At 44.6% G+C, this 72,089-nt stretch overlaps 1 pseudogene; it reads right to left on the bottom strand.

Moving 5' to 3' along the window:
• Positions 1-69,907: 69,907 nt before the first annotated feature.
• On the bottom strand, positions 69,908-70,026 carry LOC134947296 (5S ribosomal RNA; annotated as a pseudogene).
• Between the last annotated feature and the right edge of the window lie 2,063 nt (positions 70,027-72,089).

Below are 72,089 nucleotides of genomic sequence, written 5' to 3'. Positions count from 1 at the left end.
CAAGCAACAATTTCTGCAGGTGATACAGGGGTAGGGGGGCACTTACTGCAGGTTATAAAGGGGCAGGGGGCACATACTGCAGGTGATACTGGGGCAGGGGCATTTAATGGAGAGGAAATAAGGGTGGGGGGGCTCTTACTGCAGGTGATACAGGGGCAGGGGGGCACTAACTGCAGGTGATACAGGGGCAGTGAGGGGCACATACTGTAGGTGATACAGGGGCAGGGGACACTTACTGTAGGTGATACAGAGGAGGGGGGCAATTACTGGTGGTGATTTAGGAGCAGAGTGGCACTCACATTGGGTAATGCAAGTGGCACTTACACTGGGAGATATAGGTGCAGGGGGCACTCACTGGTGGTAATAGAGTGTCAGGGACCACTTACTGTGGTTCAAACAGGGCCAGGAGGAAGGTGGCACTTACAGTGGGAGAAACAAGGCAAGGGTGGGGGAGTGGCACTTACTGTGGGTGGAATGGGGCCAGAGGGGCATCTACTGTGAGTGACACAGGGGCAGGGGTCACTTACTGTGGGTCAAACATGGCTGGGGAGGGGAAAACACTTACAGTGGGTGAAACAGGGATGAGGAACTTACTGGGAGTGAAATGAAACCTGAGGGGCCCCCTGCCTCTATATCTCCCAATGTAAGTGCCCACTTGGATCACCCACAGCATACGTCTCTCTGCTGTAAAGATGAAAAAAAAATTAGATTTTTTTTTTTTTACAATGTCAGAATTTATATCCATCAATAGGCAGGTGCAGAAAACTATGTTTAATGTTTTTTTACAAATAAATATAGTTAACCATAATACGTATTATAATGCTATTTCCTCATTTTTTCATTCACTTTGTGAAAAACCTTGCGTGCCAACAGCATGCCAAAAACCGTAAGAATCAAACAGCAGACAATTTTCAATGACCCAATTTTGCAGGCCCTTGCAATCAGTTTCAAGGAAGGATTTATGAAGTACATTTAATATAATGATAGATAGATGTTGATTGGGCAACTTCTCCATTGGTCCACTTCTCTGCTCTTTCACTGCTTGATACTTCAACCCCCTGGTTTGTTTTGAGCTACTGTTCCTTTGTTTTCTTACAGATAACCTGTCATACCTCTATTAAAATGTCTAGGCTATGCTCCAAAGTACTGTGTAGCTGACTCTGCTGCACTGAGAGACTACCATAGCCCATGAGAGCTTGTAGAGATGTGTGGTGAAGGGCCTAAATATTCTGGATTGCTTTTATATGAAGGTGACTAAAAATTAGCAAAATGTATCCAGACTTCCATACATGGTAGTCATTGATGCTGTTGAGTTTTGAGGATGAGACATCAGATGTTTGTCTCTGTGAGTTTATTATTTATTTTGAGCTCTCCCTTACAAGTTACTTAGTCAAGCTGAGGAATATATCATCCTTTTCCTCCTCCTGCTGTAGATGTGATGTCTGAAAAGTTACCAGAAAAAACAAGCAAATATGTAAGTATTGTAGTGGACAATGGGCCTGATTGTGAGGTTGGAGTAAAGCAAAGTAAAAGGAGCAAGTAACTGTGCAATTTGGCAACAACAGACTAAAGAGATGTCAGCTCACAATGGGGTATATTTACTAAAATTTGATTTTAGAGTTTCAGGGGATTTGGCATTCGATTTCCATTCATTTTGGATTGAAGAGATTTACTAAAGACCAAAATGAATGTCAAATCAATTATAAAGCCAAATTAAACTCACATCCCAATAGAAATCGAATTTCTGAAAAACATTGATGTTTTACCATAGCCCAACACAGAATCACCTAATTTACTAAAAATCAATTCATTGCAAACTGATTTGAAATCAAACTCAAAATTGAACCTCAAGAGCATCCCCGTCCCCCTGGGCGCTCGTGCACTTGGCGGAGACTTGCCCCATTCACTTGAATGGAGAGCATCACCGTCCGTGCGCCCGGACAGAGACGCTCTGAATGGGAGCATCTCTGTGCACTCCTGATGTGACTAGGTGGGTGGATCACCTAGTCAAGCCAGGAGTGCTCATTTGCAATGGAGCCACCTCAGATGAGCGCGGCTCCATCTGTATATTGTTTCAATTTGTTAATCATTGTCAAATCCACAAACTCCTGCTGGGCATAAGTATAAAGAGGCACATATAACCACCCATTCCATGACAGAAAGCATCTTTGGTTTATTTAAAAAAATATATATTTGAAAGGCATTTTATTATATCATTTGGCAAAAGTGTTTGATATTGTGCTTGGCAGCCATCTATTGCATAATTGTGCATTAAATATACCACTCCATGCAGATTATGCAATAAACAGGGAGCAGACAGAGCTTTTTTTAACAACAACTGATTATGTGTGCACAGAAAGTGGAAGGCAGATAGGAAGGCACATTAGGGTTAAGCTTATTGCCAACAGTTTCAGCTGGAAGTATGTAAAAAAAAATCAACAGTTAGGTTTTCATATATAAAACAGTGTAAAGAGAGAGCTTCCCCTTTAGTTAGTGTGCATGTGATACATTTGTACCAATAGGAAGCAATGAGGAAGTTCTGTTCGATTTTGCATTCGATTTTGCTGGGGATTTTAATGGGGATTTGAGGTTTGATTTTGGAAGGGATTTCATAAATTCAGCTCAAAATCCCTTCCAAACATGAACCCACATCGAATTCGATTTGAAAATCAAATGCAAAATCGATTATTGTAAATGTGGGATTTTTGAAGGGATTTAGAAAATCAAATATAATTGATTTTAGTTGATTTTGTAGCTTCATAAAAATGATCTCAAAATCAAACTTTAGTAAATATATCCCCAGGTGCTATTTAATCCCTGTACATATTCAGGAGATAAGAAGTAAGACACAGGCAGGTTAACCCTCTAAAGGATGCTGGAAGCATAACTTCTGAGGAATTATTACCACAGTGCTGGTAACAGTTTGGAATATAACACAAGAACAAGCAGCCAATACCTAAATCCAGAGCTTCTCCTAGGTAAAGACAGCAGCGACTTCTTAACCACTTAACTAAAGATTTTTTCCCATTAACCACTCAGAAATTGTCATTTTTTTTTAATGAGTCGATTAGGTGAAGAACATGTATCCAAACTGATTTTAGTGAAAAAAATAAATAAAACAATTATAATAAATATTTTATATTTTTCAAATATTGGAACATTGGGAACATTGCCTCCATTGTGACTTTATTTCCAATGGCTGGTACAGCCACCAGATACACAGGGCGGAATTGGGTGGGTTAATTTACACTTCCCCAGTGGGTGCTGCTTTCTACAGCCGCTGGGAGGGGGGTCCTGCCGTGCTGACCAATCAGCAATGATTGGCAGCACGGCAAACACTGGGGGAGGGTGCGGGAGGGCAGAGGGACTTTCGGGTCCCTCTGAGAGTGGCAGCAGAGGGAAGTTTCTCTTTGTTGCAGCTGCAAACACTATCTATCTGACTGGCCACATCCTGCGTAACCAGGTCAGATAAGGCACTTGCATACCTGCCAACTGTCCTAATATTAGCAGGACAATTGGGAGATATGCAAGTGTCTAATCTGACATGGTCACACAGTAGACCCTCTCTCACTCACTACTCTGCTTAACAGAACAGCAGTGAATAGATGCTGTTAGCATGCACACAGCATCAGTTCACTGGGAGACAGGGTGGACAGTGGGCATGCCAGCAGTTCACAGAGCACTGGACATGCCCCCCTATTTACAAGGCCGCATCCCCTAAATGTTGTCCCTCCAGTGGTGGATTTAGGGGTGAGGACGCCCATAGGCACAACAGTAATGGCCGCCCCTCTCCTGAATTTATTATTTTTATTGATTGGTTATAAGCCCTCATTTGATGGTAGACAATTTAATAGAATAATAAAAAAAACACTAACCTTGACTTTTTTCATTTTTAATTATGTATACATATTTACAGTAGAACAGCATACAGGGGTAGTATGTGCATGTCCTACCCACTTAGACTCCAGTCAAGGTGGCATATGGTACAGTACAGGGGAAATATTTTGCAGTCACTGGTACATTTTCGGGCTGACATTACCAACACAAGCATCCAAGTGCCGCCCCCAAACAAGTGCTGACCCTAGGCAAGAGCCTCATGTGCCTAATGGGAAATTCGCCACACCAGGGAAAGTTGGGAGGTGTGCACGTGCTGGTGCGACCATGCCAGGCAAGTGGTTAAAGAGAAGTATATCAGAAGTGCTGGACAATTACTTTAGATACTGGTGAGTATACATGCGAGACACCGCTTATCACTATAACTTTGCATATCATACTATTGATTTTAGGGGGATTGTATAGTTGATGACAAAGATCAATACAATATGAACAGACAGGCACTTACAGATTGTCTTACCACATGGTGAGATGGTGATTGGGTTTTCACAGTCCCATACACATTACCCCACTTACTACACAGAAATACATGGTATTTTAACCATTATTTTGATTAATTACATTTGTTGTCAAATATGTTTCATAGATACATTTATCTATTGTCTTCATGCATAGACACCCTTTAAGATAATATAGCTTAATGCATCCAGCGCACGTGGGGTGTGTGGGGGAGTTTTGCATACCCAGAAACTCCTCCTGATAGACCAAATTATTTTTTTCATGTAAAGAAGCCAGAGCCGCAGCTGGCTATTTAAGCCCCGCCACCTCCAGTATTTGGCCACACACCCTTCAAAGACCTATTGGTTGTGAACTTGTCCTAGCTGTACACATACACACACACAAACTTATATATATATATACACACAAACATACACACCCATACATATATATGGTATGCAGTTAAGTTGCCGGCAGTCAGTATCCCGGGAGGCAGGATACCGACACTAGGATCCTGACCGCTGACAATGATGACAGACGGAATCCTGGCTAACAGGGGCTATTCCCACTTTTGGGTGTCCACACCCGTAGAGTGGGAACAGAACTTGTGGCGAGCGCCACTGCTGGCATACTAACTATTGGGATGCAGTTGTCGGTATACTGATGGCCAACATAACAACCATCGGTAAATCATACTGATCCCATATAATATATATATATATATATATATATATATATATATATATATATATAATCCAGAGCAAGCCGGCACTCCAAGTCAGAACTCGTAATCTACGACTAGACATGGCACTTTAGGATTTTTGTAAAATTTTTATATATAGATAATCAGATATAGACCACATTGCAGTGACAGAATACATATTACATAAGGAATACATATTACATAAGGCACCAATGCGGCATTTCAGAGCCACACCAGACTCCTTCCGCAGGGTAAAAAAACATGTACAGAAGCATCATCAAGCATATAACAAACACTTCTTACCTTTTAAACATTACCGCAGTGATTCAGTCCACACCAGAGCCCAGAAGATGAGGCAGGCGCAGCCTCATAGGGTGCACACTGATGACCTCATCGCTGAATGCCAGTTACCATAGCAACCTGACACACTGTCTCTGACTGTGGACTGAGAAAAGACAATACAACTCATTGATACATGCATCTGCGCTAAACAGAAATGGCTAAAGACTATGGCCCTCATTCCGAGTTGATCGCTAGCTGCTTTCGTTCGCAGCGCATCGATTAGGTAAAAAAGTGACACTTCTGCGCATGCATATGGGCTGCAGTGCGCACACAGTGCGCACGCGCAACGTACTTTCACAAAAGCCGATGTAGTTTCACAAAAGGTCTAGCAACGCTATTCAGTCGCACTGCTGGCCGCAGAGTGATTGACAGGAAGTGGGTGTTTCTGGGTGGTAACTGACCGTTTTAGGGGAGTGTGTGTAAAAACGCAGGTGTACCAGATAAAAACTCAGGAGTGGCTTGGGAAACGTAGGCATGGCTGGCCGAACGCAGGGCGTGTTTGTGACATCAAAACAGGAACTAAATAGACTGAAGTGATCGCTAGCTAGGAGTAAGTCTCGAGCTACTCAGAAACTGCACAATCTTTTTTTGTAGCAATGCTGTGATCCTTTCGTTCGCACTTCTGCTAAGCTAAGATACACTTCCAGAGGGCGGCGGCTTAGCATTTGCACTGCTGCTAAAAGCAGCTAGCGAGCGATCAACTTGGAATGAGGGCCTATATACGTTTATAAATTCCGCGGTCTGTTAGCAATATATAGACACAACAGTGTACTAAAATAGATCAAATATAGTGCTTATATCAATGAGCTACATATAATACAGCAATAGAGCTAATGTGAGGTGAAAGCACCAATAAGTCACTGTACCATAATAAACATAAAATAATGCAGAAAATAACAACTACAACAAAGGGAAAATACTGAAATAAACCTAGTTACTAGAGTAGTAGTTACCCAGTAACTAGAGACGAGCAGGTTCGGTTCTCAGAGACAGGATCCGAGTCCGGTTCGGGACTTCCCACCAGACTTGGAAACCAGAACGAGGCAAAACGTCATTATCCCACTGTTGGATTCTAGCAGGTTTTGGTTTCCATATAAACAGCCGTGCATCGCCGGTGTTTTCACTCCGGACTTGAAGAGTAAAGGAGACAGAACTCTGTCTCTCTGTGGGTGGTTGGGTGGGTTCAGTGTGTGCTCTGTAGGGGTGCTGTTCCTGTCACTGTGATGTCCCCGTGCTGTTAGGGGTGCTGTCCTGGCTGTCATTGGTGTTTCATGTGCTGTTAAGGGTGTTGATGTCTTGGCTGTCACTGTGTTGTACAGTGGGCAGAGGCACTGTCCTCCTGTATGCTGTGAAAATACAGGGGTGCTGGCTGTATAAATTCAGGGGTGCAGTGAAAATAAATGTACACTGGCCCTGTCTTGTATGCTGTAAAAATTATTGGTGCTGTTAAAAAAAAGTACACTGGCCCTGTCTTGTAAAAATTCTGGGGTGCAGTGAAAATAAATGTTTACTGGCCCTGTCTTGTATGCTGTAAAAAAACAGGGAATGCTGTTGTTAATATAAAAGTACACTGGTCCTGTATGCTGTTAAAATAAAAGTACACTGTCTTGTATGCTGTAAAAATTCTGGTGTACTGTTGGTAAAATAAAAGTACACTGGCCCTGTCTTGTATTATGTAAAAATTGTGGAGTGCAGTGAAAATAAATGTACACTGGCCCTGTCTTGTATGCTGTAAAAAACAGGGGTGCTGCTATTAATATAAAAGTACACTGGTCCTGTATGCTGTAAAAATACAGGGGTGCTGCTGTTTAAGTAAAACAGGGGTGCTGGCTGTATAAATTCAGGGGTGCAGTGAAAATAAATGTACACTGTCTCTGTCTTGTATTCTGTAAAATTACAGGGGTGTTGTGAAAATACAGGGGTGCTGGCACTGTTCGCGGTTGCGATGTCTAGGCCTGACCTTCACAACACTGTATGGCAACACTGTATGGCAAGAGGAGGCTCCTACCATCATTTGCATGCCCCCTGCAAGTGCTTGGACGACCACCCACAGTCCAGTTGCTGATATTTAGATTGAGGATATCACTGTTGAAGTACACCAGGATGAGGAGGATATGGGTGTAGCTGGCGCTGCAGAGGAAGTTGACGATGAGGATTCTGAATGTGGTGTGGTTTGTTTGAATAAGGCACCAGTGGAGACAGTTGTTTGCATGGGATGAAAAATCCCATTGTCATGCCTTGGCAAAATACCAAAAAAGCCACCTCTTCGGTGTGGAATTTTGTCTCCACAAATTCGGACATCAGGTGTCAAGTCATATGTTGCCCTTTGTCAATCCATAATATGTAGGGGTATGGGTGTTAACCACCTAGGAACATCCTCCCTTATACGTCACCTGCAGCGCATTCATCATAAGTCATTGTCTGGTTCAGAAACTTTGGGTAATAGCGTTAGCAGTCCACTGACACCTAAATGATGTGGTTTGTTTGAATATTATTTCTCTGTAAGGATGAGGATGTAAACACTGAAGGGGGATCTGAGAATGAGGATAACATCTAGCCTCTTTTTGTTAGAGTCTCACTCAAATGAATGGCTCTAATTAGTCAACCTTAATTTTGATTTATTATTGATGTTCCACATTTTTGGATTATTTATTTAGAAGATGCACATTTGTTGTACAGGTTAGAAAAACAGAGTTTCAGTGATCTTGCATTGCATCAGGTTTCCATTGCACTGCAGCACTAGATGGGCCAGGAGCTCCTGTGAGGCACAAACAGTTACTGAATAAGGCCCAATATGGAGTCTCATGGTGGCTTACAGCCAGGAAGATGTCTGGCTTGCCAGTCTGAGGCATGCTGTGGGCACAAAGGTTAGCATTGCTTCCTCGCACATTCCTATCTATAGTATGAAGCTCAACTAGGGCAGAGGCTGAATAACAACAAATTCACTGCACAGTCCTGCTTAGCACTGTACCGTACCCACCCAAACTCAACTTGTTCCATCCAGGGCTGCTGTGGGGGCTCAGGAGGGGCTGCTAAAACATATAAGGGGCTGCTATATTTAAAAATTAAATAGGAACAAAATAAACAAGACACAAAGGTATGCTCACATGCGTGTAACTTGGCCAGTGGCGGAACTACCACTAGTGCAAGTTGTACCTTGTACTGGGGCCCGCCGCTGTCAAGGGGCCCAAAGCCAGCTCGGCATGTAATGAGTCAAACTGGCTCATTACATGCCGCCTGCCGCTGTGTGCTGCGGGCCAGAGGAGAGGAGCAGCAGGGATGCAGCCACGGGGAGACGGAGGAGGAGGGAGAGGGACTTGGGAGCTGCAGCAGCGAAGTGTAATTGGTGGAGGCGCTGCTGCTGCTGTCCCTCTCCTTCCACATAGGCTGGCCACTGCAGCTGTAAATGCTGGCATGCGCTTCCCTCATCACAGCAGTGGCGGCCAGCCTATGTGGAAGGAGAGGGACAGCTGCAGCGGCACCGCCACCAACTACACTGTGCTGCTGCGGCTCCAGTCCCGAGTCCCCGTCCCTCCTCCTCCTTCTCCCCTGCTCATGTTCATCATCTGCCTGACTGCCTGAACCAATCTTCCTGACTGTCTGAGCCAGCAGAGACAGTTAGTATAATCTATTCTTTCTTTCTTTCTTTCTTTCTTTCTTTCTTTCTTTCTTTCTTTCTTTCTTTCTTTCTTTCTTTCTTTCTTTCTTTCTTTCTTTCTTTCTTTCTTTCTTTATGTGAGGTGTTCAGTATAGACTGGAAATTAGTGTAAATGAATGTTACTGAACATAAAAATACAGTAGGAACAAAATTACCCCCAAATTCTGTGATTTTAGCTGTTTTTAAGTAAAAAAAAAAATCCAGATCCAAAACCAAAACCCGAAAAGGTGGTTTTGGCAAAACCAATCCAAATCCAAAACCAAAACACAAAACCTGAAAAGTGTCCAACGCACATCTGTAATTATAACCAAAATAGAAGAAATAAATATATGCAGAGACTGGGATGAACAGATTCGGATCTCTCTTGGGGGGTTATTCCAAGTTGATCGCAGCAGGAATTTTTTTAGCAGTTGGGCAAAACCATGTGCACTGCAGGGGGGGGGGGGCAGATATAACATTTGCAGAGAGAGTTAGATTTGGGTGGGTTATTTTGTTTCTGTGCAGGGTAATTACTTGCTGCTTTATTTTTACACTGCAATTTAGATTGCAGATTGAACTCACCACACCCAAATCTATCTCTCTCTACAAATGATATATCTGCCTCCCCTGCAGTGCACTTGGTTTTGCCCAACTGCTAACAAAGTTCCTGCTGCGATCAACTCAGATTTACCCCCTTAGAACACTTTCCAATTGATCTTTTCATTAAGTTCGTTAGGAAGTAATGTCCCCAATCTATGGCCCTCATTCCGAGTTGATCGCTAGCTGCTTTCGGTCTCAATGCAGCGATTGAGTGAAAAAGCGGCATTTCTGCACATGCGTACGGGCCGCAGTGCGCACGCGCAAAGTAATTTCACACAAAACTATGCAGTTTTGAACAAGGCCGAGCAACGCTTTTCAGTCACTCTGTTGATCGGTGAGTGATTGACAGGAAGTGGGTGTTTCTGGGTGGTAACTGAGCTTTTTCCGGGAGTGTGCTTAAAAAACGCAGGCGTGTCAGGTAAAAACGCAGGCATGCCTGGGGAAACAGGGAAGTGGCTGGCCGAACGCAGGGCGTGTTTGTGATGTCAAAGCATGAACTAAACTGTCTGCAGTGATCGCAAGGTAGGAGTAGGTATGGAGCTGCTAAGAAAATGCATGAAAATTTTTATGAGAAGTTCTGCTAACCTTTCGTTCGCACTTCTGCTAAGCTAAGATACTCTCCCAGAGGGCAGAGGCCTAGCGTATGCACTGCTGCTAAAAGCAGCTAGCGAGTGATCAACTCGGAATGAGGGCCTATAAATCCACCAAAATTCTAATCGATGGAGTGCTTTCAATCTATCTCCTCCATGGGGTAGAGGAAGGACGTGGTCAATAATCTGATACTTCAGAACGGACAATGGATGACCATATATATGAAAACGTCTGGCCACAGGTTGGTCCATATCCTTTCCAGAGATAGCAGCATTGATTACTGACTGGTGTAGGCCCATGTGTTCCCTAAAATTACAGCTTGTGAGGTATAATAAGTTGCATGCACATGTGATACAATATACAACATACTTTGTGGAACAAGTCACCACATGCCGAATTTCAAATTTCTTGTGTGTGATAGGGTGGATAAATGATGGTCTAGTAATAAAATGATTGTAGGTCATACAGGAGGGACAGTGATAACATCCAAGTTTCTTAACCTGACCAATAAGACCCGGTTTGGGGGTGTAGTTAGTAATGGCTGCTTTTTGTTATATGCTGTTTGTTATATGCTTGATGATGCTTCTGTACATGTTATTTATACCCTGAGAAAGGAGTCCGGTATGGCTCCTAAATGGCGCATTGGTGCCTTATGTATCATGTGTTCCGTCACTGCAATGTGATTTATGGGGTATATTCAATAAGAGTTGGGTCCATTCCGACATGCAGTTGTCGGAATGGACCCGACAACCCCTTTTCAAAGAGCAGCCAAATCCGACTGTCGGATTTGGCCATTCCCTGTGTCCTGTCCTGCCGCTGCTGTCAGCGGCTGCCGGGTGTGCTTACAGCAGCGGTGGGGTGAGCATCCTGAGGCAGCTGGAGGGGGAGCAGTGTGAGGTGGCCGGTGGGGGGAGCATCATGAGGCAGCCAGTGGGGGAGTATTGTGCAGTGGCTGGTGGGGGAGCAGTGTGAGGTGGCCGGCGGGGGGAGCAGCGTGAGGCGGCTGGCGGAGGAGCTTCCAGCGGCTGATGGAGCGGCCAATGGGAGTGATATCTGCGGTGGTGGGGGAGGCACTACAGGTACTACTCTCATCCCTGTAGCCCGCCGCACCGCTCCCCATCTCCTCAACTCAATTTGACTTGTTTTCAAGTCGGAATGAGTTTGTCGGAAAGGGGGACAGCAGCAGGTGGATCGGCGGGTATTTCGCCGATCCACCTGCTTTCCGACAGCAGTCCGACAAGTCGGGTTTCCGACTTGTCGGAAAAAATGTGCCCCTATTGAATAGATCGGAACCCCTTCCGACCTATTTCAGTTGGAAACTGCCGTCTTTCCGACAAGACAACAGTTTCCGACTCTTATTGAATACAGCACTATATCTGATTATCTACTGTATATATAAAAATTTGACAAAAATCCTGGAGTGCTGTGTCTAGTCGTGGACTGCGAGTTCTGACTACATTGGATGGTTATGGTATGAAGCAAGGGCACACAGGTACAGTACTATCAAGACTGAGTGCCGACTTGCTCTGAATTCTGTTCATATTGGAAGTTTGCAATACCCGCATAGTAGCAAGGCACCAACTGAATTTAATTCCTATTTGGAAGTTTTTTGCACATCATTACCAATTTACTGAGTTACATGGTGAATGACTGCAAGTGTGGAATTTTATTCAACAATGGAGCACACTGAGAGTGATATCAGTACTGTCACTGCTTTTGCAGAAATAAGCTTACAATTAGAGATGTGCACCGGAAATTTTTCGGGTTTTGTGTTTTGGTTTTGGATTCCGCGGCCATGTTTTGGATTCGGACGCGTTTTGGCAAAACCTCCCTGAAATTTTTTTGTCGGATCTGGGTGTGTTTTGGATTCGGGTGTTTTTTTTTCAAAAACAGCTTAAATCATAGAATTTGGGGGTCATTTTGATCCTATAGTATTATTAACCTCAATAACCACAATTTCCACTCATTTCCAGTCTATTCTGAACACCTCACACCTCACAATATTATTTTTAGTCCTAAAATTTGCACTGAAGTCGCTGGATGACTAAGATAAGCGACCCAAGTGGCCAGCACAAACACCTGGCCCATCTAGGAGTGGCACTGCAGTGTCAGACAGGATAGCACTTAAAAAAATTGGCCCTAAACAGCACATGATGCAAAGAAAAGATAAAAAGAGGTGCACTGTGGTGCTCCTAAGCTAAGCTAAGGCTAAGCTAAGCGACACAAACACCTCAATATCACAGGAATTATTAGTTCTAATCATTAGTATTATTGGTCAAAATCACTGGAAGAAAATTACAAAATCACTGGAATTATTCGTTCTAATCAGGTCCTGCAGCGAAACGCATCAGAAAGGAGGCTATTGGGGTCATCAACCTTTCAAAAATTTCTGCCTAAGTGTGCCTGGACCAAGACTGGACTTTGCTTTCAGCAGAAGTGTTGTGGAGATTACTGACAATAGGACTACCACGATTCCTTCTCACTCAGAAAGGACACCGCGATGCAGTGAGGATCCCGCAATTACGAACTTTCTCATGAGATAAACTAAAGGGACTTTACCTCCAGCGGCCAAATGTGGTAAATAACTTTCAATTTTAGGACCACGCTGTCGGTTTAGTGTCAACTTTTTCACCCACCTGCTATCCGGTCTATATCTAACTGGAACAGATCACACAAAAAAGACAGTGATTAACGTGACCCTCATAGCACTATTTGATTTTATATATATGTGTGTGTTTTTTGTCAGTAAAGCATTTTTATGGTTTATTAAATGTCATTAATTGGTACTCAATCCTTCTATGTAATTAATTTTTATTAGCGCTGCTACCTGTTTTTTCACTGTCCTACTATATACTGCTCACAACAATGCAGCACAGATATGGATAGTATACTTGACACAGAGCAGCAAGATACAGCAATGGACTACTGTACTGTACTACTATAATTATATACTGGTGGTCCCAACAATGCAGCACACTGAACACAGATATTACCAGGTGTATCTCACACATCGCTCAGTACAGATTACAGGATGTATAATCACCAGGTGTATAACACACGTCGCACAGTACAGTATATAGGGTGTATAATCCCCAGGTGTATCTCACACATCGCTCAGTACAGATTATACAGGATGTATAATCACTATGTGTATAACACATGTCGCACAGTACAGTATACAGTATGCAGCTCTGGAGGGATCAGTATTTGGCAGGAAGGCGAGGCCTGGTCCTGGCAGCAGAGTGACAGGCGGCCGTATAGTAGCAGCCAGCTCCAAATCTGGCAGTGTGTGGAGAGGGAGGGGGTGAGGGAAGGGAACGAGCGCTGGAGTGTCTGAGCGGAGGGCTTGGAAGTTCAGGGGGAGTGAGGCGGGAGCTGCTCTTCCACAGCAGCGCACAGTGGTGGTGACGGAGTCTGACAATGGAGGGAGGAGGAGGATTGGGGCAACTGGCCGCAGGGGAGCACTGTGCCGCAGCCATCACCTGCATGGGGAGTGGAGGGAAACATCCTATCTGCCCCAGATAAGTGACTTCTGATCACAGCAATTGAGGATCAGAGTTTTTCTGAAAGGTGGAAAGGAAGGGGTTCTTTTTCATGTAGACTGGAAGGACTACAAAAAACTTGGAGTGACTACACTTTTCACCCTAGTTCGGCAGCCCTGCTGCCCTTTAATACACAGATGAATGAAGACTCCATTTGGAAAGGCAGCCGCTCAGCGATCAAGAGCTAATGCAGCACATGCAGGAGTTTCTGCAAATATGATGAAGAAAAGAACATCTCATAAGAAACATTGAAACAATATGGGACCAAGTAAACCAATCTCCCAGCCAAGGCGAAATATTGTAGGCTGTAGAATACAGCATGAGTGGAAAGAGGGCAGTGGGCCAATAACCCAGTGGAAAGGAACAGTTCTGGATCAAGTACCAGTGAATCCCTCCCTCTATCTTATAAAGTATGATGGATTTGATTGTGTCTATGGACTTGAGCTTCACAAGGATGAAAGGGTGTCTGCTCTTGAAGTTCTACCAGACAGAGTTGCCTCATCCCGAATCAGCGATGCCCATTTGGCTGACACAATGATTGGTAAAGCAGTGGAGCATATGTTTGAAACAGAGGATGGTTCCAAGGATGAGTGGCGAGGGATGGTATTAGCACGAGCACCTATTATGAACACATGGTTTTATATAACCTATGAAAAGGACCCAGTCTTATATGTGTATCAACTTTTAGATGACTATAAAGAAGGAGATCTTCGGATCATGCCCGACTCAAATGATTCCCCTCCAGCTGAAAGAAAACCAGGGGAGGTTGTGGACAGCCTGGTGGGCAAGCAAGTGGAATATGCCAAAGAAGATGGCTCAAAAAGGACCGGCATGGTTATTCATCAAGTTGAAGCTAAACCATCTCTGTACTTCATTAAGTTTGATGACGATTTCCATATTTATGTCTACGATTTAGTGAAGACATCCTAAATGGGATTCTGTACTTTTTTTTTTGCCAAACGTAATCTAATGTAAACATGTGTAGAAAGTCGCTGCTTTCTGATTACAGAAATGCTCAGATATTCCTGCGAATCCACAATCCCTTCCCAGAGGAAAAAGAAATTGAGAAACCGTTGTTTGAGAACGTTTGTTCTCTTTCCCTTACAAAGGAACAATCCACTTTCCAAGAAGACTGACGTTTTTGGGATTATGGAGACATAATGTTTTTGAATATAAATCTTAAAGCAGGTGGTGTATTAGTGCAAAAGAGTGCAAGAGACCAGCCATGCAGTTTCTGAAATATTATGACAAAATGTTACTGAATTTCATAAGCACTCATTCTTAACTCTGCTAAGTACTGTTTGGTATACTGTATGGCTTCCATGAGGTAGTTGTCCATTATTTCAGCTTCCATTTACCTTTTTGAAAGCGGTAGAAGTTATCGATTCTTTTTTTTAATTTTTATTTTCCCCTATTTTTAATTTTCTCCTGCATAGCCCAGTAAAATGTTCCAATGTTAAGTATTGACTTGTGCCTTCTGGGGGTCCACTTCTTCACCAAACCCAGCCAAATCTCATCCTAACCCTCTGTTCCACGTTCTCTATGTACCCCATCTGTGTCACCCCTGTCTGTCTACCCCTCCCCTTTAGATTCTAAGCTCTCACGAGCAGGGCCCTCTTCCCTCATGTGCTTATTCTTTGTCTTACTTTAATAATCTTCAACTGTACCACATCCAGCAGTCTTCTGCCACCTGATACTTATTCCAGTGTTATCTGCTGATGTAACTATGTTTATTTACCCTGTACTTGTCCTATACTGTCATCAACTGTAAGTTGCTGTTTTCCTGTTTGATTATTTATGTACTCTGTAATTGGGCGCTGAGGAACCCTTGTGGCGCCATATAAATAAAGGATAATAATAATAATAATAATAATAATAATATAGGGTGTATAATCCCCAGGTGTATCTCACACATCGCTCAGTACAGATTACAGGATGTGTAATCACCAGGTGTATAACACACGTCGCACAGTACAGTATACAGGGTGTATAATTAATTACCAGGTGTATTACACACATTGAACAGTACAGTATATAATATATAGGGTGTTTAATCTCCAGGTGTATCTCACACATCACACAGTACAGTATATAGGGTGTATAATCTGCAGGTGTATCTCACACATCGCTCAGTACAGTATACAGGGTGTATAATCCCCAGGTGTATCTCACACATCACTCAGTACAGTATATAGGGTGTATAATCCCCAGGTGTATCTCACACATCGCTCAGTACAGATTACAGGATGTATAATCACCAGGTGTATAACACACGTCGCACAGCACAGTATACAGGGTGTATAATTAATTACCAGGTGTATCACACACATCGCACAGTACAGTATATAGGGTGTATAATCCCCAGGTGTATCTCACACATCACATAGTACAGTACATAGGGTGTATAATCCCCAGGTGTATCTCACACATCGCTCAGTACAGTATACAGGGTGTATAATCACCAGGTGTATCACAAACCTTGCACAGTACAGTATACAGGGTGTATAATCCCCAAGTGTATCTCACACATCGCTCAGTACAGATTACAGGATGTATAAAATCACCAGGTGTATAACACACGTCGCACAGTACAGTATACATACTGGTCACAACAATGCAGCAGATATTGAGCACTGATCAGGATACTAGAAGTGACACAGAGCTTCAAGATACAGCAATGGCCTACTGTACTGTACTATATGTATACTGCTGGTCACCAAAATGCTGCACTGTCCTACTATATACTGCTCACAACAATGCAGCACAGATATGGATAGTATACTTGACACAGAGCTGCAAGATACAGCAATGGTCTACTGTACTGTACTACTATAATTATATACTGGTGGTCCCCACAATGCAGCACTCTGAGCACAGATATTTGCAGCACACTGAGCACAGATATGAAGTGTTTTCAGGCAGAGAACGTAGATATTTGCAGCACACTGAGCACAGATATTTGCAGCACACTGAGCACAGATATTTGCAGCACACTGAGCACAGATACGGAGCTTTTCAGGGAGAGAACGCAGCCACGTCCTCTCCGTTCAATCTCCAATGCACGAGTGAAAATGGCGGCGACGCGCGGCTCTTTGTATAGAATACGAATCTCGCGAGAATCCGACAGTGGGATGATGACGTTCGGGTGCGTTCGGGTTAACCGAGCAAGGTGGGAAGATCCGAGGCTGCCTCGGACCCCTGTAAAATAGGTAAAGTTCGGGGGGGTTCGGATCTCAATGAACCGAACCCGCTCATCTCTACTTACAATTGGGAGAAACTCACAGCTTCAGCAGGGCACAATCTGAAAAGATGTTGTTTGTGGAGAACATAGTACCAGAAACCTTGGGATACAATTTAAGAACTATACCAACAGTTACTATGGATGCGTAAACGTGAAACTGATTATCTACTAAATGGATCAACAATGTTGGACTACTACAGGCAAAAACAGATACAACGGGGTTTCCGTATATGGAATTCAACAACTATTGGTAGAACAAACGCAGATTTTTGCAAGCGCTGGGTTTGCAGTTTTGACCTGATGCTCCTCGTAATTGTGGAGTCAGGTAGAGAGCTGCACAATGAAAGAGCCAAGATAGACACTTTTCGGACGACACGTGTAACACCATTGCAGGATCCCAATCATGCCTCCTGGTGGTCCAAGTTAAATCAACAAGTGGATAACTATTTTAAAATTTAAGAAAACAAAATTACAAATAGTTCAGAATGATTACGAGGAACACCAGGTGTACCACTGGTTGACAGGTATCGACTTGTCGAGATTCAATGCTAGAGGTACAACACACATGAATTGGAGACAAAGACGTGATCAACAGGATAAAGGTTACTTTTCAATTGTAATGTTGTTGATTCTGATGATTCCACAATTACATAACATCCCTCTTTAGGGGCGACCACTCGAGCCAGAGTAGAGGCTGGCTCAAACTAACAAGGAAGTCCAGACAAAACTAAAGGATCTTCAAGAGGGACTTCAATGAAGAAGAACAAAAATTAATTGTAAACTCATCCTCTAGATCAGCGGTGGCCAACCAGTGACTCTTGAGCCGCATGAGGCTCTTTCTTTCTTTACATGTGGCTCCCAACACTCTAAATCATGTGACCACAACAGATACAGAAACTGCTACACTCCAGCCAGATACGCAGCAGCACTACAGAGACTGAAAATTGAAGGACCCAGATACTAGAGGCGAGACACCCACTGGCAAACAGAGAACACATTAGGGGCTGCAGCAATGGCACGACTTGGTGGGGGAACTTTAGTGACACATGAGGGTGAGCTAGAGTGACACAGGTCGGAGCTAGCTGGAGTGACACAGAAGGGTCCTGGCAGGAGTGACACATGGGAAAGCTGTCTGGAGTGACATAGGAGGGTGCTAGCAGGAGTGTCACATGGGGAGCTGGCTGGAGTGACATAGGAGGGTGCTAGCAGTAGTGCCACATGGGGAGCTGGCTGGAGTGACATAGGAGGGTGCTAGCAGTAGTGCCACATGGGGAGCTGGCTGGAGTGACACATGGGGGAACTTAAGTTTATTATGTGAATCTGGCTTCTTAAATTATTTTATGTGAAAGCGCCTTTTTCAATGGATCTGACTTTAAAAAAAAATATTTTATGTCGTTCTGGCTTTTTCAATGTATTTTATACCAGGGGTGTGGTCTAGCAGGCACAAGGCCACATACCATTTTTGCATGCGCGCCTTCGGCTCGATGTCGGCTCTTTGACGTACCTAACAAGTTTTTTGGGCTCTTTGTCACTGACTGGTTGGCCGCCCCTGCTCTAGATATTTGACACCCATTGAAGAGTCTGTATTGAATAAAGGATTATCATTTGTGCCCACAAATAGGCACAATGAATTTGAGTGGCAATCTGATCTCCATCAACTTGGCTGCAAATTAAGACTCAAAGAACATTTTCAGAACCAACCTACAGTATTTCCTTTCAGCATGATCCTTTTAATGGAGTACTATGTGAATATACCAAACACACTTTTGATCCAGTTTCACATAATACATCCTTACGTACTTTTGGTTGTTTGATGAAAGACTCAGTGACACGGTTCATGGCTACACCAAGCCCTTTTTATCCCAATCTATCTATACAACAAAGACAAGCAGTGAAAAATCTCAGTCAAGGTACCAGTATAGTGATCCGCCCAGCGGACAAGGGAGAAGGAGTCATAATCCAAGACTTAGGTCAATACAAGTCAGAAATTATGCATCAATTATCACATACTAATAGATAATAGAAATTGGACAGTGATCCCACAATACGATTTCAAGAAGAACTAACTACTATTCTGAATTAGGCAATCTACAACAATAAGATTGAGATAAAGACACGTAATGGCCTATTACCAAAATTTCTAGTGACGCCATGTTTATACACATTACCCAAAATACATAAGTCTCTGACTAATCCACCCGGAAGACCAATAGTCTCTGCCAGGGGCTCATTATATCAGCCAGTTGCTGAAATATTGGATACTCTGTTACAGCCACATGTGATGAAACGTCCAACATACTTGAGTGACACCACCACATTCCTACAGAAAATTAATACATTTAATGATTTGAATTACGAGATTTTACTGTGCACAATGGATGTAACCTCACTATATACCTCTATCCCGCACGAGGAAGGTCATAAAGCTATCGAACATTTTATTAATAACCTTGATTTTGAATTTAGTTTTGACAGACCCCTGTTTTTACAACTATTATGCTTAGTTCTGATGAGAAATTACTTTTTGTGCTATGGGTAGTTGCGTGGCACCGGCATGCGCAAATGTGTACATGTTTGAACAAGAAGAAAAATTATTTATTATGGAACCAACATACTGTATAAACATCAAATTGTTTGGCTGACCCGATACATAGATTTGTTTGTACAGTGGTCGGGCGGAGAGAAAACATTTTCCAATATGATGGAAAATATTAATCAACTACCGTTACCTATTAAGGTTACCTATACACATAGCCACCCAAGAAACAACTTTTAAGATGTGATGGTACATAAACATGAGGGGAAATTACAATCAACTGTTTGTTACAAACCCACTGACCGCAACACGCTGCTTACTACCTTAAAAAATGGTATTCCATACTCACAGATGTTGCGAATTCCACGTATCACCAGCAATCATGAGGACTTACCAGCAGCCCTGGATGTGGTGGTAGACAAATGAAGGGGCTATAACTGAAAGAATCTGGAAAGGACTAAAGTCAGAGTAATGAAGATGGATAGAGCATCCCTGTTGACAAGCAATAGGAGTGATAAGAATCTAGTCAACAAATTTATCTGGACAATTAAATTCTCAACCATTAGTTCTATTATTCCTTGAGCAACTAAAGTTCTCTAGCCCATTGTAATCACTGATAAAACTCTACCTACATTCCAGGATGCACGGATGATAACTTGTTATAAAAGTGAGCGGTGGCTACGTGACCAACTTGTAAAAGCATACATTCCTAACTACACCCCCAAACCAGGACTTTTTGGTCAGGTTAAGAATCCTGGATGTTATCGCTGTCCCTCCTGTATGACCTGCAATCATCTTATTACTCACAGGCCGTACTTTTAGGGAACGCATGGGCCTACACCGGTCATCAATCAATGCTGCTATCACTGGAAAGGATATGGACTAACCGGTGGCCAGACATTTTCGTATATGTCATCCATTGTCCGTTCTGAAGTATCAGATTATTACCATGTCCATCCTCTACACCATGGAGGAGATAGATTGACAGCACTCCATCAATTAGAATCTCAGTGGATTTATAGATTGGACATGTTAAACCTAACGGACTTGATGAAATGTTCAATTGGAATGTGTTCTAAGAGAGATCCGAATCTGTTCATCCCAGTCTCTGCATATATTTATGTCTTCTACACTGCTCAAAAAAATAAAGGGAACACTTAAACAACACATCCTAGATCTAAAATGAATGAAATATTCTTATTAAATACTTTGTTCTTTACATAGTTGAATGTGCTGACAACAAAATAACACAAAAATTATCAATGGAAATCAAATTTATTAACCCATGGAGGTCTGGATTTGGAGTCACACTCAAAATTAAAGTGGAAAAACACACTACAGGCTGATCCAACTTTGATGTAATGTCCTTAAAACAAGTCAAAATGAGGCTAAGTAGTGTGGGTGGCCTCCACGTGCCTGTATGACCTCCCTACAACGCCTGGGCATGATCCTGATGAGGTGGCGGATGGTATCCTGAGGGATATCCTCCCAGACCTGGACTAAAGCATCCGCCAACTCCTGGACAGTCTGTGGTGCAATGTGGCATTGGTGGATGGAGCGAGACATGATGTCCCAGATGTGCTCAATTGGATTCAGGTCTGGGGAATGGGCGGGCCAGTCCATAGCATCAATGCCTTCATCTTGCAGGAACTGCTGACACACTCCAGCCACATGAGGTCTAGCATTGTCTTGCATTAGGAGGAACCCAGGGCCAACCGCACCAGCATATGGTCTCACAAGGGGTCTGAGGATCTCATCTCGGTACCTAATGTCAGTCAGGCTACCTCTGGCGAGCACATGGAGGGCTGTGCGGCCCCCCAAAGCAATGCCACCCCACACCATTACTGACCCACTGCCGAACCGGTCATGCTGGAGGATGTTGCAGGCTGCAGAACGTTCTCCTTGGCGTCTCCAGACTCTGTCACGTCTGTCACATGTGCTCAGTGAGAACATGCTTTCATCTGTGAAGAGCACAGGGCGCCAGTGGTGAATTTGCCAATCTTGGTGTTCTCTGGCAAATGCCAAACGTCCTGCACGGTGTTTGGCTGTAAGCACAACCCCCACCTGTGGACATCGGGCCCTCATACCACCCTCATGGAGTCTGTTTCTGATCGTTTGAGTAGACACATGCATATTTGTGGCTTGCTGGAGGTCATTTTGCAGGGCTCTGGCAGTGCTCCTCCTGTTCCTCCTTGCACAAAGGCGGAGGTAGCGGTCCTGCTGCTGGGTTGTTGCCCTCCTACGGCCTCCTCCATGTCTCCTGATGTACTGGCTTATTTCCTGGTAGCGCCTCCATGCTCTGGACACTACGCTGACAGACACAGCAATCCTTCTTGCCACAGCTCGCATTGATGTGCCATCCTGGATGAGCTGCACTACCTGAGCCACTTGTGTGGGTTGTAGACTCCGTCTCATGCTACCACTAGAGTGAAAGCATCTCCAGCTTTCAAAAGTGACCAAAACATCAGCCAGAAAGCATAGGAGCTGAGAAGAGGTCTGTGGTCACCACCTGCAGAACAACTCCTTTATTGGGGATGTCTTGCTAATTGCCTATAATTTCCACCTGTTGTCTATTCCATTTGCACAACAGCATGTGAAATTGATTGTCAATCAGTGTTGCTTCCTAAGTGGACAGTTTGATTTCACAGAAGTGTGATTGACTTGAAGTTACATTGTGTTGTTTAAGTGTTCACTTTATTTTGTTGAGCAGTGTATTTTGGTTATAAATAATTAGGTTTATTTCAATATTTTGCCTTTGTTATAGTTGTTGTTATTTTCTGCATTTACTTATGTTTATTATGGTACAGTGACGTATTGGTGCTTTCACCTCACATTAGCTCTATTGCTGTATTCAGAGCCGTCGGAACCCGCTCAGCGAAGGGATGTAGTGCAGGTAGGTGCTAGGCAGGAGAGACGCACTAACTGCTCTGCATCCCTTCACTGTGCGCTGTTGTTGCCGACTGCCGCTGCACCTATCTACAAGCAGCGGCAGCCGGCAGCCTGGATCGCGGATCTTCTAGTCCCCCCACTCCAGCCCCGCCGCTGATGTCACCTCCTCCCGTCCTGTGTCTGCGCTGTGATGCTAGCAGGAGGAGGTGTGGGGTCGGGACCAGCAAAGGACGGCTTCGGGAGCAGAGAGCTGCAGTCACTGCTTACTGCAGTACTGCCAGGAGCCACTAGATGCCCCCATCTCTATGGACGGAGCCATCTCATCACCTGACTGGACTCAGGAACAAAAGAGAGACTGCCCGGGACCAGTACAGAGGAACTAAAGTGAGTTTTCTTTTTATGTGTGATTGTCTATCTATCTATCTATCTATCTATCTATCTATCTATCTATCTATTATCTATCTATTTATGTGTCTGCCTATTATCTATTTATCTATGTGTCTGTCAATCAATCTATCTATCTATCTATCTATCTATCTATCTATATCTATCTCATCTATGGGGGAGTATATTTTAGCATAGCAGGGCTGCGAACGCTTGTGCAGCCATGCTATGCTAAAAAAGTTTAAAGCAAAACAAGACCAGCCCTGCAGATACTCACCAGTGCGACGGATCCAACGATGATGTTCCCGGCTTTGACGTCAGACATCCGCCCTCCAAACGCCTGGATCCGCCTGCGTTGGACTCACCATGCCTGGAAAACGGTGAGTATCCGCCCCGGAACGCCTCCTGCCTGTCCGTCTTCTTGCGATTGCCGATGCGATCACATTTATCACTGGCGGCGTAGCTTCCTGATGACGGGAGTCGCCAGGCAACGATGCGCATGTGCAATGCGGTGCGCATGCGCAGTTCCGACCCGTTTTGTTAGGTGCCACGGTCTGGTCATTCATTCAGATCTAGGATGTGTTATTTTAGTGTTCCCTTTATTTTTTTGAGCAGTGTATATAGATGGTGTTTCTCAGGGGACGCCCATTTGTGTCACTTAAGTTCTTAAACACTTATTGTATAACCATCGTATGCAAAAAAGGTGAGGATATCGGGGGTCATTCTGAGTTTATCGCTTCCTGCCATTTTTCAAAGCGCAGCGAACGGGTTACTACTGCGCATGCGTATGCATCGCAATGCGCACTCGCGTCATACGGGTACAAAGCGGATCGTTGCTGGGCGATGGATTTAATGAAGAATCCATTCGCACATCCGATCGCAAGGAGATTGACAGGAAGGAGGCATTTATGGGTGTCAACTGACACTGTCCAGGCGTTTGCAGGGCGGGTGTCTGACGTAAATTCCGGGACCAAAAAGACTGAAGTGATCACAAGGGCTGAGTAAGTCCAGAGCTACTCAGAAACTGCAAAAAACTTTTTCGCCCCACTTGACTGCACATGCTCTTGCATGGCTGCTAAAAGTAGCTAGCAAGCAATCAACTCTGAATGACCCCCATCATACATAGCATTGAGTACATCCAAATAGACTGAATTAAAATATGTAACAGTTTATTAAGACACTTAGAGCAATAAAGTAACAGCCTAATGAGGCATATATAAATGTTACTGTATACACAGATAAGCTGTGTGTTTTCTTTGTTTCAGTGCATTCTCAAACAGTATATAGTATATTTTGGCATGGATATTGGTTTCCTTAGTCTGGCTTTTGGTTAACTCTTTCAAGGTCTAGCACCTGCCATTGTCATATTTCTATACAGTAGTGATTTTCTGCAACACTTTTAGAATGGAGCTTGCTCTGTGACTATTATAAAATACATTTAGTCTATCTATCTACAATAGTTTAATGTACCCGGCATATACTGGGTCTCCTCAGTCTCCATCTCGTGCTTGGCCCCTCTCTGGAAACCCCCTCATGCAAATCCAGCATTTGCCCCTGCCCCAGATCCTACAGCAATAATAAGACAGAGTTAAGACCTCTTTCTTAGGGTTATGGCTGTGAATTACCCCAGCATTATCTGTAGAGCACAAGTCTCCAAATCCTAATTTCAAAAATATCAATTTATTTGTTCCCTTTGCATTGGAGCATACAGTACTTGATTTTTATAGCTTTACTCAGAATCAGGCCCAATGTTACATTATAAACTACAAACACAGATTACAGAGCTTGGTCTACATTTTTCCTAATATGACAATTTTCTTTTGTTTGTCAGTGTTAGGAAGGAAACATAATGAATGCAAAAATGTGCACATATAGCATTAGTTTACAGTAACATGTTTTATTCCCTAAGGCTAGTTCAAAATTTTGACAAAAATGCTGCATACAAATGAACATGCACATTTATTATATAACTAGTTTTGGCTCTCTAGCATCACTTTTTGAAGTCTAGAGATGGTAATTATGCTATAAAAAGGTAAGGAAGATCACTGGATTTTATAAAACAAGGCAGCTAGTTCACCAGCATACAGTAAAGCTGGGCATGCACTATACAATTATCTGGCAGATGATCTGCCAGATAATTGTATGGTGTATGCGCAGCTTTAGTCCATACCTCCCAACATGACCATCTCTATATTAACATCTTGCTTGCTGGAGTGTAGTAGTGAAAACTCCCCCCTCTGGTGATCCCTGTCAGCACTCACAGCGCATAAGCCTAGTGTTGATGCGCTGTGTATCTCCCCCAGGCCGGCTCCACTGGGCATGTGTGAGCTCTCACTACTATCAGGAGATCTCCCGTGTGCAGCTCAGTGCCGGTAGAGCCGCCCCTGCTGTGTTGATGGTGCAACTACACCTGCAGCTGTTGAAATCGATAGCTGCAGCTGTTGGAATGGTCAGTGTTACTGACCATGCATTGGGTTGCACATCGGTGTGCTTAAAGAGAGCAATGCCAATTATGACATTGGCGCATAGCAACCTTGTCATGTGCCACATTGGATGCATTTTAATTTGCAGGCTGTTGAGATCCCGGTAGTCAGGATACCTATGCAGGAATCCTGACAGCTGACAATGCCGCCAGCCGGAATCCCTGCACAACAGTTCTATTCCCAATCGTGGGTGTGGGGAGCGCAGTGAGCCACGGAGCCTACATCATGGCAATTGCAGTGAGCCCACAAGGGGACTCTTTGCGCTTGCCCCATTTCCGGTATTCTGGCAGGTAGGATGCCGCTGTCAGGATATTGACAGCCACATCCCATCTGCCGGTAAATCATACTGAATCTGTGGCACACATCTCCTCCTTAATACATGGGGGAGAAGCAGTATAAGCGCACATAATGCCCATTCATACATCTACCCCATGTGTGTGATAAAAAAGAATTAAAGGAAAAAAGCAATTGGGAGGGAGGAAGATGAAGCAGATGACAGGGAAATAAGGGGTGCGGTGGTCACTGCTAACTGTACAGGAGTGTAAACATAAAAGCTTATAATGACATGGCTCATCGGAATGTGAAGAGTAAACAAATAAGTTGCGAGATGAGTGGAAAATAAAATTAATGGGAGACAAAAATTTACCATGTGGATTATTGAGGAATGTTGTATGTCTCTTTGTTGAAAGAGCAAAGGGGAAAGCCTTGGGTGGACTTGGAACATGCCCTCCTCCAGGATTTCCCTCTTCCTGACCTCCTATGGTTGCCCTGGCAACTCCACCTAAAATATCCATTATCCCCATCAGCTATTCTTGATACCCTGAGGGTTTTTTTATCTTAAATTCTCAACTAATTTTGAACTTACCTTCCCTACTAGTAATCTTTCTCTTCAAGCGTTAGACTAATCACTGCCCCATCATCGTGTTTCCTATTGGGTGTGTCTGGGTATCGCGCCCCTTGATTTTTTTCTCCCCATACTCCATCTTATCATTTCCTGAATTTGGAGTTAAATTTAATTTAGGCCCCTCAGTTTGGTTTTATTATTTTAAATGTAAGCACTGGGTGGATAAAATAGGAACTACATAGTTCCACTGTATTCTAGACTCCCCCAGAATGTGTCTTGGGTAGATTTACTAGATTCTCCTCCCATTGTGTCATATCTTTTTGGTATGGTTTGCTGTCATCTCCAAACTCACCGTTCAAGTCTCCTGCTCAGCTTAATTGGGAGACTGATCATCACCGCACCTTTACCCTCAAACAGTGGGAGTCTGTTCACCTTCTCTATGCTTTCTCCTTATCTAAATGCACTAATTATGATGAAATGCGTATTCAAATTTTGCCTTCTAAATTACAACTTCAAAATTGTACTGATATCTGTGTCTTCCATGTGTTTTGGGACTGCCCCATTTTCCACCTCTTTTGGGTGAAATTGTATTGACTTACTTGATCATTTGCTTTGTGTTTACAATATGTGAACAGGCAGAAATACAATCATCTTCCCTATTAGGTACTATTATTCTAGTTTATTTTCTCATCTAATTAGTTTTATTTAATAACTCTGAATCTTAGATGTATTTAATCAGCATGATTGCCTTCCACACATAGCATTTGTTTCCAAAAATTTTCATATGCTGCTCATACACATGAGGCACAGCTGCTCCTTTTTGAGACCTTCTTTTAGGTACAGTATATAAAGCAATCATCTTTAGGGTACAGCCATATGCTTCTGAAAAAGTTGTGTGACCTTACCACAGCAAAATGCATTAAGATGGCCATCCCATCTGCACACTTTGGATTATATTAGACCTTTCTTTTCACTAATACAGTCCAGCCCACTGGATTTGCCATCTTTCAGCAGAACTCACTGTCCTTTGAATATCCAATTGCAAGACTTTTTGCTAAACATCAAAGGATGGATGTCTTATTCATCATGACCGAAACACATACTACTATCTGCTGGTTACTTTTCCAGATACCATTACTGGGACTATTGATTTGTTTGAAGTATGATAAATTCCTTATTTACTTGGACTGTATATAGTCCTAATCCACTAGGTAATGGGCATTTTCAATTTATGACATTGATTTAGATTTTCTATATATTTACTGTATCTGTTAGCATACCATCTCAACGACCACCTAATCAGCCCACTGCCCCATCTAAGTGTCCCCCCCAGCAAGAACCCTACAGCCAGTCCAGTTGCCATGTCCTCTCCTTATTGAGCCCAGTGTACTCCATAATCCAGCCTAGTGTTCTTCCCTCCTACCCTATCTCATTGCCCACCTTCCCATCCAGCCAGTTGTCCCCCTATTCACAATGCCATCTTTCCGTACAGTCCAGGGCCTGCCTTTGACTGTATCACTCACTGACTCTCCCAGTCACCCACTGCCTTTCATTATCTACCTGTTGTCACTCATTGCCTCTTCCTGTCACTCCCTACCTGTCACTCACTGCCTATGACCTACTTGCTCTTACCCACTGTCTGTCATCCTCATGGAGCATAGAGGGGGCCCTTTCAAAATTTTGCTAGGAGGCCCACATAGGTCTAGTTATGCCCCTCTATCTAGTTTTTGATAGGGGTGTGTGCTGGACCATATCTTGAGTTTTGGGTAGGGGTGTGCGCTGTGCCATTTTTTTTGGTTTTGTGTTTTGGTTTCGGATCTGAATCTCCTTCATGTTTTAGATCTGTATTGGTCCTGCCAAAACTGCCTTTGCAGGTTTTGGTTTGCTATTTTTTAATAAAAAATCATAAAAACAGCTAAAATAACCGAATTTGGGTGTGGTTTTTTTCATACAGTATTATTAACATCAATAACATTTCCATTCATTTCCAGCACATCTCACAGCTCACAATATTGTTTTCATCCAGTTTAGTCCAAAAGGTTGCACCGCGGTAGCTGGATGACTAAGCTAAGCTACAGCAGTGGGTGGCACAAACATGTGGCACTTAAACTTCCAACATGGATGCAAAATGGCACTGCAGTGGCAGACAGGATGGCAGGATAATAAACTATACAAATGTTTGTTGTCTACAGAAGTAGATGGTCAGCAATTCTCCAAACAACACATAATGCAAAGAAAAGAGGTCCAAAATGGAATTGTCCCTGGGGCCTCCCACCCACTAGAAATAGTAATTAAACACTGCGGTTTAATTTCACCAACAGTGTCGCACAAACGAGTCAGAAATATGTAGAAGTATTTCTTATATCACACGCCGGTGGTTACAGTGTCGCACAAATGAGTCAGAAATATATATAATTACACATTGTACTTGACCTTCACCAACAGCATCACACAAATGAGTCATTTAGAAGCATTTTTTATATCACACATCAGCAGTTACAGGGTCACACAAATGAATTGGAAATATATAAAATTACACACTGCTGTTGACCTTCATCGACAGCGTCGCACAATACGTGTATCAGTAGGAAATAATATACTGCAGTTTGACCAGCAGTGTCACAGTACTTATGAAAATAAAATAAAAATTGTATAGTACACTGGGATACAGCAATATTTTTTTTTAAATTATAATTTTATGCTTTTTGTTTTTAGCTTTTATTTTTTTAATTTTACACTGGGGCGGAGCCGCTGGAGGATGGACAGATCACCCCTTTCAGATACAGCAGACAGAACACCCCTTTTTCAGATAAAGAAGGCAGAGAGAGCACCCCTTTTTAAGATAGAGAAGAGAGAGCACCCCTTTTTCAGATTCAGCAGACAGAGCATCCCTTTTTCAGATACAGCAGAGAGAGCACCCCATTTTCAGATACAGCAGACAGAGAGAGCACCCCATTTTCAGATACAGCAGAGAGAGCACCCCTTTTTCAGATACAGCAGACAGAGAGAGCACCCCTTTCAGATACAGCAGAAAGAGCACACGTTCCACGCCAGACAACACAGTACTGGAGATGGACACGTACATCCAGTACACTCTCCACAGCCAGAGTGAAGATGGCGTCGATGCACAGGGACTAATATAGAATCCAAAAACCACAAGAATCCAACAGCGGGTAGATGATGTTTACCCTTACTTTGAGATACAAGTAAGGAGGGAAGTCCCGAGCCAGACTCAGATCACGCCTCGGATCGCAATGTTCGGTTGGGTTCGGTTCACCGAGACCCGAACCTGCTCATCCCTAGTTTTGGGTTTTGGATGTGTATATGTTTTGTGTTTTGGGTCTGTATTGGTTTTGCCAAAACTGCCCTTGTGGGTTTTGGTTTTGGATCTGTATTTTTTTTTATTCATAAAAACCATTACAGTTACAGAATGTTGGCCTATTTTTGTTCCTATTGTATTATTAACCTCAACAACATTAATTTCCACTCATTACCAGTAAATTTTGACCACCTTACAATATTGGCCCTCATTCCGAGTTGATCGGTCGCAAGGCGAATTTAGCAGAGTTACACACGCTAAGCCGCCGCCTACTGGGAGTGAATCTTAGCTTCTTAAAATTGCGACCGATGTATTCGCAATATTGCGATTACTAACTACTTAGCAGTTTCAGAGTAGCTCCAGACTTACTCTGCCTGTGCGATCATTTCAGTGCTTGTCGTTCCTGGTTGACGTCACAAACACACCCAGCGTTCGCCCAGGCACTCCCACCGTTTCTCCGGCCACTCCTGCGTTTTCTCCGGAAACGGTAGCGTTTTCAGCCACACGCCCCTGAAACGCCGTGTTTCCGCCCAGTAACACCCATTTCCTGTCAATCACATTACGATCGCCGGAGCGAAGAAAAAGCCGTGAGTAAAAATACTTTCTTCATAGTAAAGTTACTTGGCGCAGTCGCAGTGCGAACATTGCGCATGCGCACTAAGCGGATTTTCACTGCGATGCGATGAAAAATACAGAGCGAACAACTCGGAATGAGGGCCATTGTTTTCATCCAGCGTCAGATCTTACAGCCAGGACTCAATGCAATTTAGCTCCCTTTCTGCCAGGATGTCTGCAATAAAGTGAAAATATGTGTAATTAATTAAAAAATTAGTTGTGTATATTGGTCAAAACATACATATTTATTTACATGGTAAATACCGTGCTTAAAGCTTGCTGAGGCAACCTGAGGCACTCCACCCGTTGATGTCAAACTATTTCAGTAAGACCCAGTGAAATGCGAAAGCATCACACTGGTGCAATCGCCTCTGCCTAATTGAAAGGCAGAGGTGGTCGTGGGGCGAGAGGAGGTGTGCCAACTGCATTAGAACACCATTGGTGTGGCACAGTCCGGACAACGTAGGCATGTCCGGACTGTTGCGGGGGCATGCTGCGGCACCCACTGCGACCCAGAATGCAGTGGGTAGCTGCCTTCCAGCGTAGCAAAGCTGTTGCATCCATGCAGTGGTGGTGGGGGGGTAGGTCCTGACATGCTTGGTGGACTAGGTCTGTGCTGGATGCCCCCCTGCATGTCAGAGAAACTGATCATAGATGGGCTAAATTTAGCACATCTACGATCAGGTCTAAATCACCCCCACAGATCTTTATCAATAACCAGATCAGGGGCCCAAGGGAGGTAAAGTATGTATGTAGTGGAAAGAAGGATTGAGAAGAAATTTTATTTAATTTTTTTTATTGTAAAATTAGTAATTAATCATTGTGGGCATTGGTGACTGTATTTATTGCATAGACAACAATTTTTATTGGTAATTGCACATATCTGACTTTTACTAATCCAACTTTTACTTTTCTTTGATTTTACATGCCCTGACTTAAGCCGTCAATGCCTCTGGGCATCGATCGGCCTTAGTAGATGATGTTGATGGACTTGTATCATCATGACTGGTGGCAGCATTTGCAACACTAGTATGTCCTTCCTCCTCTCCTCTCAGTTGTTCATCCTCCATATCTATCAACAAACACTAACCAAGTGGTGTACAGCACGCACCATTATTTGTACAAAAAATGTAAAGAGATAATAATATAAGACTACAGTTTACATTAACCTACAGAGCCACACTATACGTGTGTGAGTACGATTTTTTTTATTTTACTGTGGTACCAACTTCACCCACCGTGTGACAAAAAAAAGATATATATATATATATTTGTTTTTATATGATATAGTTAGCTTTTTTTTATAACTTAACTGGTGCAGAGGACCCCTTTATGTACAACAAAGCATGGACCACCTACAGTGTCACAATATGTGTATGTTTATACACTACGTCTGACCGGCAGTGTCAAAAACAAATAAAATAATAATACACTGTGGTTTTGCACTAAAAAAAAAATATATTTTTTAAATGATACATTTAGCTTTTATAAGTGGTTCAGACCACCGCTAGATTGGTAGAGGGCCCCTTTACATATAACAAAGCACAGACCACCTTCAGTGTCACAATATGTGTACGGTTATATACTGCGGTCTGACTGGCAGTGTCACAGAAAAATAATAGTATAGTACACTAGGGTTTAGCACCAAAAATAAATAAATATATGGGTATATTCAATTGAAGTCGGATCCATTCCGACATGCATTTGTCAGAATGGATCCAACAAGGGCTATTCAATGGCCATCTCAATTCGACTTTAAAAAAAGTCGAATTGAGATGAGGGAGCCGAGAGGAGGAGACGGGTAGGAGATGGGGGAGAGCCGTGGGGAGACGGGGGAGAGCAGTGCTACAGCAGCATTGTAGGAGGATCTGGCACTGCCGCCAGACCTTGTGGCAGCATCCATCCGGCTCCAGCAAGCGAGACCTTGCTTGCTGGAGCCGGGGCGGATGCTGCCATGAGCGGCGGCTGTGACACATCTTCCTGCATATGCTGTAGCGCTGCACTTCCCCATCTCATGGCGGCTCTCCCCGTCTCCCAACATTGTCACTCCCAATACGTGTATTATATTACACTGCCTGTCTGTACACTGATTACACAGTAGCTCTGGAGAGAGTACGCCTGAACACAGCAGCCCCAACACCTTGATGGAATACAGCACACCTGAAGGACACAGGTACCACTTTAGCAGCCCCAGCACAAACAGAGCACCCCTGGAGCACCCCTGGATGGACACCGCAGTGACACATCCATTCACTACAACCTCCACAGCCGGAGTGAAATGGCGCTGATCACCAGGGACCTTTATAGAATCAAAGCCCACAAGAACCCAACAGCGGGAGGATGACATTTTGCCTCATTTTGGATTCCAAGTCAGGTGTGTAAACCCGAGCCGTACTCGGATCCTGCTCGGATCTCTATGTTCGGGTGGGTCCGGTTCACGTAGATCCGAACCCGCTCATCTCTAGCTTCTGACAGGGACATGAAGGGCTCACCAGGGTATGTCAATGGTATGGAGCCACTCAAGTGGCATTACCAGCCATTTCTTGGAAGAAGTAAACATCAATTTGAGAGTTGTGTGCATCCCACAAAATATATAGCATAATACAAGGCACTCTCAGATGCACAAGCACATTAATCCTGTGTAAGATGCACTGCCATCTCTGTGCTCAGAGCCAAATGCAAAATGCAACAGCATCTAGAAACCAAGATTAACACACAGTCAGTACTGTAGTTGAACTTGTTTGGTTAGTCAAGCTGGTAGACAGATTTAGCTACTGTGACACTAGAAATACACTATCGATTGTTTCTATAAATAATAATAATAATTTTATTTCTAAAACACTTTTCTACAGATAAACTCAAGGTTGCTCTACAGACTACAACAAGTAGAAAACCACACAGAAAAATAAGACTAGAGAGCACAATAAGCATAATGCAGGGTTGGTGCAGCCACTTTCGGTAATAAATTCCAAGGTATATATAATCTACTCATGACAGGTACCAGGTTAGGCAGCCGTCTTGGACGCGCTACATAGGATTACTTTGAATAGAATATGTCATGCCAAGAATAGATCACACAAAATGTGTAGTTGCAGCATCTTAATGCTTGTATTAGGGTCCTAACATAAGAGTCATATCCATGTATTTTCCATCCCATCCCTGAGTGTACCAGGTAAGGCATACATGCGGGTCCACTACAAAGGGAGAACACTTAACTGTAGAAGGGGGCATTGGGCTGAATGAAGGGGACCCGGTTTATGATTTCAAGTGTAATAGGGGGTGTTTAATATGCAGGGGTGGTTAGTGGAATGGGCTTAATATTTATAATTTTACAAGGCAGCAAGCTTGACTGCAGATATCTCCAGTTCCTGGAAATATATTTCTTATCTTTCAATTATTTCTTAGCTTTAAAAAACTGGATTATTCCACCTTTCAGGAGGTCCTGGGGACTTAGAGATCAGAGTTCAGGAGCCAGAGTAATCCACCAATGAAAATATAAAACTGCATACCAGGCGTGTGGAGCTGGAGCAGGGACCAGATGCTTGAAGGCTGATATCTCTGGTATGGGGCACCGGATAGACAAGTTGTCAGTGTCCACTAAAAGGGGAGAGTTCTATATTTTAGAGTTTACCCTCAGAAAAACTCTAAGTCAGACAGTACCCAAGATATCTGGCTGGGAAGAGCAATTAGCAAGCTCAGATGGGTAGCACTGATTTGAAGTCGGATATCTCCAGTTCCCCAGGGCCGATTTTCAAAAATCTGGTACCCCTGGGATAAAGAGGACCATCAGCTATCAGCCTAGGGCCTTTATACTCCTTATGACCTTAGGCAACTGCCCATTGAGCCCATACAAAAATACGGAGCTGGTAGGGTGTGTACAAACTACTGTAGAGATGAACGATTTGGATTCTGTGGAATGCGAACTGTTCCAAACTTTAGGGATCTGGGATGATCTGAGCAGAAGCTCAGAACTTCTTGCCTGCCCTAGACCCTATCTGAGGCAAAGCCATGAGATCTCACAATATTGCCATGAGTGGCAATTTTCAGACTCCCATTAAAAACAATGGGCTGAGCGCTGACTGGTTAAGAGAGTCGTCTGTCACAGCTATCAGCCAATCAGTGCTAACTCACTGTTTTCAAGGGGAACAATGGCAGTCCCCATCATGTGGAGGATACCACCGACCCGCACTGCCGATACTGCAGGCTCCATTGCCAACCCGCCACCAGCACTACCGACACCAGCAACCTCCGCACTGAGGACATCGCTGGCACCCCTGCTCTGCTGGCACCACCACACTGAGGACATTGCTGACACCCCTGCAGTCCCGACACTGCTGCCAACACCGCACGGAGGACACCACTAGCACCCCTGCAGTGCTAACACTGCTGGCACCATTGCATTGTAGACACTGCCGGCACCTCCACACTGAAGACTTTGCTGACACCCCTGACCTGCCAACACTACTAACACTGAGGACATCGCTGGCACCCCTGCACTGCCGACACTACCACATTGAGAAAACTGCTAGCACCCCTGCACTGCTGATACTGCCTGCACCACTGCACTGAGAATACTGCTGGCACCCCTGCTCTGCCGACACTGCTGGCCCCACCACACTAAGGACTCCTCTGACACCACCGCACTGCTGACACTGCCAGCATCACCGGACTGAGGACACCGCTGGCACCCCTGCTCTGCTGATACTGTTGGCACCACTGCACTGAGGACATTGCTGGCACCCCTGCACTACTGACACTACCACACTGTAGACACCACTGACAACCTTGCACTGAGGACCCTCTGTCATGGTAAGTGCACTATTAGTGTGTCCACCATGCACTGTTTCCTTCATTGTATCTGACCCACACTGTATCCCGCACTATAACCAACATGCACTGTATCCAACCAGTAATATATCTGGCACTGTATCCGACCCACACTGTGTCCAACCCATACAGTACCCAACCAGCGCTGTATCCAACCCACACTGTATCCCACACTGTATCCATCCCACACTGTATCCAACCTGCACTGTTTCCAACTCACACTGTATCCCACACTATAGCAAACCAGATATATATATCCCGCACTGTATCCAACCCTTATTTTTCCAATCCACACAGTATCCAACCAGCACTGTATGCTACCCACTCTGTATTCTGCACTTTATCAAACCTGTCCTGTATCCTACACTGTATCCAACCCTTACTTTTTCCAATCCACACAGTATCCAACCAGCACTGTATCCCACACTGTATCTGACCTGCACTGTATCCAACCCACACTGTGTACTGCACTTTGGGGGTAATTCAGACTTGAGGGGTCATTCCGACCTGATCGCACGCTAGGTTTTTTTGCTGTGGTGCGATCAGGTCAAAACTCAGCAAAACTGTGCATGCGTATGCACCGCAATGTGCAGGTGCATCATACAGGTACAAAGCAGATTGTTGCTGAGCGATGGATTTAACAAAGAATCCATTAACACAGCGGATCACAAGGAGATTGTCAGGAAGAGGGCATTAGTGGGTGGCCACTGACTGTTTTCTGGGAGTGTTTTGAAAAATGCAGGCATGTCCAAGTGTTTGAAGGGCGGATGTCTGACATCAATTCCGGACACGAACAGGCTAAAGTAATCGCAGCGGCTGAGTAAGTTCAAACCTAATCAGAAACTGCACAAAACTTTTTTGTACCGCTCGGCTGCAAAAGCATTTGCACACTTGCAAAGCAAAAATACACTCCGCTATAGGCAGCGACTATCTGATCGCAGCGCTGCAAAAAGTAGTTAGTGAGCGATCAACTCGGTATGAGCCCCCTGATCGTAGCAGCAAATTTGGTTGCACGGCTGCTAAAAACTGCTAGCGAGCGATCAACTCGGAAAGACCACCATGGTTTTGCCCAACTGCTAACGCTATGCTGCTGCCCTCTGGGAGTGTATTTTAGCTTAACAGAAGTGCGAACGAAGGGATCACAGAGTGGCTACAAAATTATTTTGTGCAGTTTCAGAGTAGCTTCAAACCTACTCAGCGCTTGCGATCACTTCAGACCATTCAGTTCCTGATTTGACATCACCCCATGCCTGCATTTTTCCTGGCACGCCTGTGTTTTTCCGAACACTCCCTAAAAACGGTCAGTTGACACCCAGAAACGCCCTCTTCCTGTCAATCACTCTGAGGCTGCCTGTGCGACTGAAAAGCATCGCTAGACCCTGTGTAAAACGCGATGTAATAGTACGCTGCGCGTGCGCATTGCACCCCATACGCATGCGCAGAAGTGACATTTTTTTGCCTCATCGCTGCACAGCGAACAACTCGGAATGACCACCCATGTGCACTGCAGGGGGGAGAGATATAACATGTGCAGAGAGAGTTAGATTTGGTTGTGGTGTGTTCAAACTGAAATCTAAATTGCAGTGTATAAATAAAGCAGCCAGTATTTACCCTGCACAGAAACAAAATAACACACCCAAATCCCCAAATCTAACTCTCTATGCACATGTTATATCTGCCCCCTCCCTGCAGTGCACATTGGTGGTCATTCCGAGTTGATCTCAGCCAGCAACTTTTTGCTGCTGCTGCGATCAACTAGTACACAACTATGGGGGAGTGAATTTTAGCTTAGCAGGGCTACGATCACTTGTGCAGCCCTGCTAAGCTAAAAAAACATTCAAGCAAAAGTAGACTAGGCCTGGACATACTTACCCTGTGCGACGATCTCTGCGATGCTTTGACGTCAGACATCCGCCCTCCTTTCTGCTGGACATGCCTGTATTTTCTTCTCCACTCCCAGAAAACGGTCTTCAATGGTCCGGATCCGCCCAGGTACGCCTTCTTTCTGTCAATCTTCTTTGCGGTCGGCTCTGCAACCGCTTCCTTCGTAGGACGCAACGTAACCCGGCAAGCCCTGTTGCCAGGCAACATCGTGCACTGCGGCTGCCGCGCATGCGCATTCCAGACCCGTTCGCACCACATCGACAAACCGCTGTGTGCGAATGGGTCGGAATGACCCCCATGGTTTTGATCAACTGCTAACAAATTTGCTGCTACGATCATGTCTGAAGTACCCCCTTTAGCCAGTCAGCCTTTGGCCAATATTGGTGAAAACAATATTGTGAACTATGAGGTGGTCAAAATTGAGTGGAAATTACTGGAAATTAATGTTATTGAGGTTAATAATACTGCTGGGACAAACAACAGGCCCAAATTAAGTGATTTTAGCTTTTTTCAAATTTTTGAAAAAAATCCAAATCCAAGCGATTTTGCAAATCCAAATCCAAAGGCGGCCGACAAATTAGAACCAAATCCAAATCCGGCAAAAATAGCTTGGTGCACAGCTCTAGTTCAAACTGAAATCTAAATTGCAGTGTAAAAATAAAGCATCTAGTATTTACCACGCACAGAAAGAATATAACCCACCCAAATCTAACTCTCACTGCATGTTACATCTGCCCCACCTGCAGTGCAACATGCTTTTTCTCATTAGTGTGCTTTTTAGGGTTTACTAACAGACCTCAATAACCCCCACAAGCCATACGAGGACCCAAATCACTGGGAAAACTGACGTGTGTAATATAATATACTCTACAGTAATATGATATACTCTACAGCAGTGGTTCTCAAACTCGGTCCTCAGGACCCCACACAGTGCATGTTTTGCAGGTAACCCAGCAAGTGCACAGGTGTATTAATTACTCACTGACACATTTGAAAAGGTCCGCAGGTGGAGCTAATTATGTCACTTGTGATTCTGTGAGGAGACCTGCAAAACATGCACCGTGTGGGGTCCTGAGGACCGAGTTTGAGAACCTGTGCTCTACAGTATATAAATAAATAAGTAATACGATATACTCTACAATAACATGATATACTCTACAGCATTTGAATAAATCCACATGTGGTACAGGATGAACCATCCAAGGCAGCCATCTGAGGTGCACTGCATAGGTTGCTGCTGGCATGGTGTGCAGATAGGGCAGCATGGACAGGTGTAATGGTTAGCATTACTGCCTCACAGTACTGAGGTCATGGGTTTCATTTCCACCATAGCCCTAACTGTTTGAAGTTTGTTTATTCTCCCTATGCTTGTGTGGGTTTCCTCCCACAATCCCCCCAAAAATATACTGGCAGGTTAATTGTCTCCCAACAATATTAACGCTAGTGTAAATGTGTGTGCATGTACATGTGGTAGGGAATATAGATTGTAAACTCCACTGGGGCAGGGACTGATGTGAGTGGCCAAATATTCTCTGTACAGCGCTGCAGAATATGTGTGCGCTATATAAATAACTGGTAATAGATTAAAAAAAAATAAAGTAGAGGTATAGCATACAGTTGGGTCACAGAATAAATGGCAATATTAAAACAGACGTGAGGTCAAAAGTATTGGAATCAGATTTCACATGTTTCACGGGACAGTGTCATATCACCGCCACGGCCGCCGGGCTTGTCCCTCCGAGGCTGCTGGCTGCCCGGGCGGTCGTCCCCGCTGGCGGCCTCTGCCTTCCGACGCTCCGTCCAGCGCACGTAGCGAGGACGTCGCTGGTGCGCCCGACGCTCACTGGGGACGGGTGACGTCATTAGCGCCTCTTCAATCGGGTGCTGGCGGGAAGTACAAATTCAGACGCCGGGCAGAGCTCCGGCGCCTGAGTATCATCGCTACTACTGCTGTACCTGTGATCTCCAGACCTCCGTGCCTCAGCATTTCCGTGCCTCAGTATCTCCATGCCTACAGCACCTCCGTGCCTCAGCATTTCTGTGCCTCAGCATTTCCGTGCTTCAGCATCTCCGTGCCTCAGCACCTCCGTGCCTCAGCATCTCCGTGCCTCAGCACCTCCGTGCCTCAGTATATCCATGCCTCCAGCACCTCCGTGCCTCAGTATCTATGTGCCTCCAGCACCTCCGTGCCTCAGCACCTCTGTGCCTCAGCATCTCCATGCATCAGCACCTACGTGCCTCAGCACCTCCGTGCCTCCAGCACCTCCGTGACTCAGCACCTCCGTGCCTCCAGCACCTCCGTGACTCAGCACCTCCGTGCCTCCAGCACCTCCGTGCCTCAGCACTTCCGTGCCTCAGCACCTCTGTGCCTCCAAGCACCTCAGCATCTCTAAGCGCCTCAGCGCCTTCAAAACACCTCAGTACCTTTTGCATTTCAGTGCCTCTAGCACCACAACACCGCTCACAGCGAGCTTTTGGTACTCTCCACCAATTCATCAGCACCTTTACAAGTCTTGTCTTTCAGGAGTCCTTCAACCGCCCACCCGTACCATCTGCCTACCGTCCGAATCCTGCATGAGGAAGACCTACATCCGGCCTTCTCTTCTGCGACCCAGTAGTGGTTCCTCTTCCCGGTCACCAGAAGAAACCCCGAGTCCACAACACTTCCAAACCAGGTCAGTGATAGTATACTCAGGCCCCATGGACCCGGGGGATCGGAACACAGAGTCGAGCGCTATCCAAAGTTTGGCTTCCCGAGTTCAGACTCAAGAGGCAACACATGGCGAGGTGATGCAATATCTCCAGGAATTGTCCGGCCGATTGGATCAAATTCAAGCATCCCTAGCTTCCGTAATTCCGGTTCCAGTTCCCGTATCTGCTCCAGTTGCTGTTTCCAGTAATGCTCAACCTCCAGCTGGTACCAGGTCTCGTCTTCAGCTGCCTACTCCTTCCCGCTATAATGGAAACCCAAAGAATTGCCGTGGTTTTCTAAATCAGTGCGAGGTGCACTTCGAGCTTCTCTCTCACAATTTCCCTACGGATCGCTCTAAAGTAGCGTATATCATTTCCCTGCTTGAAGGGTCAGCATTGGATTGGGTGTCTCCGTTATGGGAACGATCTGATCCCGTGGTTTCCAACTACACCAACTTCATCACTTCCTTTCGAAGAATCTTCGACGAGCCCGGCAGGATGACTACTGCTTCTTCCGACTTGCTCCGTGTTCGTCCGGGCTCCCGCCACGTGTGTCAGTACTTGGTTCATTTCCAGACCATTGCCTCTGAACTTCGCTGGAATAATGACGCTCTGAGGGCTGCCTTCTGGAACGGTCTTTCCGACCATCTGAAAGATGAGTTGGTTACTAGGGATCTGCCTGATCCGTTAGAAGAGTTTATCTCCCTTTGCGTCAAGGTGGATCTTCGGATGCAGGAGCGTGGAAGAGAACGTAGCCGTTCAGATCGTCCCAGGTTCCGGCATTCTACTCCTAGACCGGCGGCTGTGCCCAGCTCGGACGAACCCATGCAAGTTAACCGATCCCGACTGTCTCCGGAGGAACGACAGCGTCGTCGTGAGGGTAAACTCTGCCTTTACTGTGGAGCCGCAGATCATTTCCTCAAGTTTTGGAAATCCCGTTCGGGAAACGGGCAGGCCTAGCTTGTTCCGGAGGAGTTAAGTTGGGGGTCACGACTAAATCTTCTCCTATTTTGGATTGTTTGCTTCCTGTGTCTTTAATCACCAATTCAGTTTCCAAGTCTTGCGAGGCCCTGTTGGATTCCGGAGCTGTGGGGAATTTCGTTTCTTCCTCCTGTGTCCAAAGCATGGATTTAAAGGTACGGCCTATCGAGCGGCCTATTTCGTTGACGGCTATCAACGGTACTAGAATTTCCAAGGGTCTCATAACATGGTGCACGGAGCCAGTTAAGCTGCAGGTCGGGGCTCTACATCAAGAATGTCTGGAACTCTTGGTGATTCCGGAAATGCATCACGATCTGGTCCTTGGAATTCCTTGGCTCAAAATTCATAATCCCCACATTGACTGGAAGTCTTCTCTAATTCTGTCTTGGAGTCCTTTTTGTCATGCTAACTGTCTCACTCCCGTTTGACCGCTCCGTGTCTCTTCTAAGTCGGATGAAGAGCATATTCTGAAGGCGTATCAAGGGTTCAAGGATGTGTTTTCGGAACAGGCGGCTGATCAGTTACCACCTCATAGGCCATGGGACTGCCCTATTGACCTTATCCCAGGGAAGATGCCACCCCGTGGCCGCACATATCCTCTATCACTTCCCGAGACTCAAGCTATGTCGGACTATATTAAATCCAATCTGCTCAAGGGATTCATTCGCCCCTCTTCCTCCCCTGCTGGAGCGGGCTTCTTTTTCGTGAAGAAGAAGGACGGGGGGTTGAGACCATGTATCGACTACCGCGGTTTAAATGATATCACCATCAAGAATAAATACCCCTTGCCACTAATCACAGAATTATTTGATAGGGTTCGTGGCACCTGCGTTTTCTCCAAACTCGACTTGAGGGGAGCTTATAATCTTATACGCATCCGAGAAGGGGATGAATGGAAGACCACCTTCAATACCCGGGATGGGCATTACGAATACCTGGTGATGCCGTTTGGCCTTAGTAATGCTCCTGCTGTCTTCCAGGGATTCGTCAACGAAATCTTCCGAGACATGTTATATCAAAGTGTTGTGGTATATTTAGACGACATACTGATTTTTTCCAAAGATCTTGTTGAACACAGGACTCAAGTCAAAGAAGTGCTCCACCGTTTATGAGAGAATCATCTCTATGCTAAGTGCTCCAAATGTACCTTTGAAGTAATATCAATTTCGTTCCTCGGTTATATAATCTCGGGGACGGAGCTTCTCATGGATCCGGAGAAGCTCTCTGCCATTCGTGACCGGACTCAGCCTCTCTCTTTAAAAGCAATACAAAGATTCCTGGGCTTTGCCAATTACTACAGGAAATTCGTTAGGGGTTTCTCCACCATTGTTGCGCCCATTACTGCCTTGACGAGAAAGGGCTCTAATCCAAGTTTGTGGGCTTCCGAAGCCATTGAGGCTTTTTCCCACTTGAAGTCAGGTTCATGTCCGCTCCAGTTCTCCAACAACCAAATTTCGATGAACCTTTCTTCCTTAAAGTTGATGCATCTTCGGTGGGAGTTGGGGCCGTTCTCTCTCAGTACTCCTCAGATAAGAAATGACATCCGTGTGGCTTCCACTCTCTTAAATTCTCTCCGGCAGAACGAAATTACACTATTGGAGACCAGGAACTTTTGGCAATTAAATCTGCCTTGGAAGAGTGGAGATATCTCTTGGAAGGGGCCAAATATATGATTACCATTTACACGGATCACAAAAATTTGTTGTATATCAAATCCGCACAATGCTTGAATCCTCGCCAAGCGAGATGGGCACTTTTCTTTACTCGATTATCTTTTGTTATCAAGTACCGGGCCGGGACTCTCAATATTAAAGCAGATGCGCTGTCCCGTTCACAAATTTCCACAGACGAGGATGATTCCTTCGAGCGGAGTTTAATTCTAAATCCAATTTCTGTCTCTGCTGCTTCAACTACTCCAGCTCCTTCTCCTGGAAGAATGTCCGTACCAGCTAGATTCCGGTCGAGAATACTACAGTGGGCCCATATCTCCAAGTTTTCCGGTCATCCTGGCACCCAGGATGTACAAGTTTCTGCAAAGATCTTACTGGTGGGACACCATGAGGAATGATGTACAGGATTACGTTAATTATTGTCCACAGTGTACACAACATAAATCTCCTCGTCTGCCTCCAGCTGGGTTGCTTCGTCCTCTGCCCATTCCTATGAAACCCTGGACTCACATTTCCATGGACTTCATCACTGACTTGCCCTGTTCCAAAGGTTGCAACACCGTCTGGGTGATCGTCGACCGTTTCTCGAAGATGGCGCACTTCGTTCCATTGACTGGTCTGTCGACAGCTCCTAAACTAGCTCTACTATTTATCCGCGAACATTTCCGGTTACATGGGTTACCTCAGGAAATAGTCTCTGATCTGAGGGGTACAGTTCACCGCAAGGTTTTGGAAAGCCCTCTGCTCGGCCTTACAGATTAAACTTAAGTTTTCATCCGCTTATCATCCCCAAGCGAATGGACAAACGGAACGAGTCAATCAAGATCTAGAGACTTTCCTTCGCCTTTATCTCTCCCCTTTATCTCTCCCCTTCACAGGACAACTGGGTGGAGTTGTTACCTTGGGCGGAGTTTGCCCATAACCATTCATTTAATTCTTCTACTGGTGAGTCTCCGTTCTTCGCCACTATGGGTTCCATCCACGAGTTCCGGAGTTACCAAGTCTTCCGACAGAAGAGGTTCCAGCTGTAACATCCACTCTACTACACTTCAGACAAATTTGGTGTAGGATTCATGCTAGTCTTAAAAAGGTTTCTGTCCGATACAAGTTCTTCGCTGATAAGAAACGACGAGCCGCTCCTCAATACAAGGTTGGTGATAGGGTATGGCTGTCCACACGTAATCTCCGGTTGAAGGTACCCACTATGAAGTTTGCTCCAAGATTCATCGGTCCTTACCCTGTGCTACAAGTCCTGAATACTGTGGTCTGTAAGTTGGGTTTACCTTCTCACCTACGTATTCCAAATGCCTTCCATGTTTCTCTTCTTCATCCTCTCGTCCTTAATCGTTTTCATTCAAAGTCCTCTAGCCCCACCTCAGTGGAGGCTGAAACAGGAACAGACTTTGAGATCAAAACAATTCTAGACTCTCGTTACCTTCACAAGAATCTGCAATGTCTGGTGGAATGGAAAGGGTACGGTCCTGAGGAGAGAAGTTGGATAAAGGCTTCTGAGGTTTCGGCTCCTCGACAAATCCGGAATTTCCATTCTAGACATCCTACGAAACCAGGAAAGTGTCCAGGGGCCACTCCTAGAGGAGGGGGTACTGTCATATCACCGCCGTGGCCGCCGGGCTTGTCCCTCCGAGGCTGCTGGCTGCCCGGGCGGTCGTCCCCGCTGGCGGCCTCTGCCTTCCGGCGCTCCGTCCGGCGCCCGTAGCGAGGACGTCGCGGGTGCGCCCGATGCTCACTGGGGACGGGTGATGTCATCAGCGCCTCTCCAATCGGGTGCTGGTGGGAAATACAATTTCAGACGCCTGGCAGAGCTCCGGCGCCTGAGTATCATCGCTACTACTGCTGTACCTGTGATCTCCAGACCTCCGTGCCTCAGCATTTCCGTGCCTCAGTATCTCCGTGCCTCCAGCACCTCAGTGCCTCAGCACCTCCATGCCTCAGCATTTCCGTGCCTCAGCATTTCCATGCTTCAGCATCTCCGTGCCTCAGCATCTCCATGCCTCAGCACCTCCGTGCCTCAGTATCTCCGTGCCTCCAGCACCTCCGTGCCTCAGCACCTCCGTGCCTCAGTATCTCTGTGCCTCAGCACCTCCGTGCCTCAGCACCTCTGTGCCTCTAAGCACCTCAGCGTCCCTAAGCGCCTCAGCGCCTTCAAAACACCTCAGTACCTCTTGCATTTCAGTGCCTCTAGCACCTCTGTGCCTCTAGCACCACAACACCGCTCACAGCAAGCTTTTGGTACTCTCCACCAATTCATCAGCACCTTTACAAGTCTTGTCTTTCAGGAGTCCTTCAAGCGCCCACCCGTACCTTCTGCCTACCGTCCGAATCCTGCATGAGGAAGACCTACATCCGGCTTTCTCTTCTGCGACCCAGTAGTGGTTCTTCTTCCCGGTCACCGGAAGAAACCCCGAGTCCACAACACTTCCAAACCAGGTCAGTGATAGACAGTAGATGATATTCACAGCAGTAAGGGAGCAAGGTTGTCCAGTTGTATGGGTTGAGGATACCGTCAAGAGGGGATCCAGAGAAAATAGTTACAGATGTGTTTATTTACATCTAGCCTCCCAGCACATTAAACAGCCACACCAAGCTTTAGTGTGACTTAGTAGAGTTGAGTGTCTTTTCGAGCAACTTTTTCCATTAAAATGCATGTTACAGTATTCGTAAAATGATGTGAATAGGAAGCACAAGCAGCTATTAACATGCTGTACTCTTTGTGCGATTGTGGATGTATCTGTATATGAAATTCGTAGAAAACACTGTAACATAGAATTTCATACTCAGATACAAACGCAGTTGCACACGGAATATAGTCATGCTGCATATTATTTTACTCACAAGTGTGCTTGTGCATCTTATTGACATAGGAATGCAAACACGATGCCCAACACTAATGGAGTTGCATGGAACCTCTCCGCTCACTCACGCCAGGCATCTCCCACTGCATGGTGGATTGAGGCAAGATGAATGAGGAAACATCTGTAGATGATAGCAGTCCTTATGAGCAAAGGCTAATAGATTATTTTCCATTGTTCTCCTTCTGTTTCCTTCCTGTTTAACTCCTAAATAACGCCAGTGTCAATGTAAAAATTCAAATAACACTTTGAACTGTGCGCTTTGAATATGAGCAGCCTCGGCTATGCAGACTAATAGTAAGTATAAGTATGGCTGCAACAAGGTGTTCACACTAATTCCACCCAAGCCCCAAAAGCCTTCCTCCCAGAAAAAAGGGCACCAATCAGGTAAACAAATGGTGAGAGGACAGCCGCTCTAACACTGATTCTTAGTAATTTCCTGCCTTAATTCAGAATTTAAAACTACTTATATGAAAGGGATGCGGTCAAGATCCCGCCGGACGGAATCCCGTCAGTCGAAATACCGACACCTGAATCCCGACCGGCACAATCCCAACATATTCTCCCTCCGTGGGTGTCCACGACACCCATAGCAGGAGAATAAATTAGTGTGCCGAGCGTGGCGAGCACAGCAAGCCACCCCTGTCGGGATTGTGCTGGTCGGGATTCCGGTGTCGTATTTCGACCGCCGGGATCCTGTCCAGCGGGATTTCATACTGATCCCATATGAAATACTGTGTAGTAAATTACCTATAAGTTTCAAAGCTAGGCTATAGAAATACAAGGCAGCAGTGTCTTTTGGGTGCTGTAGGCAATTACCTGTGGATGATGGGGGTCATTCCGAGTTGATCGCTCGCTAGCTAGTTTTAGCAGCCGTGCAAACGCTATGCCACCGCCCACAGGGGAGTGTATTTTAGCTTAGCAGAAGTGTGAACGCATGTGTAGCCGAGCTCTGCAAAAACAGTTTGTGCAGTTTCAGAGTAGCTCTGAACCTACTCAGCGCTTGCGATCACTTCGTGCTATTCGTGTCCAGATTTGATGTCATACACCCGCCCAGCGAATGCCTCAGACACGCCTGCGTATTTGCAAACACTCCCTGAAAACGGTCAGTTGACACACAGCAAAGCCGCCTTCCTGTCAATCTTCTAGCGGCCGCCAGTGTGAAGAAAATCTTCGCTAGAACCTGAGCACAACCACAAAGGGATTTGTACTCATACATCGCGCGTGCGCATTGCGGAGCATACGCATGCACAGAAATGCCATTTTTTCACCTGATCGCTTCGCTGTGAAAATCGGCAGCAAGCGATCAACTTGGAATGACCCCTCGATAAGCAGTGAAGAGTCACATTGCAGTCCCTTTCAGGTAAGAGTATAGTTAATAATAACTCCTGAATAACTCCAGCTTCAATGTAAACATTCTAATAACACTTTGAATTGAGCACTTTGAATCTGAGCAGCCATGGCTATGCAGCCTAACAGTAACATTAATAAATATAAACAATTCAAGTATTAAAAATATATTATACAATGGGGTGTACAGTAGATTACAGTTAAAAAGATACAAGTGTATAGTACACTAATTAGTACATAAAATATATATATAAAAAAATGAATGCAGAAACACTTAACATAATGTAGTGCTCTATTTATTATATGCTCCTGGGGTGAGAGCACCTACGGGACAGGTGAAACAACAACCATAATGGTGTTAAAGAATTAATGTATGTTGATATAGCTATATGTACAGATGGGTCCTCCGTTATCTTGGCTGGCTTAGGCATTAGTCGTGATTGGGCATATGCATTGTGTCTGGGTGCAAAGAGGCGCGCATAGTCGAAGGGAGGCGCACAGAGCGTTTGGCGTTACCTTTGAGTGTAATACCTGCGATCATCCAACAGATGTCGCTTTTTAAAATCACCAATGTGCATGCGTGTGGTCTCCATTAAAATACAATACTGAGCAACAGTGTAAGAACTACTTTACTGGTACGTCTCATTACACTACATTATGCTACAGTATGTCATACATTATATAACAGTATATACAGTACAGACGCAAATAGTACAGCATATACAGATGCAAACGTACGTGTTGCAGGTATAGTATGGTCTATTGATGTTAGGGATATGTGAGCATCCAAATCACGTAGTATTAAGTATAATGGAGAGATAAAAGCTCCTCCCTAAGTTCCTAAGTGCCAAATCACTGTGCTTAGCATCTCTGTACAGTATTTTGTATTTGAGTACTAAATAGCACAAACAGCTTGTAACATACAACAGCAAGTGTTATCTTTATAAGTATAATGGGGAGAGATAAAAGCTCCTCCCTAAGTTCCTGGATGCCAAATCACTGTGCTTAGCATCTCTGTACAGTATTTTCTATTTGAGTACTAAATTTCCATGTCGACCTTGTTCATGTCGACCTTTTGTCCATGTCGACCTTTTTTCCATGTCGACCTAAGGTGTATCGACATATTGGTGTCAAACTAAGGTATGTCGACCTTTTTGTTGTCGACCTGGAGACCGGATACCGCCTAGCACGTAGCTGTCCCACGTGCTGACAGTGGGGAGTAAAACCGGTGTAGATCCCTGAGACAGTGCGGGTGGCAGGCGGCCTGGACAGAGAGCATTTACCGGAGGGTTTGTTGGAGTGGCTGGTGACAAGAGACCTGGTCAGAGGATCAATGAAAGGCTGATGTTTGTATTCCCCTTTGTCAGGGGCATAGCAAGAACTTTGCAGGTCCCATAGCAACATATTGAAGAGGCCTCTCCTCAGCAGTTGTTAATGTTATGCCCCTTAGTAGTACCCTCAATTCACATTATGCAATAAAGTGTCCCTCGTTCATATTATGCTACATTACAGTGCCTCCACTTAATATTATGCCACACTATAACACCTCCATTCCATATTGTGCATTAATAAAGTGCCCCAGTTCATATTATGTAACAATATAATACCCTTCAGTTTACTTATACCACATTATTATGAGCAGGTCCAGGAACATACCTAATTATATTGTAGCCCCCAAGGCAAAAGTTTGCCTTGGGGGCTATCCTCTGCACCTATGGTGGCTATGCCCTTGCCTTTTGTGTTAAATGCCAAGGACATCCAAATACATAAATATGTATGTGCTATCTAGTTACTGGGAACACTAAATATAATATCCCTTAAGACTGCTCTAGGTTATTTCTGCAGGAGAAGTGCTGCTATACCTTTCAAACATTTTGTCCTCCACAGGAAGAAATAAAACACACTGTTATGAACCACAGGTAGTGGTTCATTCCTATTTTATGTTTATAAGTAGTTTTGCAGGCCAGGATTTCCCGTTGCTCTGGTTTAAGAAGATTCTTGTTTGCTGCCAGTGGTGAGTCTGTGTGATTGCAGCTTGTTCCCATGTGTTCAGCCTCACCTGTCTGTTGATTGCACCTCTCAGTTGTGCAACAGGGCAGCTGCACGACATAATTAATTAAGACTCTCTGTTATATGCTGGCTCAGTGCAATTCACAGATGCTGGTGATATTTCCAGATTTCCAGGTTTCCTGGGTTCCAGAGTTCTTGAGTTCTGAGCTAGTCCCTGCCAGTTCCTGAGCTCCTGTCTAGCAGTGTCTGTCTAGCTGCTTTGAGTGTCGGTTCCTGTGTCGATTCCAGTGTCTGATCCTGTGTCCTGCCGTGAAGCGTTCCTGTACAGGAGTCCTGTGGCTTTGTCTGTGCCTGGTCGAATATCTGGCTTCTTGGTGTCCACCGGTCTGTCGTTGGGGATTCTGCCTGTCCTCCAGTTCTGACAGTCCGTGTCGGCTACATTGGGGGTTCCTGTCCGTTTGCCAGTATTTGTACCGGTTCCGTGAGTAGCGGCTTTGCCGCGTCCGTCGGCTCAGGCCGCAGTATTCTTTGGTTATAATTTGTTTCTGGTGTTTTGCAGAGGGTTCTGCTTGTGCTGTCACCGCCGGTACACAACGGTATTGTGTTGGTGAGTGGACAGCATTTCCTTTGTTGTTCTTTTCCTTTGGCGGCGTGCAGCACATATATTTAGGTTTAGGGTTGTTAGTAGCCCCTAGCCTTCTGTTTGTTTTAGCTAGAGGTCCCCTTGTTATTATCCTGTCTCGGTTCACGCCTTGTCTCAATCTAAGACCTGGGGGCATCGGAGTTGGGCAGACCTAATCCGCCCTACAAACGCGGCTGCCGTGGGCCCAAGAAACCATAGTCACTCAGGCGTGAACGGACCACACGGGTGAAACAATGGAGGTAGGGTGCTAGGGGCTATTTCCACACCACACCTCGTTTCAGCGTCACGTTCTGATGCTCAGGACTCACTACGCAACATCTCCCTTGTTCTGAGCACCAGGAATCTAACATTATCACCAACCATACAACAAAAAAGAAATAACACTTTTTCTTTTTTGGCCCAGTCCAGTGTCTTGTCTAGAATCCAGTCCTGTCTAGACTTCAGTGTGCAGAATCCAGTCCGGTGTTTAGAATCCAGTCCTGTCTAGAACTCAGTGTGCAGAATCCAGTCCGGTGTTTAAAAATCCAGTCTTGTCTTGTCTAGTTTAAAAATTCAGTCCAGTCTTGTCTTGTCTAGTCTAGTCTTGTCTTGTCTTGTCTAGTTTAAAATCCTCCTATGCAAACTATGCAAGCCCTGCAGGCGTCTCTCTCAGCCCTGAACTCTGCTTTCAGTGCTTTGAAACCTGAGCGACTGGAAGTTTTGCAGCAATCCTTAAAGCAACTGCAAAACCTTCTGACCAAAATTTTGCTTATTTTGCCAGAAGTTCTTGAGAGTTCATTCTATAAAGAGACTCTTGTTCACAGTATGGTGACAAGTGAATCCTCAGGTTTAATTAGAGAGAAAAAGTTTGAAAGTTTTCTGTGGCCCAGGCTCTCAGAAGAGGAGCGTCTGCGTCGCAAAAACTTAGATTTATGCCTATATTGTGGGGGTTTTGGCCACTATCTGCAGACCTGTGAGTTGCGCAAGCCAAAGTGTGGCGACAAGTCCTGCCCTCTGGCCAAGTTGAGTCAGGATACAAGACTTACTCCTTTCTCTACTGTGGCAGAGGTACTTGTCACACAACCTACACTAAAAAGCACTCAGTCCTATAATTGGGGTCCTTGGGCTAGGGAGCCCCATTATAAATTCAGGAACCAAAGGAGAATGTTTCTCTCCTCTCTTGATTTTCCTGTGGAAGCAGACTTGCAAACCCCTGGAGTGGTGCCAGATGCCCAGGGTCCTGGAGCGGTGCCCAATGCCCAGGGTCCTGGAGCGGTGCCCGATGCCCAGGGTCCTGGAGCGGTGCCCGATGCCCAGGGTCCTGGAGCGGTACCCGATGCTCTAGGTTATAGAGGGACATCGATTATTATTGCTTAGGTGTCAATACCAGAAGGGGTCTCAGAAGCTGTTACCCCAGGTAGAGACTTGAAAAGCGCAACTCCAGAGAAGGTGTCTAAAACCATAGTTCTAGAAGGGAACTCAAGAAGCAAAACCCCAGAAGGGATCTTTGAAGTAATATCGCTAAGTGGGGTCTCGAGAGACGCAGCCCCAAAGAAGGGTTTAGAGGTCGCTTCCCCAGGAAAGGACTCAAGAGGCATAGCGTTAGTGGAGGTTCTGCAGGTTATAGCTTTAGCAAAGGTCCCGGAAGTCTTAGTCCCGGGAGAAGTTTCGATAATTATAGACTCAGAGAGGGAGGCCGATGGCTCGGTCCCAGAGAGGGAGGCCGACGGCTCGGTCCCAGAGAGGGAGGCCAACGGCTCGGTCCCAGAGAGGGAGGCCGACGGCTCGGTCCCAGAGAGGGAGGCCGACGGCTCGGTCCCAGAGAGGGATGCTGACGGCCCGGTCCCAGTGAGGGAGGCCAACGGCCCGGTCCCAGTAAAAGAATCCGAGGTGCTGGCCCCAGCAGGGTTCCCGGAGGCCACTGCCCCAGCGGGGTTCCCGGAGGACACTGCCCTAGCGGGGTTCCCGAAAGTCACTACCCCAGGTGGGGTTCAGAAAGTAACTACCCCAGGTGGGGTTCCGAGGGCCACTGCCCCAGGTGGGGTTCCAAGGGTCACTGCCCAAGGTGGGGTTCAGAAAGTCACTGCCCCAGGTGGGGTTCAGAAAGTCTTAGCCTCGAGTAAGGTCAATAGTGACCAGGTCCTAGCAAAGCACTCTAGTCAGTCAGATGGGAAGGAAGCAGATCCTGACTCTGTTGATATCTCAACATCTATAATCTTTGATGGGGACAAAGTCCAATTTCTGGCGCTTTACAAACACTATTACACCATTTTGTTGTTTAGACCATTTCTGGGCATCACTTCAGAGAACCTTGTGCTCTATCTGATATATTCCTTTAGAGGAGAGCCTTTTGAGTGGGCAACCAGCATAATGAAAGCTGAAGATCCCATTCTTCAGGATCCCCCGGCATTCAGTGATGCAGTTATTAAGAGATATGGTTCCAAAGAAATTGGTTCAGGTTCCTCTAGGTCACCCGTATTATCTGCTGAGAGTTCACCGTATTCTGTAAATTTGGCACGAGTCTCAGCCCATTGTTTTGACTGCAGGATGTGCTTTTCTCTCTTCTTCTAATAGTAGTACTTTGCCTGAAAGTTCAGCTCCCAAGGTTAAGAAACCAATCTCTGATTTGAACCCAGCCTTGCTGGGAGGTACCATCAGTTCAGACAATGTTTGGGGAATTTCCTTGGTCAGACCTCAAGAACTTTGTAAAAATAAGAAGAAATGATTATTGACTCTTGCCTTGTTAAAAAAAATATATATTTTTTTTCTTTCCTTGTCTTGTGTCCAGTGGCCACCGTCAAGGGGGGGGGGGGGCACCATTACAAGCTGTTGTCACAGCTTGTTTCTGTTAGACCAGTGTGTCAGTTTTTTTTTTTGTATCCCTTGTTTTGGAAAGTCTGAATTTTGGGGTCCTTTGACTCCTCCTCAAGGGGGAGGGTAATGTTATGAGCCACGGCTGTGGCTCATTCGTGTTTTGCATTTTTGGTTATGTATTTTATGTTATACTTCTGTTTCTGTTCCCTGTGGGTGTCATGGGGTGTTCAGAGCCCACCCTTAAAGAGAGGGTACTGTTATGAACCACAGGTAGTGGTTCATTCCTATTTTATAACAGGGCAGCTGCACGACATAATTAATTAAGACTCTCTGTTATATGCTGGCTCAGTGCAATTCAAAGACGCTGGTGATATTTCCAGATTTCCAGGTTTCCTGGGTTCCAGAGTTCTTGAGTTCTGAGCTAGGCCCTGCCAGTTCCTGAGCTCCTGTCTAGCAGTGTCTGTCTAGCTGCTTTGAGTGTCGGTTCCTGTGTCGATTCCAGTGTCTGATCCTGTGTCCTGCCGTGAAGCGTTCCTGTCCAGGAGTCCTATGGCTTTGTCTGTGCCTGGTCGAATATCTGGCTTCTTGGTGTCCACCGGTCTGTCGTTGGGGATTCTGCCTGTCCTCCAGTTCTGAGAGTCCGTGTCGGCTACATTGGGGGTTCCTGTCCGTTTGCCAGTATTTGTACCGGTTCCGTGAGTAGCGGCTTTGCCGCGTCCGTCGGCTCAGGCCGCAGTATTCTTTGGTTATAATTTGTTTCTGGTGTTTTGCAGAGGGTTCTGCTTGTGCTGTCACTGCCGGTACACAATGGTATTGTGTCGGCGAGTGGACAGCATTTCCTTTGTTGTTCTTTTCCTTTGGCGGCGTGCCGCACATATATTTAGGTTTAGGGTTGTTAGTAGCCCCTAGCCATCTGTTTGTTTTAGCTAGAGGTCCCCTTGTTATTATCCTGTCTCGGTTCACGCCTTGTCTCAATCTAAGACCTGGGGGCATCGGAGTTGGGCAGACCTAATCCGCCCTTCAAACGCAGCTGCCGTGGGCCCAAGAAACCATAGTCACTCAGGCGTGAACGGACCACACGGGTAAAACAATGGAGGTAGGGTGCTATGGGCTATTTCCACACCACACCTCGTTTCAGCGTCACGTTCTGGTGCACAGGACTCACTGCGCAACATCTCCCTTGTTCTGAGCACCAGGAACCTAACACACACTGTCTCCCACAGTTAAAAAAATTTAACATTGACAGCAACAGGAAAAAATAAAACACAATGACCGCACAAAAAATAATATACATTGGTCACCACAGGGAAAACACACATTGGCCCCCACAGACAAAAAAATAAACTAACACAATGACCCACTCAGGAAACAATAAAACACTTTAGCTCCTACAGAAAAAAAACACATTGGCCAGCACAGGGAAAAAAACACACTGCCCCACACAGAAAACTTACATACAATGGCTCCCAAATTAAAAAACACATTGGCCCCACAGGGAAAAAGGTGGCCCTGGTAAGAAAAGACAAACCAGTTTTTCCCCTCAGGAAAATAATAACAGTTCGCTGACAGGGGGTATCCTAGGTCATTATTACAGGCCGCTAAGGACAAAGCACTCAGTGTGGAGCGGAGTACGCTAATCAATCCCACACATACGCACCACCAAGATAATCCTATTATCCCATGGGTGGTACAATATCATGCGGGCAGCGGTGGCATTAATAATATTTCTAAAAAACTGTGGCCAATTATCCAGGGGGATCCTGAATTGAGGCTACATGACACTAAATTAATGTCGTGTTATAAGCGGAGTAAAAATTTACGGGATATCCTGGTGAAAACCGACGTAACCAACTATATACCCCCATCCCCCATGTTTAATAAGAAGGGGTGCATACGCTGCACGTGCACAACATGTCAATATATGATTGCTGGGGACACATTCCAGCACCCACATTCGGGTAAAACCATGTTTATTTACCACACGCTCACATGTGCTTCACGGTATGTGGTATACCAATTGTTGTGTCCCTGTGGGCTGTCATACATTGGTAAGACCGAACGTATGTTCAAAGAACGTATGGCAGCCCACAGGTCCGCTATTAAAGCAGCACTCAGCAAGGGAACCAGTGACCAGCCTGTGGACAGGCATTTTGCCCAATATCGGCACCCACTCACTACCCTCAAATACTGCATGATCGACCATGTCCCCGCTTCTATCAGGGGAGGCGATCGTGGTGGAAAATTGTTGAGATTAGAAACACGGTGGATTTACCGGCTTAACACGGTTCATCCACGGGGACTCAATGAATCCTATGGGTTCAATAGTTTCCTCTAATAGGGCCTATATGTATCCGACATCACGTGAGCAGTACCTCCCAATTTATCATTGACATATATCCTGATCTCGTCCCCTGTTTAGCTTTTTTGTTTTTTCTCTTTTGTTTCTATGTGACATATAGTTTAATTAGATATGAATTCACGTAGGATCATTGGCCGCCAATAGTATAATGACCCCCATTCAATCTATGGGACAATATATATCAGTAGTATCTATATTAAGTATCCTGTTGTTCTAGCTATAAGGGCTGAGCTATACCATTGGATATAATATACCATGTATACTGCAAATGATATTACTGGTACGATAAGGCTTCGACACAGATCAATGGTCTATCTATTGATTGATCCATTTGGTACATGTGTGGTTATATATGCTGTATGTCACACTGTAGAGTCTGTGCATTATTGTCACTTGCTTAGGTTGTGGTTAGACCATGATATGTATGTTTTGTTTTCCGTGTCCGATGTACTTAGCGGTATTTGTTGTCATGGTGATGGGGAGCACAGCAGCAGGAGGTGACGTAGTGCATCGTCACTTCCGCTGCGCTGAACGGAGCGGCGGGCGTTCTGCCCGGCACACGTTTGTTCACTTTGGGTGATTGAACGCCTTTATAAGGTAAGACATTACTGTTATTTTTTATACCTGAGGAAAATGCCTGAATAAAGCGGCATTGAAACATTGTCTTTTACTTATCTGCCTGGCCTAAGAGTTGTTATTTTCAAAGTCACTTGGAGTGCCGCGTCTGCTGTGTTTCTATCTCTTCAACTACGGAGGCACCCGGTGCAGAAAGGCTATCACAGGAGAGCCGGATCCATGGGACTATGTATGAGTAAGTTGTCAGAGTGGCATCTCTGACATACTTTGTATCAAGGCTCCCTATATTTATTACAAGCAAATCAATTCACTCTGGTTCCTCTGCCATCTGTGTTCACTTTGGACATTTTTTAGTAGCACTTGCACTTTGTTTGTATATTTTGCACAGCGCATTATTTTTGCACAGTTTGCACAATTGTCTATTTGTTTGTTGGACGGTGCATTGGAGCTGTCTTTTCATACTTATCTCCGTGTATTTTATGCTATTATTGGGTTGTGTATTGCGCCAGCCCTGTGAGTACCAGTATGGCGGAATCAAGCCCTGAGGTAGGGGGATGCCCCCAGCTGTCTAATTATGTTATAGGAGATTTGCACGGATATTCAGAAGCTGAGGCTGATGGAATTCTATACAGTGAAATAATGGATGCACAGGAGGAAGCGAATACACCTGATAGCTCCTACCGTGAATTGCTCCGTTTACACCGTAAAGAAATCGACTATTACTATCATTGCATCCCCCTCTCAGATTATTGCAGAGCCAAAAAAATACCCCGTGGCTTGCGGGTAAGGAACTCACCCACTATAGGCCATAATGATTTGGCCTTTTGCAAAAAGTGGGTGGGTATCCTTAATAAGTGCTCCATGGACTTAATGCTCTTAATTATAGAGCAATCCACCAAAGAGATGAATGCCATTAAAGCAAAAATCACGGAATTTGAGATTATTCACAAACCAATATTGCAAGCTGATAGTAGTGGTAATTGGTATGAAAAATTAAATAACCAACTTCAAATCCACAAGCGTGATCTAATTAAGTTCAAAGCACAAAAACGGATGAAAGTCGATGGCGACTATGATAACCATAATGTGTATAAATGGACTGATTCATCTAAGCAATATGATCACAGGAGACCGTTTTTTAGACGGAGACGACAGCCACAGAGAGATCTGGAATCCTCCCATGGACACACTCCATCTACCAGTGAGTCTGATTCAGCCACTCAGCAACAGCAAGGTCACCGCCCTTTAGGGGTTGCCGGCCGAGTCCAACCAGCGGACAATCGAGAAGGCAGAGGCCATACACCAGACGCGGCCACCAGTGGCAGAGGAAGAAACAGAGTGGGAAGGCCCCCGAAAAATCGGAGACAGTAGTGGTCAATCTATCTGACTATTGTCACGAACCGGTCTCTCACCTTTGCGGGTTCTGGGGTTCATCCGTTGCCAGTGCGGTTGCTCGCGGTGCTGTGCGCCCGTGTGGGGACACGGCGTGATCAATGGCACAGGTAATGCAGAGTCTGGGAACTGTGAGTGCGGGGACCAAATGGCCTAAGGCACTGCGGTGTGTCTGCTGTATAGGAGGTGGCCATGTTGGAGACCAAATAGCTAATATTGAGCACTTGTGAAAACACCTGTGGGCAGGTGTAAGCCAATCCCGTGCTTGTGCTGCCTTTAAGTAGGCTGGGATTATGTCACTCTGGGCCAGTGCTTTGTTGTATCAAAGCTGTGCTCTAGCTCTGAACTCTCTCCGTGCATTCCTGTGTGATTCCCGTGGTCCAGATATCGCCTCCGTTCCCAGAGGTCCGTTTTGCAGCCTTCACTGCCAAAGATCTACCGGCTCTCCATTGTGCTATCAGTCAATTGCACACCTATTGGAAATACTTGGATTCCCAGTGTCCTGCATGAGGTTACCTTGTCTGTCTGCCTATCATACAAAGTCTGGAGGATTCCAATTCCCTCAGCTGTTCGTTTGTTCAACTCTGCATTTAACCCATTCATCACCTCGCCATCTACTACAGTTTCACAGTGATCTCCGGAACCCGCAAGTAACCCAATTCAGTACTTTTTCTATGTTGTCATTACAAGGATAATTCTTCACAGTCTCTCAGTTAACTCTTAAAACTCCATTGCAAATTCTTACAGTTAATTCTCCATGTCTGCATTAACCAGTTAAACACAATCTGCAGTTCAGCATCAAAGCCTGTTTATATTTGGACAATTCAACATTTATTCTTCAGCTTGTTTTTGCATATGTTTCCATGAACATTTCTTTTATTTATTTCTGAGTTTTCTCTTGCATATTATTTCTGTCATTCCTGCAATACTTCAGTATAATGATGATTAACAACTAGTCATTTAACTCCTTACTGAATTGTTACTTTAATAAATATATGAAACGGAACTTCCTTCGTCCTCCCTGTTTTCTTCATACCCCAGCACCTACCCCTGTGGTTGGTTCCAGGTTAACGGATTCACAAAAACACCCGGACCTGACAGTAAGCACTGGCCACATGGATCCGTCAAGTGACCAATTCGCAGGAGGCGGTGCTACGTCAAATATCCTTTCCCGTCTGGAAAACCTGGAGTCTATACAGACACAAATAGTGCAGTTTATGCAAACTATGGCAGACCGTTTAGAGACTCTTCATACAGCAATTAAAACGTCTCAAGTCCAGATTCCAACTCCGGTTGTCCCAGTTACCACTACAGCTTCTCCTGTGATGCTGCCTACGTCCCGCTTGCAGTTACCCTCTCCGAGTAAGTTTGACGGAACTCCAAAACTTTGCAGGGGATTCCTGAATCAATGCGAGATCCAGTTCGAACTGATGTCCGCCAGTTTCCCATCAGCTAGTTCTAAGGTCGCATATATTATTGCCCTCCTTTCCGGTCAGGCTCTGGAGTGGGCATCACCATTATGGGAGAGAGGTGATCCTATCCTCTCTAATTACAAAGAGTTTGTATCTTCTTTCCGGAGAATCTTTGACGAACCCGGCAGGACCACCTCAGCATCTTTGGAGATTCTCCGTCTACGTCAAGGTTTACGTCCTGTCAATCAATATATTGTTCAGTTTCGCACGTTGTCTTCAGAGTTAAACTGGAATGAGGAGGCCCTGATCGCCGCGTTTTGGAATGGACTTTCTGAGAGAATCAAGGACGATTTAACTATCCGGGATGTGCCAACTAAACTGGATGAATTGATTTCTCTCTGTAACAAACTTGACCTACGCTACAGGGAGCGATGTTTAGAGAAATCCAGGGCAGAGCGATCCAGTCCACGTTATCATCCTAGGCCTCGACAAGATTCTTCATCACAGTCTCCGGTAACGACAGACGAACCTATGCAGATTGGGCGCTCTCGCCTCACAGAAGAGGAACGACTTCGTCGTCGACAGGGTAACCTCTGCATGTACTGTGGGTCCTCTGAACACTTAGTTAAATTCTGCAAACTCCGACCGGGAAACTCTCGCTCCTAGCTTATTCAAGAGAGGTTAAGCTAGGAGTTACTCTAGAATCACGTTCTGGGAAAGAGCCGACCTTGTCTATTCAATTAGAAGTGCCAAGTTCTACAGTGAAAGTTTCAGCTCTCCTAGATTCTGGGGCAGCCGAGAACTTCATCTCCTCAGCCTTTGTCATGCGGTCTAAAGTTCAAACCATGCCTCTGGAAGCAGCAGTTGCCGTTACAGCAGTGGATGGAAGTCGAATTCCAGATGGTATAATTACTCATCGAACCGTATGTCTCAAGATGAAAGTTGGTGTGCTCCATTCCGAATACCTCTCCTTCTACGTGATTCCCAAAGCCTCTCAAGATGTGATACTTGGTTTACCTTGGCTGCAGAAACATAACCCTCAACTTAATTGGCAAACCATGGAAGTCCTTTCATGGGGTAAATCTTGTACCAAGAACTGTTTAGCCTCAATTGTACCTCTCCGGTCAATCAGCCTTCCCGACCTACCTCCGGTGTATCAATCCTTTGCGGATGTTTTCAGTAAACAAGCAGCAGACTCTCTACCTCCTCATCGCGAATGGGACTGCCCAATTGTCCTGGTTCCGGGTAAAACACCTCCTAGGGGACGAATTTATCCGCTATCCATCCCAGAGACGCAAGCTATGTCTGATTATATACAAGAAAATCTAACCAAAGGATTTATCAGACCATCTTCTTCACCTGCAGGAGCCGGATTCTTTTTCGTTAAGAAGAAGGACGGTGGGTTACGACCATGCATAGATTACCGTGGACTCAATGAGATCACTGTGAAAAACAAGTATCCATTACCCTTAATTCCAGAATTATTTGACCGGGTAAAAGGAGCTACTGTGTTTACAAAACTGGATCTCCGAGGGGCCTACAATTTAATCCGCATCCGAGAAGGGGACGAGTGGAAGACTGCTTTTAATACCCGGGATGGGCATTACGAATACCTTGTAATGCCTTTCGGTCTTTGTAATGCACCTGCAGTTTTTCAAAGCTATGTGAATGAACTTTTTCGTGATCTTCTCTACAAGTGTCTAGTAGTGTACCTGGATGATATCCTAATATTCTCTAGGGATATAAAGTCTCACCGTCACCAAGTTAAAGAGGTACTGACACGTCTGAGGAAAAATCAACTTTATTGTAAGTTAGAGAAGTGCACTTTTGAAGTATCTTCCATACCGTTCCTTGGTTACATCATTTCTGGATCAGAGCTATGTATGGATCCCGGTAAGGTACAAGCTATCCGAGATTGGTCCACTCCTACAACTCTCAAGGGGATTCAGCGATTTCTCGGCTATGCTAATTTCTATAGGAGATTCATTAAGAATTATTCTACGTTAGCTGCTCCCATCACAGCCCTAACTCGTAAGGGAGCAAATCCTACGAACTGGTCTTCAGAAGCAATCAAAGCCTTCTCTGATTTAAAGCAAGCCTTTGTGTCAGCCCCCATTCTTCGACAGCCTGATCTGAATCGTCCCTTTCTACTAGAGGTGGATGCATCTACAGAAGCAGTAGGAGCTGTGTTGTCACAAGTCTTTGAAGATAAAAAGGTCCATCCCTGCGGATATTTCTCCCGTAAGTTCCTCCCGGCAGAACGTAATTATGCAATCGGTGAGCAAGAGTTACTTGCCATCAAGTTGGCATTTGAGGAGTGGAGATACCTTCTAGAAGGAGCTCAACATCGCATTACAGTTTATACTGATCATAAGAATCTTCTGTATCTGCAGTCAGCTCAGTGTTTGAATCCACGACAAGCCCGATGGGCGCTTTTCTTCTCACGATTTGATTTCAAACTCACCTATCGTCCAGGGTCTCAGAACAAAAAGGCAGATGCCCTTTCCCGGTCCTTTGCTTCTTCTGAATTAAATGATGCTACCACGAATCAAGCCATTGTGAATCCTAGGTCCTTTTTAATGACTCGAACCTCTCCAGTTCCTCCGCCTGGCAAGACCTTTGTCGCCACAAGTCTTCGAAAACGGCTGCTTACCTGGGCTCACTCCTCTTCCTTCATGGGTCATCCTGGGGTTCTAAAGACTCTCAAGTTTATTCAACAGTCTTATTGGTGGCCACGTCTCAAAGCCGATGTCCAAGAGTTTATAGCAGCATGTCCTAAATGTGCCCAACATAAGAGTCCAAGAAGTTCTCCACCAGGTTTGTTACATCCACTATCCATACCCAAACAACCATGGACTCATATCTCAATGGATTTCGTGACCGATCTACCTCCATCAAAAGGGCGAAATACCATTTGGGTGATAGTGGATCGATTTTCGAAAATGGCACATTTCATTCCATTAACTGGGTTACCATCAGCCCCTTTACTAGCCAGATTGTTCATCTCTGAAATCTTCAAGTTGCATGGCCTTCCTCGAGAAATTGTTTCTGATCGGGGAACACAGTTTGTGGCCAAGTTTTGGAGGTCGCTTTGTTCATCTTTAAATGTCAAGTTGAACTTTTCTTCTGCATATCATCCTCAGACAGATGGACAAACTGAGAGAGTCAACCAAGACCTTGAAACATTTCTCCGGCTATATATATCGTCCTCACAGGATGACTGGGTTGACTACCTTCCATTGGCAGAATTTGCTCATAATAATCTCTTCCATTCATCTTCAGAATCTACGCCCTTTTATATTAACTTCGGCTTTCATCCTCGTGTGCCAGAGTTTCATCCATTGCCAGCCCTAGAGGTCCCAGCGGCAGATCAAGAGCTTCAACGTCTATCTAGCATCTGGAGTTGTGTACGTAAGTCCTTGGTCAAAACTTCCGCTCGTTATAAATCTTTTGCAGATAAAAAACGTAAAGCTGTACCGAATTACAAAGTGGGAGACCAAGTTTGGATTTCTACACGCAATCTCAAGTTCAAAGTTCCTTCTAAGAAATTTGCTCCCAGGTTTATTGGTCCATTTCCCATTGTAAAGGTACTCAACCCTGTGTCATACAAAGTCAAGCTGCCACCGTCTTTGAGAATTCCTAACGCCTTTCATACATCTTTACTGAAGCCTTTGATTCTCAATAAGTTCCGTACTACCCAGTCCAAATCTCCTAAAGTTCACTCTTTGCAGAATGAGGAATTTGAAGTTAAAGAGATTGTGGACTCACGTTCCCGATATGGACGTTTACAGTTTCTGGTCGACTGGAAGGGTTACGGCCCGGAGGAGAGATCCTGGGTTTTCTCTGAAGATGTTCATGCTCCAAGACTGGTACAGAAATACTTCTTCAAAAATCCTGACAAGGTTCAAAGGTGTTCGGAGACCACCCGTAGAAGAGGGGGTACTGTCACGAACCGGTCTCTCACCTTTGCGGGTTCTGGGGTTCATCCGTTGCCAGTGCGGTTGCTCGCGGTGCTGTGCGCCCGTGTGGGGACACGGCGTGATCAATGGCACAGGTAATGCAGAGTCTGGGAACTGTGAGTGCGGGGACCAAATGGCCTAAGGCACTGCGGTGTGTCTGCTGTATAGGAGGTGGCCATGTTGGAGACCAAATAGCTAATATTGAGCACTTGTGAAAACACCTGTGGGCAGGTGTAAGCCAATCCCGTGCTTGTGCTGCCTTTAAGTAGGCTGGGATTATGTCACTCTGGGCCAGTGCTTTGTTGTATCAAAGCTGTGCTCTAGCTCTGAACTCTCTCCGTGCATTCCTGTGTGATTCCCGTGGTCCAGATATCGCCTCCGTTCCCAGAGGTCCGTTTTGCAGCCTTCACTGCCAAAGATCTACCGGCTCTCCATTGTGCTATCAGTCAATTGCACACCTATTGGAAATACTTGGATTCCCAGTGTCCTGCATGAGGTTACCTTGTCTGTCTGCCTATCATACAAAGTCTGGAGGATTCCAATTCCCTCAGCTGTTCGTTTGTTCAACTCTGCATTTAACCCATTCATCACCTCGCCATCTACTACAGTTTCACAGTGATCTCCGGAACCCGCAAGTAACCCAATTCAGTACTTTTTCTATGTTGTCATTACAAGGATAATTCTTCACAGTCTCTCAGTTAACTCTTAAAACTCCATTGCAAATTCTTACAGTTAATTCTCCATGTCTGCATTAACCAGTTAAACACAATCTGCAGTTCAGCATCAAAGCCTGTTTATATTTGGACAATTCAACATTTATTCTTCAGCTTGTTTTTGCATATGTTTCCATGAACATTTCTTTTATTTATTTCTGAGTTTTCTCTTGCATATTATTTCTGTCATTCCTGCAATACTTCAGTATAATGATGATTAACAACTAGTCATTTAACTCCTTACTGAATTGTTACTTTAATAAATATATGAAACGGAACTTCCTTCGTCCTCCCTGTTTTCTTCATACCCCAGCACCTACCCCTGTGGTTGGTTCCAGGTTAACGGATTCACAAAAACACCCGGACCTGACAACTATGAACTGTCAGCGACTGAACAACAAGTTCTGTCTAAAGGTTTATCATTTGTCCCAACCTGTAAAATGGACCCTTTCAACTGGCAGATAGAGAAATTCCGGTTACATCGCCAACTGAAGCTTAAAGAGCATTTCAATAAACAACCTAAGTTGGGTGAACCCTCTGATATACCAGCTAAAGTGCAGAAAATTCTTCCCAGATCCAAATTTGAACCACAGTCGCATAATGCTTCAATTAAAACATTTACCCGGCTGCTGGACCAGCAAACCAGTGCACAGATGGCTAATAGCAAAAACATACGCTATAATTTAACTAAAAGTGAAAATGATGCCCTACAACATCTGGCGGCACAGAGTAACCTCATTTTCCGCCCATCGGATAAAGGCGGTGCGCTGGTTATCCAGAATTTGCAGGACTATAAAGATGAAATCCAGAGGCAACTTGCAGATGCTGATACATACTGCCGGCTTAGTAGGGATCCTACTAACGAATATAAAACGCAACTCTCTACAGTATTGGATGATGCAGTGCAGGATGGCAAAATTTCATCTACACTACGGAATGCACTGATACCAGACAACCCTGTCATACCAATTCTTTATACGACACCAAAAATGTATAAATCCCTTGTTAGACCCCCAGGACGCCCTATCATTTCGGTCAGATCCTCCCTTTTCCAACCGGTTGCACTGTATTTGGATTCTTTATTTCAACCATGCATCCAAACTCACCCCCGTTTTTTGCTTGATACCACCACATTATTACATAGATTACAGCAGCTACCTGTTTTTGAGTCCAATGTTTTATTATGTAGTATAGATGTGCAAAATCTGTATACTGTTATTCCCCATGAATTGGGTATTGCAGCAGTAGAGCGTTTCTTGGCTAATCACGTTGAATTTCAAGGGGCAGATTTGAATTTATGTCTACAGCTCTTGTCTATGATCTTGCAAAAAAAAATTTTTTCTGTATGATGGTCATATTTACCTGCAACTCAAGGGGTGTGCGATGGGGTCCCCTGTGGCCCCCGCATACTCCAACATTTTTATGTTTGAAAGTGAACATCACATATTCTTTGCAGATCCCGATGTAGCGACGAATATACTTTTTTATTGTCGCTACATCGACGATTTATTTTTGATTTGGAAAGGTACTCAGGCTAAATTAGAGGAAGTCATTCAGTCACACAATTCGCTGCAACATCCCATCAAACTCACTTACACTATTAGTGACCAGGTCATTAATTATTTGGATGTCCAAATTTCATTACAGGAGGGTCAAGTTGTTACTTCCCTGTATTCGAAACCCACGGATAAAAACAATATGTTGCATTACAGGAGTTTTCATCCACAACCACTTAAGAGGGGTTTACCTTACTCCCAGCTTCTCCGGGTCCGTCGTATTACTTCTGACCCAGTGCTTGCTGATGCACAGATGGATGTAATGATTGAGCAGTTCGCTGACAGGGGGTATCCTAGGTCATTATTACAGGCCGCTAAGGACAAAGCACACAGTGTGGAGCGGAGTACGCTAATCAATCCCACACATACGCACCACCAAGATAATCCTATTATCCCATGGGTGGTACAATATCATGCGGGCAGCGGTGGCATTAATAATATTTCTAAAAAACTGTGGCCAATTATCAAGGGGGATCCTGAATTGAGGCTACATGACACTAAATTAATGTCGTGTTATAAGCGGAGTAAAAATTTACGGGATATCCTGGTGAAAACCGACGTAACCAACTATATACCCCCATCCCCCATGTTTAATAAGAAGGGGTGCATACGCTGCACGTGCACAACATGTCAATATATGATTGCTGGGGACACATTCCAGCACCCACATTCGGGTAAAACCATGTTTATTTACCACACGCTCACATGTGCTTCACGGTATGTGGTATACCAATTGTTGTGTCCCTGTGGGCTGTCATACATTGGTAAGACCGAACGTATGTTCAAAGAACGTATGGCAGCCCACAGGTCCGCTATTAAAGCAGCACTCAGCAAGGGAACCAGTGACCAGCCTGTGGCCAGGCATTTTGCCCAATATCGGCACCCACTCACTACCCTCAAATACCGCATGATCGACCATGTCCCCGCTTCTATCAGGGGAGGCGATCGTGGTGGAAAATTGTTGAGATTAGAAACACGGTGGATTTACCGGCTTAACACGGTTCATCCACGGGGATTCAATGAATCCTATGGGTTCAATAGTTTCCTCTAATAGGGCCTATATGTATCCGACATCACGTGAGCAGTACCTCCCAATTTATCATTGACATATAGCCTGATCTCGACCCTGTTTTGCTTTTTTGTTTTTTCTATTTTGTTTCTATGTGACATATAGTTTAATTAGATATGAATTCACGTAGGATCATTGGCCGCCAATAGTATAATGACCCCCATTCAATCTATGGGACAATATATATCAGTAGTATCTATATTAAGTATCCTGTTGTTCTAGCTATAAGGGCTGAGCTATACCATTGGATATAATATACCATGTATACTGAAAATGATATTACTGGTACGATAAGGCTTCGACACAGATCAATGGTCTATCTATTGATTGATCCATTTGGTACATGTGTGGTTATATATGCTGTATGTCACACTGTAGAGTCTGTGCATTATTGTCACTTGCTTAGGTTGCGGTTAGACCATGATATGTATGTTTTGTTTTCAGTGTCCGATGTACTTAGCGGTATTTGTTGTCATGGTGATGGGGAGCACAGCAGCAGGAGGTGACGTTGTGCGTCGTCACTTCCGCTGCGCTGAACGGAGCGGCGGGCGTTCTGCCCGGCACACGTTTGTTCACTTTGGGTGATTGAACGCCTTTATAAGGTAAGACATTACTGTTATTTTTTATACCTGAGGAAAATGCCTGAATAAAGCGGCATTGAAACATCGTCTTTTACTTATCTGCCTGGCCTAAGAGTTGTTATTTTCAAAGTCACTTGGAGTGCCGCGTCTGCTGTGTTTCTATCTCTTCAACTACGGAGGCACCCGGTGCAGAAAGGCTATCACAGGAGAGCCGGATCCATGGGACTATGTATATATATATATATATATATATATATATATATATAGACTGCTCAAAAAAATAAAGGGAACACATCCTAGATCTGAATGAATGAAATATTCTTATTAAATACTTTGTTCTTTACATAGTTGAATGTGCTGACAACAAAATCACACAAAAATTATCAATGGAAATCAAATTTATTAACCCATGGAGGTCTGGATTTGGAGTCACACTCAAAATTAAAGTGGAAAAACACACTACAGGCTGATCAAACTTTGATGTAATATCCTTAAAACAAGTCAAAATGAGGCTCAGAAGTGTGTGTGGCCTCTACGTGCCTGTATGACCTCCCTACAACATCTTGGCATGCTCCTGATAAGGTGGCGGATGGTCTCCTGAGGGATCTCCTCCCAGACCTGGACTAAAGCATCCACCAACTCCTTGACAGTCTGTGGTGCAACGTGGCGTTGGTAGATGGAGCGAGACATGATGTCCCAGATGTGCTCAATTGGATTCAGGTCTGGGGAATGGGCAGGCCAGTCCATAGCATCAATGCCTTCATCTTGCAGGAACTGCTGACACACTCCAGCCACATGAGGTCTAGCATTGTCTTGCATTAGGAGGAACCCAGTGCCAACCACACCAGCATATGGTCTCACAAGGGGTCTGAGGATCTCATCTCGGTACCTAATGGCTGTCAGGCTACCTCTGGCGAGCACATGGAGGGCTGTGCAGCCCCCCAAAAAAATGCCACCCCACACCATTACTGACCCACTACCAAACCGGTCATGCTGGAGGATGTTGCAGGCAGCAGAACGTTCTCCTTGGCGTCTCCAGACTCATGGAGTCTGTTTTTGATCGTTTGAGTAGACACATGCATATTTGTGGCTTGCTGGAGGTCATTTTGCAGGGCTCTGGCAGTGCTCCTCCTGTTCCTCCTTGCACAAAGGCGGAGGTAGCGGTCCTGCTGCTTGGTTGTTGCCCTCCTACGGCCTCCTCCACATCTCCTGATGTACTGGCCTGTCTCCTGGTAGCACCTCCATGCTCTGGACACTACGCTGACAGGTACAGCAAACCTTCTTACTACAGCTTGCATTGATGTGCCATCCTGGATGAGCTGCACTACCTGAGCCACTTGTGTGGGTTGTAGACTCCGTCTCATGCTACCACTAGAGTGAAAGCACCGCCAGCTTTCAAAAGTGACCAAAACATCAGCCAGAAAGCATAGGAGCTGAGAAGTGGTCTGTGGTCACCACCTGCAGAACAACTCCTTTATTGGGGGTGTCTTGCTAATTACCTATAATTTCCACCTGTTGTCTATTCCATTTGCACAACATCATGTGAAATTGATTGTCAATCAGTGTTGCTTCCTAAGTGTACAGTTTGATTTCACAGAAGTGTGATTGACTTGGAGTTACATTGTGTTGTTTAAGTGTTCCCATTATTTTTTTGAGCAGTGTATATATATATATATATATATAGTCCACAATGACCGGCACTCCCACTATCTTCTGAATACGAGCTCCGGTGCCCTCCAAGGGAGATCCACAACCAGCAAAAAAGAGGCGGCACTCGGAGGCTTTAAAGTGCAAAATGAATTGTATTCCACAAGAGAAAACTAACGTTTCGGGGTCACAATACCCCTTTGTCAAAGGGGTATTGTGACCCCGAAACGTTAGTTTTCTCTTGTGGAATACAATTCATTTTGCACTTTAAAGCCTCCGAGTGCCGCCTCTTTTTTGCTGGTTATATATATATATATATATATATATATATATATATATATATATATATATTATTTTTAATTGTAAAATGTAATGCTTTTCATGTGTCAGCTATTCATACTTTACTGCCATTTAAAAAAAAAAAAAAAAAAGAGACTCAGACTCTTAGGTAATTAAGACAAGAAATAAAAAGACATTTGCCATCAACTATTTCTTGACAATGTCTTACTTGTAACATTTTAGAGCTTGTTAAAGAGGCAATAGAAGGTTTGACAGAAATACATTCTGACTCTATTCAAAGGGTATCCCCCTGCTTAGCCATTAATACTTATTTAATACACTAGCTACAAATGTACCACTGAATAAACAAGCTTACAAAAATCATGCAGTCTTATTTGACAATTGATTAAGAATAATACTGATTAGATGTTCAGACTATCACAATGTTTATTTTTGATTGACACCCCTTACTCTATATGACTGCTCATTTTGAAGGGAGAATTGAATAACGTGGTTCGCTACTGATGTCTTAATTTAATGACTTGTCAAAGAAGTTGAACTCAATAGACAGGATGTTATGCATTGCATTATTATGCTCTATAAACCTGGCATAAAATCATATTCATGAGCACCTTAAAATTATTCATTAAATGGGCATAATGTTTTAACCACTTGGCAATGCCAACATACTGCCAATTTTGTTTCAAATTAAATTCTGATTTAATTTAATAATACAGTTTTTGCTGTCATGACATGCCTGCAAAATCTCTTCGGAATATATTAATCTTTATTTTATTTTTTTGATGTATGTTTCTTTACATTTTAAAGTCATTCATATAAACAGAGACACTAAGTTGTAGATTTACTAAGAAACGGTTTTGTATGCAGTCTGCAAAACTTCTGAATTTAATGACTGCTAGCTTGGATGCTGAAAACTCAGATTACATGTGTGGCAGTTTACAAAGTCCCAATTTTCCTGCATATTACCGCAAACTGCATGTGGTTTACAGTAAACGGGATTCGGGAATTAGGTCGACACTACTTAGGCAGACAGTCATTAGGTCGACCACTATTGGTCGACATGCATTAGGTCGACAGGGTCATTAGGTCGACATGTACTAGGTTGACAGTTCAAAAGGTCAACATGAGTTTTTCACATTTATAAAAAATTTTTGGACTTTTTCAAACTTTACAATCCACGTGAACTACGATTGGGAATAGTAACCTGTGCCGAGCGCAGCCGTAGCAGAGCAAGGCACCTTGCCCAAAGCATGGCTAGTGAAGCGAGACATTCAAGCTGCACTAATTGGGGTTCCCCATCACTTTCCGAAGAAAACGACACCGAAAAAAGTAAAATTAAATTTTGTCGACCTCGACCCAATGACCATGTCGACCTTGTTACCCGGTTCACCTAATGCATGAAGACCAATAGTGGTAGACCTAATGACTGTCGACCTAAATTTTGTCGACCCAATGACCCATACCCCAGTAAACTGCTTGTTTAAGCCTAAAACTCATTTGTACTCAAAATATTTTTATTGCTTAGATTTAAAGTGTCTCTCAGATCACACAGGACTGTGAACTCACAAGATCTACAAAAACATTGCCACTTACTTATTATCTGTGATAGGGACCAGAATTTTACAAACCAGTGCAGGCATTTAGTATGCTCTTTGCATTGCTGCCATCTGGCTTTGACACATGAGAATGGGCACATGGGTTGCCATCAGCACACACACCAAATATAAAACTCTGAGCACTAAACTGGTGGTCTACTGTTACCACTTTAATAAACTAGTCAAATACAAAACTTATCGAAATAATAAATGATACATGACAACTGGAGTTGGCATTTCAGATTGGTCACAATTATATTGATATTTAAGTTCAAATTATTTATTGATTATTAATAGGGTGGTGGACGAAGGAATGTAGACAAAACAAGATAACAACATACAGATAGCAAAAGCCAGATTCCCAGTCATGACAATATGTCTTAAGTACAAAATCAATTGTGAGGAAAGTGCACTAAACCATTATAATATTGCAAATTCTCTAATACATCCATTGTTTTGACAGGTGGAGAGAGAGAAAGCTCTTGTGTGGGCGCAATCTTATCAAAGGAAGAAAGATTCTTCAATTAGGAAATAAAGAAAATTTAAAACATATATTTATTAATCCAAATTAGAACAATTACCCATCTGCGATCCAAAAGAGTGTGAGATAAAAAAAGAGAGAGTTTGAAAAAATATTTAGAATGTTCTGGTCTGTTAATCACGAGAGAAAAATTAGAAAGGCTGCAGACACTTAATAGTCTGACACCCGTTTCTCCTGACCAGTACAGATGTTCTGTATTAATGGGACCAAAAAAGGAGGTCAGTATTGTGTCTTAGAAAGACCACTTAGATTAGGTCAATGCTGTACACTTTGCTAGTCACCCGTTGAACTATATGGCACATGTTAGAAATGTATATCTTGATAACCTGACGCTAGGGGAAATATAAGAAAAAGGATATGAGAAGGAAAAAACAATTAGTGGTGATACTGCTGTTGGTGTCCACCCTTCAAAAGAAGGGGAATAGTTCCTACCCTACAACACCGGGTATTCCCAGGGAGTCTCTTCTCAAGGTACTGACCCAGCCCGACGCTGTTTGGCTTCCAAGATCGGATGAGATCGGGCATTAGCAGCGTGGTATGATAGTAGAGAGGCTATCTACCAATGAGAGTGCACCTATATACGAATGGAAGATTCGAGAGAAAGATAAGGCCATATAGTGCGTGGATCTGCTTTCCACGTTAGGCAAGGTAAAACAAGTGTCACTCAGTGGCGTTGTATACCCCGGATCATGGATGAGAGTCCACTGGAAAATAGTAAGCAGAGAAAAGGATAAAGTATGCAGATTGGAGCCTATGGGGTTGGGTTGGTGGTTGGTATCCAGGGAAAGATAACAAATCAAGGTATGAGGCGTCAGGTGGGTTCGTGAACAAAATATGAATTAAATATACATTCTAGTTGTGCATAGACATCTATGAGTACTATAGCAGAAAATCATTACTTGGGCACAGAAACAAACAAATCAAACATGCATAGAGTGTGACATACTGCATAAAGCAGTTATAGTCAGGCAGTGTGCAAGGAGCAAAATTACCCTGTAATCACTAGGATTTGTGAGCTATAATATGCACAGAAAATTCTGACTACCTGGTCTGACAAGGTATTTAACATGGCAAGTAAAGATAAACGCATGTGGAAATAAATAGCAGTGGTGATTCAAACTTCTGTGAAAATAAGGAAAAATATACTCATAGGGTCAAATTCAGAAGGCAGGTGGTGACAAATAAAACCTCCATGGGAAGGTCCCGCTGTAGAATCCGTGGAAAACGTGTTTCGCCCGTGGGCTTGTTCACTTCCGGGATCTCACAGCTGGTAATACATGAGGGGTTTAAAAACCCTGCAAGTGCGGGTAGCAGCCAATAGGCTGTGGTAGTCCAATTAGGCATAGGGACGGGAGGCTAGAAACTTCCATCCTGGCGCTGGAGGTCAGTAGGAACGTGTATGCGGCACGTCCAAGCCAATCAGAGCATGGGTGTGCCTATTGACAGAAGCGGATGGGCGGAGTAAGATCAGTGGGCATGCGGACGCTCGCGAACGTGTGTGTGAGTGATACACCCATAGCCAATCAAGACGGGCAACGGAGGGTCACGGGGATGAATATGATAGTGCCATGTTGAAAGAGGGGATGCCAGGAGTACATAGGATAAAGATACAATATGGCAATTTTGTAGAAAAAGGTATACTGGAGTTTGATAAGTTGGCTATGCGCCTGAATGTAGCTGGTATTTATAAGGGTTGATGTAATGCCGAACCGGCTTGTATTAGCCAGCTCAGCATAGGGACGAGAGATTAGACAATCCCCCTATTGGCGTAGGAAGCCAATGGGGACATGTGCGTAATGCGTCCCGGCCAATCGAGGCACGGGTATGCCTAGGGCATATGTGGAAGGGCGGACTCAGGAGAGTGGGAGTAGTAAAGCTCTCACTTGTATGTCTGGGTAATATGCAGAAAGACAGAGTCACGTGGGGGAATGCCATGGCGCCATGTTGAAAATGGGAATGGCTTGCCAGGGGTTCCATGGAGCAGAAATTAAAACAATAAATAAAGTTAAAATAAAAAATAAATAGAAAAAACAAATAGAAAGAACAGGTACACCTGGGTGTGTTGGGGATATAAAGACTGAATAGGGGAAAAAAGGGAAAGGTGAGATCACATGTGATACGGGGATGTGTAACACACCAGAGATGACACCCACTGATGGATAAAGGCAGAATGGAGAAATTGGTTATACTGCCTATCTCAGATAGGGAATATGCAGATGAAAAATGGGGAAATAAAGGGGGTGTCTAAACACTCAAGGAAAGACGGGAATCTGTTGCCAGTGGATAATAACAATAAATATGCTACAATACATTTACGACAGTTGGTTGATTGTTATGATACTTTGTAGCACTCAACAAAGTGAGTAATAAATCTGATTATCACGTTGGTTAAAGTTATTATAAAAGCCATGAAAACACAGGCTGAAAATAAAAAAGAAAATAAAAACCTAGTCCTAATCGGCCACTAGGTATGTGATAACCACTGGGGAAATAGGGAGGGTAAATAAAATGGATGTGGGGTAGGGACTGATGTGGAGGATTAATAGTGAAAATTGGAAAGTGAGGGTGTGAGGTTTAAAAAAAATTAGAGATATTAATGCAGCCCAGTGAGG

Source organism: Pseudophryne corroboree, chromosome 7 (assembly GCF_028390025.1).
Source record: "Pseudophryne corroboree isolate aPseCor3 chromosome 7, aPseCor3.hap2, whole genome shotgun sequence".
NCBI classification, from domain to species: domain Eukaryota; kingdom Metazoa; phylum Chordata; class Amphibia; order Anura; family Myobatrachidae; genus Pseudophryne; species Pseudophryne corroboree.
The sequence above is the reverse complement of the archived record's forward strand: the minus strand, read 5'-3'. Positions and strand labels throughout refer to the sequence as shown.